This window comes from Delphinapterus leucas, unplaced genomic scaffold (genome assembly GCF_059928025.1).
Source record: "Delphinapterus leucas isolate spDelLeu-1000000601 "Yukka" unplaced genomic scaffold, BTC_Dleu_Yukka2 spDelLeu_asBTCV2_sq49, whole genome shotgun sequence".
Classification (NCBI taxonomy): Eukaryota; Metazoa; Chordata; class Mammalia; order Artiodactyla; family Monodontidae; genus Delphinapterus; species Delphinapterus leucas.
The window spans coordinates 4,860,699-4,932,787 of NW_028322258.1; positions in this window are offsets into that span (position 1 = coordinate 4,860,699).

A 72,089-nucleotide genomic window follows, 5' to 3' on the forward strand; every position below is an offset into this window, starting at 1 on the left:
GCTTCTCAGATTTTCCTTGCATGACCTTGGCAATTTTGAGTGGTTAGGCTTGTGTAGGATGCCCGCTACTAGAATTTGTTTGATGCATGTTTCATTGATAATATTGGGATTATGTGTTTGGGGGAGGAAGACCACAAGAGTAGAAGGGTTATTTTGTCAGATCACATCAAGTGTACAAAGTATCAATATGCATTATGAATGCTGAGGTCGACCTTGATCACCAGGCTGAGGTAGTGTTTTTCAGGTTTCTCCATTGTAAAATTACTGTTTTCCCTTCTCCATATTGTACTTTTTGGAAGGAAGTCAATATGCTCAGCCCACAACTAAGGAATAGAGAGTTATGCTTAAGATGGAGTACTACATAAACTATTTGGAATTCTTTTGCACTGGAGATTTATCTATTCTCCCGCATTTATTTATGTATCCAATTATTTATTTATATCAGAAGAACTCACGGATTTTTATTTTATACTTTGGGTCATAATCTAATTCTACGTTAGTTACTTTGTTCCTCAAATTGCTCTAGTCCTGACCCTTGTGAACTCTTTTCAGTTCAGTGGCTCGTGTGCCACTCTGAGGTATCCCCATGCTATATATTTTTTTGGAACTTCCTTACTTTCTGACACTATAAGATGGCCTTGTATATAAATCTTGTATATTTACTGCCCCAGTCCTAGAATCAGCTATTTCTTCAAGGATAACTAGGTCTTTTTAGTGGAGAACAGCATTAGACAGCAGGATCTGGGTGTGGGGTGTGCTAATTGCTGCCCGGATGTCATTGCTTCTAGATCTTCTCAGCTGACAGAGCAAAGAGATAACATGTGTGTACATTCCCCACGTATATGGACATATCTATAAGTATCTCTCTACATAACCATGTGTGTTAAGGTAATATGAAGCAATATTAAGCTAAGCATGAATGTATATTGATGTTTCCAACTTTAATCTGTTACCACATAGATCATCTTAGCCTCATCTCTTGCTTATCTTTAAATTTCAACTGCGGCAAAACACTTGACTTTTAGAAGTATGAAAGTCAAATTGTAGCTACTTTGGGAAGCCACATCATCTAGCAGAAGAATTCTTAAAGGGCAAGGTGTATATCATCAAATTTTAATTTACAGTCAGCAGTACTTTGTAACATCCATAGGCCTCCAGACCTCTGCTTCCAAGAAGATGAAGTAGCCCATTTCTCCCAGGTTCTTCCACTTAAAACTAAAACCCTGAACATAACAACAGACAAACATAGGAAGACACTGAAAGGTGGAAATGAGAAGGCAGACTTAACTAGGGACTTTGGGACTTGAGGAATAACATGGTGATGAGTCCCCTGTGTTTCCTGTTGCTTCCCATACATCCTGGAGAGGGTATTACAGGAACCCCCAATCAATAACCACCAACAGAACAACAGACAAAAAAGCTTCAAAAAAGAAAACACAAAACCCCCGTTCCCCCTAGCCAAGGTATGAGGAAAGGGGTTGTCAAAGACAGAAAACCATTTGGGCGATAATATACACACTACTCGAGCCAAGTGCCAGTGGAATATTGCACCCATCCCCTATGTCCTGTGGTTTCAGTTGGGCCAAGCTAGGATTTGATCTTCCACACCACCCCACTCCTGCCCTCCAGAAGAGGCAGCGCTCTGATTCGCCACCAGGGCTGTTTCAGTGTGGTGCAGTGGTGAGCTGAGCCTCCACCCCTTTGCATTAGCAAAGAGACTTTCAAAGGTGGTGCCTGACAGGCTAGTTAACACTGGGCTGCCCTCACACAGTCGTGGGGTCCAATGGTGGGACCTAGCCTCCGTCTCTCCCTGACATCGATAAGAATAGGATGTTACAGGTTGGAGGGAGTAGGCACCCCACTAACCCCCAACACATGGTGTCAGTGAGACCCAATGGGGTGCTGAATCCCCATAACCGTCCTGAGGCAGTAAGACAGAATGAGATGGCACAAGCAGGGCTAGTTGGCAGTTCTCTTCCTCTTACCCTGGTGTCAGTGGGGCCAGCAGGTAGCTGACCCTCTACCCACACCCGGCATCAACAAGAAGGAATGAAGTGGGAGGAAGGACAGCAAACACAGCAAACACTTCACCTCTCCCCTCCCCTGGTGTCAAGAAATCTACTGGGGAGATGAACTTCCACTCCTACTAAAAGGCAACAGAATGATATTAATGTTCCCACTTTTGGGGGGAAGGTGTCAGAAGGGCCAGTAGGATAGCTGAACTTCTACTTGATCTGTCTGCAGTGAGAGAATGTAAGTGCCCACTTTTGCTGGGGTTTTGACAGTAGGGCCCAGTGGAAATCTGTACGTAACCCCCCAGTCCTCATACTCCACCTCCAATAGGATGACTTCCTTCTAAAAAGTAATAATAAAATTAAATGGGATACAGAGTCATATAATAACTCACAATGTTTAGAATCCAATTGAAAAATACTCATGGCACCAAGAAGCAGGAAATCACAGAATAAATGAGAAAAGACAATAGACCTACACCAGCACTGAGATAAAACATCTATTGAAATTATCAGACAGGGGTTTTAAATAAGCTGTCACATAAATGCTTCAATTAGCAATTATGTGTTCCTTGACGGAAATGGGAAAAATAGAAAATGTGAACAAAGAACTAGAAGTTATAAGAATAAAAACAAATGAGAACAGTAGAACTGAAAAATACAACAATCAAAAAACTTTGCTCAAGAGTAGAGTGGAGATTACAAAGCACAGAATCGTGAACTTAGAAGAGATCAATACAATGTACCACATGTACAGAGAAAAATAGGCTGAGGGGTAGAGATGGGAGAAAGAACAGGATCTCAAGAACCTGTAAACAGTAACAAAAGCACTAACATTCATATCATCAAGGTTCCAGAATGAAAACAGAGAGCACGTAGGACTGACAAAGTATTCAGAGAAATAATGACTGAAACGTTCCCAATTTTTTAGAAGACATAAGCACACATCCAAGGATCTGAGCAAATCCAAAGAGGAAAAACACAAAGGTATCCTTGTCAAGACGCGTCATAATTAAACTTCTGAAAAGTAGAGACAAAACAAATCTCGAAAGTGGACAGGCAGAAACGATGCATCACTTATTGAGAAACCAATTCCAATGACAGCATATTTCTTGTCTAAAATTATGGAGTCAGAAGCATTGACATAACATTTTTCAAGTAGTAAAAGAAAAGAACTCTCAGCCACAAATTCACACTTTTTATATCCACTTTCTTGTTTGACTTATATTAATGGACTACCAACTCATCTTTCTATATCCGGGCCTGCCATCAGACTTCTCCAAAAATCTAGTCACAGTATTTCCAGAGTGATCTTTCTGAAAAAGAAACAGATTTTTCTTATAAAAGTACCTGATTGTGTTATGAAACTTTTCTCTCTTCTAAGTTACCAGGTAAAATCCTTCAATGGATTCCCATCTTTCTTGGAGGAAAATCTCACATCCAAACTCTCTTTGTCCTTTTGGGCTGCTGTAAGATTATACTGCAGGTTGGGTGGCTCATAAACACCAGGAATTTTTTTTCTCACGGCTCCGGAGGCTGCGAGTTCAAGAATAGGTTGCCAGTATGGTCAGATGAGGGCCCTCTTCTGAATCACAGACTTCTCATTGTATCCTCACATGGCAGAAGAGCTTAGGGAGCTCTGTGGGGTCTCTTTTATAAGAGCACTAATACCATAATCATTTCCCAAAGGCCCCACCTACTAATACTATCAGCTACGGAAATTAAGATTTCAACGTATGAATTTGGAGGGGAACACAAAGACTAGACCATAGCACTTACTATACATACATGGACTATGCATGATCTGGCGTCTACCCCCCTCTCCATTGTCTTCTTTTTCTACACGCCAGTGAGCATTTCTCTTTTTTTTTTTTCTTTTTTTTGGCGGTACGCGGGCCTCTCACTGTTGTGGCCTCTCCCGTTGCAGAGCACAGGCTCCGGACGCGCAGGCTCAGTGTCCATGGCTCACGGGGCCTAGCCGCTCCGCGGCATGTGGGATCTTCCTGGACCGGGACACGAACCCGTGTCCCCTGCATCGGCAGGTGGCCTCTCAACCACTGCGCCACGAGGGAAGCCCTAGTGAGCATTTCTTATACTGATTATGAATGGAACTCCTTTCTGGACTGATCCTTAACCATTCATTTTCTGGCAACTGTGAATTTATCTTCTCTTTTCCTCAAAACTTCACCCTTCCTTCATGTTACATATCCATTTCAATTGCCTTCTACAGGAAGCCCTACTGATATCGCCCATATACTACTGTCCACAGCATGAATTAAGGTCTTACTGTGTCTTCCTATAGCACTCTGTAATATCTTTTACGGTAACTATGGATTTTCTTACTTGAGTGTCACAATACATTGAATTCTAGGTGGCACTATAATGATTTTAGTAACAGTAACACTGGTGCCTAGTTTATCCCATGACATACTTTAGGTGTTCAATAAATGTGTGTTGAATGAGTGAATGAATGAATGGTCAATTTGAAATCTTAATCATGTTACTTTTCAAAAATCTGTTAAAAGATACCACAGTTTTCCAGAAGATTAGGGAGTTAGGACCTTAAACTTGATTTAACAGAGGAAATTTTTACTCATACATCATGCTTAAATACCTCAAAGTAAAACCATAAACCCAGGAATTTAAGGTTATCCATTTGGACTTTCAAGCCAATAATTAATATCTCCTGCCCCGACTGTATTAGATGGTTTCGATGCTCCACTCATATCTCCCCAGCACTCATCATTCCAGTATATGCTGATAGAATCATGCTGCCGCCTGCAATTATCCACCTTAGGGCAGGCCAGAAGTGTACAGGAGTTAATGTATCTGGGTGTAGCTTTCAACCAAGGACAGAGGGGACTGGAAGATAAGTACTTCAAGTTTCTCACCGATTCTTGGGATAACTCTGAGACATGTTCTGTAGAGTTTCACAGAACTCGCCTGAAGTACTGGCAGCAGTTCCCTGCAGGAGTAATTTATTCGGTAATACACCTCTGTTGGCTTCCTTCCATGCCTCCATTCTCAATTCCCACTCCACTTCTGAGTTTTCTGGAAGCACCTCCCAGATGAGCAGTTTGCACTCAAATTATCGCCTCAAGTTCTGCTTCTAGGGGAACTCAGTTGATAGCCTCCTAACAACCCAGTGCTCCTTACAGAGCCGTCACTGGTACAAGTACCAAGGCACGGCACATTACGTATCACTCCTCCTAAATCCTAATATTTTTAAACAGATAGGAAAGAGCATGACCTTGAAGAGAAAAAGAGTTCATATGAGGATGGCCAATGGATAAAGGGAAGGAGGGACAGTGCCATTTGTTTTCCATTAATGATAGTGTGAAATGTATGGGCAGATGGTCTAACAGGTGTGACTATAATTTGAGGAGCCTGCTCCCTTGGTTACAGAAGACTGCTATTGTTATTATTTTGGAACCACAACCTCATGACTTTATAGTTTCACTTGATGTAACCTTCTCCTTTACCTTTAAATCTTCGTACATCACTGAATTGCAGCCAATAGATTTATTTTCTCCCTATGGCTCCATCACAGAAAAAGACACACACGTGCACACACACACACGCGCGCGCACACACACACACACACACACAGAGTTTTGTGTATGCCAGTGCTAGAAAAGACAAGCTCATGGTGCATGTATGCAATGGATATTGTACATTACAGGTCTCTGTGAAATAGTCTTCTGCAGGTTCCTATGTTTATTTTATGAATAATTAACTTTAGTAAAGTTAATTTCCTGAAGATCTTGTTGAAGACTGAAAAAAGGAAGTAAATTGTAAAGAAAAAGACTTCGAAACTTGCCCTTTTCGCCCTCTCTTTGTGTCTTAATGAACAAAGGATAACTGGGCCTTTTTTGAAGCCTTTGCTTGAGTTGAAGACACAAAATGCAACCTGTACTCTTACCATAATATGTTCAGTTTATGAGTACCCAAACTTATAAACCGTGAATTTCCCTAAAGTTATTATACCATCTAGAAGATGTTTGCTTGGACGTTTACTTAAAACCAAACAATTGAGGTCTATGTGTCCAAATAATTTCCTTCTCTCTTGCTGTCTCCATTTCAGTTTCCTGAGTTTCTGGGAAGGCCTGGTTTCCCCAAAGGAAGGATTTCTGGTAGAAGTCTGAAGGTCTGACCCAAGAAGAAAAAATCCAGTACAGCCAATGAATTGAGGACAAGAAGTTTTCCGATCAGGTAGGAACATTTAATCTCATACATTACGATCGCCTTAAGTAAGGTGTGCTGATAGCTGGATATGATTTAACTGCTTGGAAAAAGATGCATATATATTATATGACCTACCCCACAAGGAAGCTGTTCTCAATTCTCTTAGAGGTTGTGGTGTTTATCAGAGAGCGCCTTGGGGGAAAATGAATACAATAACAGTATGATGCTTTTTTTTATTATTAGCTCATTGTTGCCAAGTACACTTGGTGACCTTGGTGCCTGTGGTTTAATCCAGGGGGTTAGACAGGTGGAACAGCACATTAACCCTCTTTAGTATTTTCTCCCAAGACAAATCATTTTTATAGGTTGTCTCCATGGTCTTCTAGTTGCTTATCAAAATTAAGCATCAAGCCTTCTAAGTGTGCAATAGCCCCAGTCAGTGTGAGGAAATCAGCTTGGTTCTTATTGGGTCACAGCTTCTTGGCCTTGGCACAAAGTGACTTCACATAGGGAGTTAGAAGGAGGAGAACGGGACATGAGAAAGGGGAGTTCTGTGTTCTCATTTACCTATGCATGTTGAAACTCCACTAACAGCTTTATTTTCATTAGCAATTTGTGATAAAAACTTAGGGTAAAGGGAATAATGAAGCTGTCCCATTATATGGCAGGACAAAAGATAGTAGTGACATCAAAATCAGGGCCTGTCCATCTCGTTTGCAGCTATATACTGAGTGTTTAGCATAGCATTTGACCCCTCATCAGTATTCAATAAGAAGATGCGTGTTGAATGATTTAGGGATGAATTGATGAATGAAAAAAGTTAATATGGTAGAAAATGTGTTTTATCCTTGTATTTTCGTGTGTTGACTTCTGTATTTCAAGACCCAGCACTGTAACTGACACATAGAATATAAGCAATAAAATGTGTTGAAAGAATGAATGAGTCCCCACTATTCTAAGAATAATTTTAAGACCAACACAGACCCCATATCTGCCAGAGGTATCCAGAGGTGAAAGCCTGGATCTCAGCTAGTGGTAGAGCTGACAGGATTTATCTAGTTTTAATAATTTACAGCTCATCCCATTACATTTAGGCATAGTACCTACATGAGCCATACAATTAAATGTTGACTGAAAAACAATGCACAACCTAGAAGTTGAGAATTATGTTTTATGTGGAAGACATACTGAGGACTGAAATCAGGAGACAGCCTCTCAGATAGCTCTGAGGGACTGTTCTGAAGAGCTAAGGGAGGGCACAGGGTATTTAGAGGTTCTTGCAAAAAAAAAAAAAGACAGGTAGTTGGAACATCAAAAGATTACTGTTAATTAAAGAAACTAGACATCTTAAGTTAATAAATGTAGCACTTTTCTATATATGGTGAGATGCAAGAATCTGGTCTCCTGGAAATCATTCCCTTGATTTGCACTTTAATTATCTAGGGCCAGTATCCTGTTTTCTCTATCCTGAATCCCCTCAGGGTGCGGCTTTGGGTGTGGCTTCAGTGGCTGATGGCTTGATGGCTATAACATCCTGTGTTACTGATAAGGCTGGCTACATTTTCTCCACATAAATGACTTGAATATGGATAGTAAATCTGTGGATTTGCAAAACGTAATTCTTGGAGCATTTTTATAAGGACAAAGTTAAGGGCAATTTCAGAATCACTAGTGGCTAAAATTGCTATTTATACTTTTCCACTGGTAGGTAGTAATCTGCTGTTGCTGTCTTCAGTATTCCCAAGGGATAACAAAAGCCATTTAATTCAAGAAAGAAAGGTAAAATTTAGCACAATGCAGCTTCCACAAAACCAAACACACACCCAACTCTCTCAGATATGAAGTAGTAATCTAAAATAGAATCCTGGAACTAATTGCAGAACAAGAGCAAATGTACTCATATTGGATAATTTTATTCTTTTATTAATGTTTGATACATATATGTATTTATTATTAAAATTCAAAGTTGCTGTATGGAGAAATAGTTTTGTACCAATAGTGTCTTTGTATGTGTTTATCAATAATGTATGAGATTGCCTCCTATGCTCCTTTTCTTTTATTGGGGGGGGGGAGGGGGTGTGTCACGCTACGTCAAGGTCGGGAGTCAAACCCGCCACGACTGTCCATGAGGGGTTTTCCCGGGTCCCCACTTCAGGCCGGTGGGGGTGGCCAGGGGCAGCCGAAGACGTGCGTGCGTGCGTGCGTGCGTGCGTGCGAGCCTGCGAGTCCACGGGGCGGGCCGCGCGCGCCGGGAGTGTTTCAGCCCGGCCCCCGGCTCATTGTGGTCGCCTCACGCCGGCCCGAGTTCGCAGCAGCGCTGGAGGCCCCGGGCCTGTGAGCACAAAGAGGGAGCCGGGGGTCGGACGGGAGCGCTGCGGCGGCAGCTGAGGCCCAGACCAGGCCCCCCTCAGCCTCCCGCCTGCCCGTCTGCCCCGCCCCCGCCGGCGGCGCCGCGCCCCTCCCCCAACCGCCAGACTAGCGCGGTGCGGGGCCCGCGCGCGAAGACATGGGGGAGAAGCTGGAGCTGAGGCTGGAGTCGCTCTTGGGGACCGAGCCCGCCGTCTACCCGTGGCCGCTGCCGGTCTACGTAAGTGCCGTCCGTCCCCTCCTCCCGGACCCCCGCTCCTGTTCCCCCACGGCGCGCGCTGAGCCCACCGAGAAACGGAGCGACTCGAGTCGCCAGACCCTCTTTGGAGCCCCCCTTCCCGCCCCGCCGTGGTTCTCCGCGGCAGTTTCCAGCCCCCGCGCGCAGGGTGGGCAGAGGGGAGCCGGCGCCGGCCGGGGGTCACAGACTCGGCCGCGGGGATCCCGCGCTTCCGAGGGGCGCCCGAGCCGGTCTGCGGTTGGCTCTGCAGGGCTGGGGACCCCGGTCCCCCCGGTCCTGGAATGTCGGCGGGCTTGCCCTTCTGTGCTTTAGGATCTGACATGTAGGGTTTCTTTTTCCTGGTAGTTTATTCTTAGCGCTGTCAACGTGCTTAGTTTTTTTAATTTTTTTTTATTTTTTATATTTTTTATTTTTATATAAAATATTTTTTATTTTTCAGGGCACCCTTTCCTCCCTCTCTCCAGTTTTTTTGTGTTTCTGTTTTGTTTAGTCAGGCATTTTGTCCCTCTGATCTTGAGTGGGTGGGCTGGCAGGACACTTGGAGAGGAGGCGTTCTGTCCCCTGATCTTGAGTGGCCTTTGGAAAATGACAGGCCAGACGGAAATTTACACAGGCGTCCGGTGATTCCAGAAATGCAGGGTGTCCGGCTAGGTGGGCGCCCGGCCTGTCGTCCCCCGTGGCGGCGTGGTGCGCGTGTTCCTTGTCTCAGGGTTTACGCTTGGGCCCCGCAGCCCAGCTTCCAAAGGGAAAGCGCAGCGGGCGCCTTGGGCCGGCGCCTTTGGGGCGCCCTTTCGTGCGCTCGGCTTGCGGGGGACCGGCCTCCAGGCGACCCGGCGGGGAAGCCCGCGCGACCCGGCCCTCGCGCGGGCTCCGTGTGTGTCAGTTTGTGGAAAGTGTGTCGCGCGCGGCCGGGGTCGGGGTCGGGACGCTGGGACCACCTGGGAGCCGATGTAGAGGGATATGATTTCCATTTTCAAGGCGCATTCATCCTGTGCAGGGAGACAGCCTAACATAAAATTTGCCTAACAAAAACTATATTAACAGGTGGAAAGACTATCTCCCAGTTGAACAGCGGATGCCTGGGACTCGTTTCATTGCTTTCAAAGTTCCTTTAAAAAAGGTGAGCAAAAGTTAATACCGTATTCTTCCAGAAATCTGAATTCACCATATAGAGCCCTGGCTCTCAACCCCGTCGTACTCCATTTTCCCTTTTTATAGCAAATACTTTTTAATACCTCTTTTACTATCCAGAAATGGGATTCATAGACAAATACAACCAACTTTTGTACTTAATTAAAAAACAAAAAAAAACAATGCAATGCCCTAACTATAAATAAAGAATAAAGTAATTTATAAGAAAGTAATATGTATCTCAGTATGTAAATGTTTGGGGATGACTATACTAGAAATAAAGAAATAGTCGGTTACTTGTACCATGAATGCAATAAACTGTGGACTTTGATTGATAACGATGTGTCAGTGTTGGTTCATGAATTCTAACAAATGAAGCACACTGGTATGGCATGTTGATAATGGGGAAGGCTGTGTGGGATGAAGGAGAGAGGGTGTAAGTGGGAACTGTGTACATTTTGCTCAGTTTTGCTGTGAATCTCAAACTGCTCTAAAACTAGTCTACTAATGAAGAAAAAAAGTGTGTGTTGCTGACACTTGAATAACCAAAGAGATCAATGGAACAGGGTACATGTATAAGCCAAATACATGAAAGAATATTTAGCAGTGAAAGCCATCCTTCCTATATGTAGATATTCAAGAAGTATTTACTTCTGTGTCTATTTTCAGGCACTCCGCTTGGAGCTGGCAATACAGTGGTAGGCAAAATTGATGTGGTCCCTGCCTTCTGGGAGTTTAGAGTCAGGTTAGGAGACCAACATGAAATAAACAAACATAGAAATAACTATATAGAAGTGAGCTTATTTTCTTCCGTCTAATCTCTCTGGAAGAAAGGATTGTAATATCGCTTGTAAGCTGCAGAGGAGGAAACTTGACTTTGAATCTCATATGTTAGCATCCCAGGGTTTGAATAAATGGATAACATAGTAAAGGATTTTAAACATATGTTCTTCCTTATTTTATTCTTTCTGACAGAGTTTTGAAAAGAATCTTGCTCCAGAAGAACGTTTCTCCCCCTTGGATCTCTTAACAAAATCCAAGGACAGAATGAAGAACTTGGGCTGATTATTGACTTAGCAAATACTCGCCGCTCTTACAAGCCAGAGGTAAATGGAAGGCGTAATTGAAAATGACCTTCTTTCTGATACTGTAATAATTCATAGTAGTTCAGTAGTTATCATCTTATGCTAAGGTGAGTCCTGGCCTTCTCTCGTGGGTTCAAAAAGGGAAGCTAGTGGTTTCCTTAAATACACATTTGTAATTGCTGTTTCAAAATGAGATGAAAGATATGAATTGAACTATAGTATTTGGCAGTAGGCTCTAGATATGCTTAAGAAATTCTATAAGCTTCCATGTTCTACATTTTGAAAATGAAGTAAACTTTTAGTAGTTACAGTAGTATCCTAAAAAGAAAGAAAGGTATGTCCATTATGTCTTTAGCACTTATGTTAAGCAGTTGCCTGAGCATGTTTAAGCATCAGTGTAAAAGACAATTGTTCTCTAAGTTTTATGCTTCCTTTTCCTGATGCCTTCTGATATAGTACAGAAACCCATCTATTCTCTTGGCCCATGTAGGACATTCCAGTGCAAAAGAATTATCCTCCTTCTGACCTGTTCCATGGCCTTGGGAGACAGTAACACCTAATGTCTTTTAATATTTGTAGAGCAGTTTGCCATTTAGAAAGTTCTTTCATATCCATTGACTTAGTTAATCTTCACAGCAATCCTTTGCTCTTGAAGTGGAAGTAGTACTGATATCTCCTACTGAGTGCTTACCCTGCACTAAGCTCAGAGGATAGACAACTACAATTACTAATTTTACAGACGATGAAACTGACTCTCGGAAAAGGAAGAATTGAAATTTCAGCTCTGTTATTGCTTTTTTTTTATTGTGGTAAAATATAGAGAAATCATATTTCTTTTAACCGTTTATAAATATGCAGTTCAGTGGCATTAAGTACAGTCACAGTGCTGTGTAACCATCACCGCTGTCTAGAACCAAAACTTTTTCATCATCCTCAACAAAAACTCTGTAACCATCAAACAGTAACAACCCCATTTTCCCTCCCACCAACCCTTGGTAACCTCTATTCTATTTTCTGTCTCTGTGAATTGGCCTATTCTAGGTACCTCGTGTAAGTGGAATCTGCAGTATTTGTCCTTCTGTGTCTGGCTTATTGCACTAAACGTCGTGTTTTCAAGGTTCATCCATGTTATAGCACGTAACGAAATGCCATTTCTTTTTTGGCTTAGAAAATCCCATTGTGTGTACATAGACCACAGTTTGTTATTCAACGGTTGATTGACACTTGGTTGTTTTCCACCTTGTAGGTATTGTGAATCATGCTGCTGTGATCATTGGTGTACAGATATTTGTTCAAATCCCTGCTTTCAGTTCTGTTAGATGTGCAGCGTAGGTAGTAGCAGAGTTGTTGGATCATAGCCTACTGCCAAATACTAAGCTCTACGCTTAACCTGTGAGAAAGTGCCAAACTGTTTTCTACAGTGTCGTCTTGTTTTTAAACAATTATCACAAATTTTAAGCATATACAAAAGTATAAAACTACTGTGAGTGTTCCTTGTATACCCAGGAACTCATCCAGCTTTCTTATTTACCAACTGATGGCTGTCATGTTTTATCTATACCCCCACCTGTTTCACCCCATTCCGTATTATCTTGAAGCAGCTCCGAGACAACATGTAAATTACACCTGTACGTTTTTGGTACGTGCATTTAAAATATAGGACTTTTATTCCTTAATATCATTTTTTAATATTAAATACCCAGGGAGTGCTCAAATTTGCAGTTGTCTCCTAAACGTCATAAAAAATTGTCTATAAGAATTTTGAATTAGATCCAAATAAGGTCCACACTTTGCCGTGGATTGTTAGGTCTCTGAAGTCTTGTTTAATCTATAGGTTCTCCCTCCATGTCTCTCTCACTTTTTTTTTCCTCCTTGAATTTTGTTTTTAAAGAAACCAGGTAATTTGTCCCATCTAGATGCCGATGATTACATTCCATGTGTTGGTAACATATTCTTCAGTCCTTTTATTTCCTGTAAATCGGTAGTCGATCTGAATGAAGCTTGCATGTTTTGTTTTGGCAAGACAGTTTCATGGGTGATGATGTGTTCTTCCATGGAGACGTATATAGTTGTGTCTTTCTGTGGTATTAGCAGTCACTGATGATTCATACCTACATCCATTAATTCAGTTGAGGCTTCAAAGAATGGTGAATTCTGTTGTTCTTTTTTTCACTTATTAGCTGGGTATATTTGTACGAGGAGAAGATTCCCCTCATCAGCTGTTTGGTTGCTCAGTTGTAGAGGCATGATTCTCTTCTTTTATTTAACAGTTTTCAAAATAATGAGTTGATTCACAAATATCCTCCAGTGTTGACCAGTTTTGTAAAATTTTATTTATTCCTCTCACCGTGGACTCCGTTACAGTTATTATTCTAACTGAGGCCCTATCTTTGGCCAGTTGGAGCTTCTCGGTGACTCCTGAGTCCTTTGGACATGACATCAGTTGTTTCTAGACTTTTTCAGTGGTCAGAGCTAGGAAATATGTACGTTTGTTTTTAATATTTTTAAAATATGTCATAGGTTCCTACTGCTACTTTCCATTTAAATTCAGAACTAGAGAATTTTCACTTATCCTTTTCTGTCTTCTATTGATAGTCTACTTTCTCCCACCTCAAGAATACCAGTTCTCAACAATGCCTGAAATTGCCTCTGTTTCCTAATTCGAATCCAAGTTCTTCTGACTCTATTCTACTACTCTCCTTAAATCACAGCCGCTTTATGGCCCTTGAAATGTAAGATAGAACATAAATGTAGGCAGAACTGTTTATATCATTTTGAGTTACATGTGCATTCATTCACATAGATTTGCTTTTCCTTTTGCATGCCTGGTAACTGTCCGTTCTGCAGTTTGAATGAAAATCAAGTGATAATTACTGGTTAAAGCAGCTTTGGAAAAAATGGCTCTCATCAGAATGACTGACATACAAAGTTTAATGTACTCTCCTGGTTTATATTCTGCCTTCTCTAATTAATTTTTTATTCTTTCCCTACAAAGGAAATAATACATATTTTCATGGTTTTGCCTTATAGGACTTACCAGAAACTCTTCCTTATTTAAAAATGTGTACAATTGGGCATCAGGTGTCAGATGACGACACTAGTTTTAAATTCCAGTGTGCTGTTAATGGGTTTCTGAAAGAACATAAAGATAACGGTGAGTTGCTTTTGTGTTTGTTTTTGTTTTTCCTTTACCTGAACTTTGGTATGCATTTTGAGTGGGGTTGGGGATTTTTAACATTTTTAATAGTTCTGACATTCGTGTCAAGTTGTGTTTGGTAACATTAAGGTGGAAATGTCAGATGGTGCTACTAGAGTACGGTGTTTTTCCTGTTTATGGTCACAAACAATTGAGTTGAGTTTGGAAAGTGATCTTTGTGAGAAATATGAACTGAGCTAGCTTACTTATCTCTTTTTTAAAAATTTGAATGGAAAATACATAAAAACATAAAAATGTTCTTTTGTCCTGTTTATTGGTTGAGAGGTGGAAGAAAAGGTTTAGACTCTCAGGTTCTTAGCGTACATAAAAGAGAAAACAAAAAGCAAAGGTTCAGAGTGAGACAGATCCCTAGAAGCAAAACAAAACAGAGTGGACCAGGTAGAGTGGCTTCCTCATCATATATGTGTTTAAGATATTTTTGCTGCTTTTACCCTTCGGGTGCAAGTGAGGAAGAACACTACCACCTCTTACTCTTATCTTCAGACAGGAAGAACTTAAAAGGCTGGTGTTTTCTTGTTTCCGCTTTAAGATCTACTCTGTTGATAGTAGGTGTTAATAGCGTGTGAATTTTAAGGATCCACTTGCCTTTTTCTAGCATCTAACTATCAGAAGGAACATGGTGTTCGCCATGTTTTAAGACTGAGGAATCTTTTGTCTTTGGAACACCACTGACGCCCATGTGAAAGTGTTCATTTTGTCCTCTTTCTAAATTTAGCCTGAGGAGTGTGCACTTTATTAAATCAATGTAACAGACAGTAAATATTCCGTGTATATATAAAATGATGCACGTATATACATAAAACAGGGAGTAGGGGAGAGGGAATAGAGATGGAGGTGGGAAGATAGGGGATAGGAGGCGAGAGAGAGAGGGAGAGACTGGAATTTCAAGATAAATGTTCATTCTATAACCTGGTTGCTTAATGCAGGTACTAGCTCTTAAATATCTTCAGCCCTATTCACAGATCTTCCGTGTACTTTAGCTTTAAAACTTGAGAGGCTTGGCCTGTCCTGTGATAACCAGGGTGTCTAGAAAGGAGGCAAATTATCTGATGTGTTTAAACTGTAGTCACAGAAATGTTACCTCTTAAGACGTTAGGGCGCAGCTGCCGGCCTACTCACTTCCTCCAGGCTCCTTTGTGTGTGTTCTGTCTGTTCCGCGTGGGCTAGAAGATCCTTACAAGTGCATGAGAACACGTTTGTAAACCTTGATTGTTCACATGTTATACCAAGTGTAGTCCATTGCATATGCTGACTCCTCTGTGGGTCTTCTGCATGCAGTGGGCTAACTTCACCATGCTGTCTGCCATTGCAGTCTCAGGACCTTAGTTATGATCCATTGGTGACTTCCTCTGCTGTAAGGCCCTCCCACAGATGCCAGGCTCACTGATAATGAGGAGGAGACTATACTACGCACTCCCTAGAATGGGTAGAGACTCAGAAAATGAATTGTTTCAGTAAACACCGAGAGCCTTATAGGTTTGTTGTTAGGGCACGGGGATACAGAGGTGAGTAGAAGTCTTTGTTCAGTAGCAACTTCCAGTTGTCTAGGAAGAGAAACATGTAGTGAGTCTAAGTGGGTTAATTATGATAAAAGAATCAAGTGCAGCAGGAATATAGAGGAGAAATTGAGGAAGGCCTGACTGAGGAGACAGCGTTTGAGCTGGGCTTGGGGGAAGAGGATTTTGCCGGAATGAGGAAAGGACAGCCCAGGTATTGGGGACAGGTACAAAAGGCCCAGGGCTTGAACTTGTGCTCTGGAGGGGCAGCCTCTGGTGTGACTAGAGGGTAGTGTGAAAGGGCAAAGAAGTCATACATTCATTTTCAGCAAATATTTGTATAACACCTTCTAAGTTGAAGGCACTGTTCTAGGAAGTAGGAAGAGAACAAAGCTCTTGCCCTTACGTACTTTCCATTCTAGTGGGGGAGAGAGATGAATAAATAAGTCAATATGTGGAGTGTCAAGCGGTGGTAAATGCTTTGGAGAATAACAAAAGAAGATGAAGAGGTGAGGGAATGTGGTAGGTGATCAGGGAAGTCCCCTCTATTAAGATGTCGATTGAGCAGAGCCTTGCAGTGAGAAACAAGCCATTGGATATCTGGGAGAGTGGAGATGGGGTGGGAGGGTGTGTTCTGGGAGAGTGGAGATGGGGTGGGAGGGTGTGTTCTGAAGCAGAAGGAATAGTAGGTGCAAAGTCCCTGAGGCACGCCTGTGCTTGGCATGTTTGAGGAATAGTAAGGAAGCCAGTGTGGCTGGACAGGGGAAAGTGAGTGAGGGCAGGGCAGTAGAGAATGAGATCAGGGGAGGCTGGCAGGGCAAAGGAGGGAGGTGGATGATGTAGGTCCTTGTAAGTCATAGTTTGAACTTATAATTCAGTTGGAGAGACAGACTGATATCTGTTTATAAAGAGTTCTCAATGCTGTGCTAACAACCTGGGCTGTATTCTGTGCTAAGTGAAGATGTTCAAGCGACAGAGCAATCCAGCCAAGTTTATATTTTAGAAAGATAACAGCGTCACTATCCAAGACACATTGTAGACTAGGTATGTAGTACGTGTATAGTGTGCTGCTCTTCTATAAACTACAGGATACCTGTTACGTACAAATACTTACATACAAGATACAAGTGTGAATGTAAGCACTTGGGAAATATCTGAAAGAACCACACAAGAAACTGGGAGAGTCGGACAACTTTCCATGTCCCGTATGATTGGAATGCTGAAGGGTACACACACGAACTAATGGACGTGTGCTACCAGCCTCCGGCTAAGGAGGGAAATTGCAGGCATCAGAATCCTCTTTACCGATCAAGCGCGTTAATCCGCCTGCGTGATGACAGTCATCTCGACACGCCACGCGGTGGCGCATGCGCGGTAGAAGGAGGTCCGCGAGCTGCGTGGGCTTGTGCCTAGGCGCCTGTGGTTCGTGGCCTTGTGCTGGCACCGGGGATGCCGGGTTGGCGACTTTGGCACTCCTGGCGGGGGTGACATGAGCCAGTTCGTCGGCCACGAGGAAGGGCGGAAAGCACATCCCAGAAAGGTAATGCGCCTTGGCCCCTGGGCGTTGCCGGTGGAGCTCGGAGCCCCTGGGCCTGGGCTTCCGTCTCTTGTGCTGTCGCCTGTCACAGTGGCCCCCGGCGCTGTGCTAGGGGGTGCTGGTCGTCTCGCGGCTCAGTTCATAGTAGCTGAAAGGGACAGTGTGTGATGTTCTGATTTCTCCCCATCGTTTTAAAAGGGAGGCTCTGGCCATTGCTCCTTGGGTAAAATGCAGCGGGACTGCTTTTTAAGATGGGACTGTCAGTGTTGGGGACCCTCCTTAATTACCAGGATGGAATCCCCTTCAGTTCCTCAAGCTGTGTTGTTTAGGCACAGAAAATGTGAGTAATAGGCACTGGAACTAAGTTTGAGTGAAAAAACGCACCGGTACCGCCGAGTTTTCCATCGAGACAGTTGATCCGTGTTGTCTCTTGGAATTATAAAGGGCGTACTGTTGCTTCCTAACCAGTGTCCTTTGAGAGCTCTACCTCTGTACGTTCAAATGATGAATTTTGAGGCTTTGCTCATACGTGGAGTAAACCCTTAAATTCCCTAAGACCTTCCTTTCCTCCGTCTCATACCCCATTAAGCCCGCTTCAGTTTATCTCCTGAATTTCTTCTGAATCTGTCAACTCTTCCTCAACATCCTAATACTGAACTTGCCTGTCTGTTGCAGTGAGGTCCTAACTAGTGTCCATATATCTTGTTTCCTTCCAATCCATTCTTCACACAAGAAACCTTAGAAGCAAGTTGGGACATTGCTCATAAACATGGCTCAAAAACATTGTTTTGAGAATAGAAAACAAACTGTTGGCCTTTAACACTCTGCGTGGTCTAGAATCCTGTCTGCTTCTCTGCTACGTGGACTCCAGCTTGGTGCCTCTCCAACTTTAATATGGGTATGCCTCTCCTGTGGATCTTGTTAAATGCAGGCTGTAATTCAGTAGTTCTGGGTGGGGCCTGGATTCTGTGTTTCTAACGAGCTCCTAGGTGACGGTGACCCTGAGAGCAAGGGTCCAGCTCCTGCCTTTCTCCCTTCTTTCTGGAAGAGCAGGACGTCTGCCCCCCCGGGAGGAGAAAACATCTGCAACGTGACTACTAGCAACCAGCTTCCCTCACAGGCAAGGGACCTTTACCACTGCTCCCTACCATTTTGTCTGAGGCGCAGCAAGCCAAAACACTGACATGCTGAGGTTTGCAGCAAAGAGGAGGTTTATTCACAAGGCAGCCAAGCGAGGAAGTGACGTGACAATAGCTCTCAAATCCGCCTCCCCAAAGGCAAGGGGCTTGGGGTATCTATGGGATAAAGAATAAAGAAGCAGGGCAGTATGAGGCATGGGGAGCATGAGGAAAGGTGATTGGGAAAAGGTGTGCTCCTCATTGTCCTGAGCTGGCGTAACTAGGCTGCGGGGCTCGGCACATTCTCAGGCTGTAGTTTTCGGCCCTCTGATGGCAGGAGGTCAAAAGGCACTGGGCCAGGTGGAAGATCGGTGGTCCTCTCCAGTCTTAACCAGCTCAGCCTAACTAGACACAGCTGATTCCAAGTTCCTGGACAATACCCGGGGCAAACATCTTATTGCTTATGCTACGTGCTATTTGGAGGACGTGCAAGTGTTCAAGCTACCTTGAGGAGTGAAGACAGGATTTGACTAATCCTTACACATGGTTTCACCTCCAGATGAGCAGAAGAGGCCTGTAGGCTGAATCTGGCTCCTGGCACCTGGAATTGGAGGCAGATGGTTTAAAAACAGGCTCTCCCGCCCTCTGTGTTATCTTAGGTAGATAGACTATTGAACCTTCCTGTGCCTGTTTCTCCACCAGCAGCATGGGGACACTCAGAGTCCCTCTCTTGGGGGCTGTTATGGGGGTTCAGTGAGCTATAGATGCATGCACAGGCACACGGGAGACACCCAGTGTGTGTTAGCTTCATGCTTACTTTTTATTAGGAGACCAGTATTGTTAGAAGATTTCTGGTTTGGACAACAGATTAGATAGGTGGTCATTACTATAGTTTATGCAACAGCAATTCACATTACCATTTGCAAAAAAGCAGTTGGTTGTCCAACGGGGATTATAAACATCCATTTACCATGAGCTACTGAACAGATACTTTACAGAGTAACTACTTCAAGTACTATTTAAGATCAATTCTCTATGTTGTCTTAAGCAGTTGTTAACCCCCAATTTCGTGAATAGTACCAAGTAAGTCACTTGAACATCAGCTAGAGCAATCTGTTATCACTTAGCAAGCCTAAAGCTATAGTTCAACAATTTTATTTACTGTTCTATGACAAAAATGACTCTCAACAGCTATGCCCTGGATAAGTAATCAGCTAAAGCTAGTTTGACTGACCAAATCTGATTTACTGAGTGAATAAGCCAGTTGATTTAGAAAGGTCTAATGCCTATTTCTCATCCATTCAGCATTCAACTGTTTCCCATGCCTAAAATGTCTTTTTTCCCATTCGTACATATCCAGATTCCTACTTCTGTGCCGTAGGGCTTGGCTGAACTACAACTGCCTTTAGTGACACTTTTCTCACCTGCACAATTGGAGATAATTTTAGTCTCCTCAAGACTCCCACGGGGTTACCTCTGTTGTGACACTTGACGATTTGGTGGCATATTTTACTTTATTTTATTTTAAATAGCCTTCCATTACTCCGTGCACATCAAACGGTAAATGCTTTCTCCTAGTAAACGTGTATAACGATTTTCTGAACTCTTCTGCTCTGGGCAAGATTCATAAATACACCAGGCAAACATAGTGAAAGAGGAGACAGTACTTGTGTTATATTCAGTTGGGTCTTGATACCTAAGTGTGACTCTTAACCAAGGATTATGCAGTAATTAAGGACACAGGTTAAAGTTGTTTAGAGTGTGTCCTAAAGTCTCCCTGGCAGAATTTAAATCTCTCCTCTGGAAATTGTAGACCTGAGACAAATTACTTCCCTAAACTTCATTTCCTACATCTGAGAAAGATAATAGTATCTACCTTGTAGTAGACTGAATAGTACCATTGCCCCCAAATGTCCACCTTCTAATCCCCAGAACCTATGAATGTCACCTTAAATGGCAGAAGGGACTTTGCCAATGGGATGAAAGTAAGGGTTTTGAGATGGGGAGATTCTTCTGGACTACCTGGATGGACCCAGATGTAACCACTGGTGTTCTCGTAAGAGAGAGGCAGAGGGAGTGTTTACTCCAAAGAGAATGTGATGATGAAGTTGGGGTTGGATTGATGTGGCCAGAAGTCAAGGAATGCTGTCAAGGAAACAGATTCTCCCTTAGAGCCTCTAGAAGGTGGATGGACGGCCTTGTCAACTCCTGGTTCCAGCCCAGGGAAACTGGTTTTGGACCTCTGTCTTCCAGAACCATAAGAGAATGAGTGTGTTTTGTTTTACGCAAGCTCATTGGTAGTCATTTGTTACAGCAGCCACAGGGAACTAATGCGTACCTCATAGGAACTATTTCTCCAATTAAAATGTGTGACTGGAAACACACTTGGTGGCATGTCTGACACACGGTAGGTATGCTACTGTGGGTAGTTCTTGGAAAGTAAAGCCTTGGTTTTTGAGGAATCATCAAAACCAGTACAATGGTTGCCATGTTTCTCCTTGTTCATCCTGGTGACAAACCTGTAGAGAGAGCGCCATCCTTTCCCACAGGACGCCCACCCCTAGTACTTACAGGGAAGAGGTTATGTCTCACTTCAGGCACCTTCCTCTTTCCCTTTCTACTTTTTGTTTCATTAATCTTCATCCAGCTGGCCTTTCTAAGTTAAAAAAACAAAACAAAACCAAACCATTTCTCAATGGATTCAGATACTACCCCAAGTTAATATTCCAGCCATGTTCTTGTTCTTCTGGGTCTCACCACCAGAAATTTCTGAGCTGAAATCCTCTCTAGTTTCTAGGATCAGTCACTTTCTAATTTCTCCCTTCTCAAGTTCAGAGTCTTGTCAGTTTAGTCCCTTCCCAAACCACAACATCTATTAAGGTGACACAGCAAAGTGATGAAAGTCTAGACGGTCTGGTTTTCATCCTGGGTTTCTGCCCGCTACTTACTGTGTGGCATTAGGCAAGCTATTCAACCCCCCTGGGCCTCAGTTTCCCCCCAAAAAGGTGAATATTATGAACATTACCTACCTATAGGGTTGCCATTATGAGGATTAAGTGAGTTAATATTTGCTAAGCACTTAGAATATTACTTGTTATAGTCTAAGCACTACAGTTGTGCTTGTTAATAATAATAAATGCAATTCCAAGCGTATAACTTACTCAACTTTCTGTCATAACTTTGAAGTGTTGGTCTATCTGTTGGCCAGCGTTGCAGGGAAATGAGTCGAGGCATGGGCTGAGGCATTGCTACCAGTGTGTGGTGTGTTCCCAGAACTAGGAACAGCCGTGTGAAATAGGTAGTGGTTCTACTTGGAGACGGGGCAGACTGGAAAATGACAGCCCTGGAGGTGTGTCCATAGGTTTGGTGTCAGAGCTGCTGCCTGCTGAAGCACTGATGCCGGCCTAAGCCGTAAATGGGGGGGGCGCTGGGGAAAACAGGGGCAGAATGGAAAGGGAAAATAGGGGAAGAACGGAAAAAGATAGCCTAGGGAGGAGGTGTGGTGTCCATAGCTTCGGGGTCAGAGGTGCTGCCTGCTGCAGCACCGATGACACCCGAAGCCGTAGATGGGGGGCTGGGGAAAAGAGGGGCAGAATGGAAAGGGACAACAGGGGCAGAACGGAAAACGAAAGCCCGGGAAGGTGGTGTGGTGTCCATAGCTTCGGGGTCAGAGGTGCTGCCGGGAGCAGCACCAATGACCCCCGAAGCCGTAGATGGGGGGCTGGGGAAAAGAGGGGCAGAATGGAAAGGGACAACAGGGGCAGAATGGAAAACGAAAGCCCGGGAAGGTGGTGTGGTGTCCATAGCTTCGGGGTCAGAGGTGCTGCCGGGAGCAGCACCAATGACACCCGAAGCCGTAGATGGGGTGCTGGGGAAAAGAGGGGCAGAATGGAAAGGGACAACAGGGGCAGAACGGAAAACGAAAGCCCGGGAAGGTGGTGTGGTGTCCATAGCTTCGGGGTTAGAGGTGCTGCCGGGAGCAGCACCAATGACACCCGAAGCTGTAAATGGGGGGCTGGGGAAAAGAGGGGCAGAATGGAAAGGGAAAACAGGGGCAGAACGGAAAACGAAAGCCCGGGAAGGTGGTGTGGTGTCCATAGCTTCGGGGTCAGAGGTGCTGCCGGGAGCAGCACCAATGACACCCGAAGCCGTAGATGGGGTGCTGGGGAAAAGAGGGGCAGAATGGAAAGGGACAACAGGGGCAGAACGGAAAACGAAAGCCCGGGAAGGTGGTGTGGTGTCCATAGCTTCGGGGTCAGAGGTGCTGCCTGCTGCAGCACCGATGACACCCGAAGCCGTAGATGGGGTGCTGGGGAAAAGAGGGGCAGAATGGAAAGGGACAACAGGGGCAGAACGGAAAACGATAGCCCGGGAAGGAGGTGTGGTGTCCATAGCTTCGGGGTCAGAGGTGCTGCCTGCTGCAGCACCGACGACACCCGAAGCCGTAGATGGGGTGCTGGGGAAAAGAGGGGCAGAATGGAAAGGGAAAACAGGGGCAGAACGGAAAACGATAGCCTGGGAAGGAGGTGTGGTGTCCATCGCTTTGGGGTGAGATGGGCTGCCTGGCTGATCTGAGAAAAGCGAGTGAAAGTGGGAGAGCTTCTCCCTAGCTGCTAACTCTTCTCAAGGTCTAGCACGCACTGAACACTGGCCTGCCGGCTCAGCCTGGGTGTCGCCATTGCATTGTACGTGTCACAGAGCAAGGGCGGGCGGGTCAGGGGGTGGGCTGGGGGCCCCACACAAGCCCAGCCCCTGGAGAAACCCGGCCCGAGGGCAAAGAGCCCGAGCCCTTCTGGACTTTCTAGCGGCTGGGACTTGTCGCTGTGGGTGGCAGGTGTTTGGCACCGGATGGGCCACCATGCGGAGACTGTTGGGGACTGTGGAAGCCTTGTCCTCCAGAGCTCACGCTGCCTGGGCACCGGCTCTGCAGACCCCTCAGCCCTGGGTATGTATCGGCCAGCCCTTCCCCGCAACGGGGCCCAGAGGCCAGAGCCTGCCCAGAGCTGAGTGCAGGAGGCACCCAGAGCTTGCCAGGCTGTGGCCCGCCTCCTCCGTGGACCTCCCCAGCTTGTCCGCGAGCCCTGGAGACAGGAGCAGGAGCGCCTTCTCCAGGGCTGCTGAGCTGCCAGCATCACCGTGAGCCAGGCGGTGAAGGTTTCTGAGCAGGGGATGCAGAGCCCTGACCCGACTGGATGCTGCACCCCACGATGTCCCTTCCTGGCAGGTAGGTTCTTTCTTCACTTGTTTTTCGAAATTTGGTAAAAGAACATTTCAACCTTCGACTGTTCTTCAGGGTATACAGATGGTAGTGGCTTAGCCGGGATTCGAAGCAAGCCTGTGTGATTCCAGAGCTCGTGCTCTGGACTCTGGCGCCTCCTTATCATATATGCTTCATGTGTTACTTTTTCTTTTGTTTCTTGAAGTCCTTATGATACTTAGCCCTAAGTGCCATACCTGTAATGAACACATCCACTGCCCTGTAGGAGGTGTTCCTTTGTTCAACGCGTGAATTGGTCATCCACCACACTGGGTTCTAATCTCAGAAGATAGGTCAGGGACCACCAGTTGTCAGCATAGCACCATCCCACATTTCTAATTGAGGCTTGGAGCCTAGATTTTTCCCTTTGGTCTAGTTTGAAGGATCCAGGTAGGTAAAGCTTATATTCTAGATAAATCATGGGCTATCCTGAAAGGAATTCATCAATGAATTATTCTGTATGGATTAGAAGCCAGTTTCTCTGGCCTTCCTGGAGTATATCCAGTAAGGCATCTCATTCATGTCTAGAAAGCAAATATATCATTTATTGCAACTTCAGCGTGGAGCGATGTATTGGTTTAAAATAAAGTACGAGCAACACAATTTGGTCATTGTGAGTATGCCGGCTGGGTCCACTCTTTACTACACATATGTAACTCTAGAGCTTCTTATGCCCCATAGAGGAGACATACTCTTGTGTGTCTAGGACAAGGGAAACATGTGTTGTTATTCAGGAGCTGGAAGCTACAGCATGACAGGAAAGAATTGAAAAATCCTGGTCTTGGTCTACACGTCACTTTACCTTGTCGGAATCTTGTTTCTTTGGCTTGCTTCATTGGAGTGTTTTCTCTCTCCTGGGACTGACATTGTGTGTTCTGTATCAGGCATGTGACATGTAGAAGTTTCAGAACCCAGAATCATATAGATCAGTAAAAATCTATATATTTTTGTTTAAAATCTATTTAAAATCACACTGGGCATAATTCATATATTCCAAAAGTAGTTTGACCCTCTGCTCACGAGATTCTTTTTATGGTATGTCGAAGCAAATTTGGACTTCCATCCCCAATAAACTTTGAGGTTGGAGGACACAAAAGCTTTTGCTCAGACCTAAATTCTGTCTGAAAAAAAAAGGGTAACTATTATAAGCCCTTTCTAACCTCTCCAGGAGCAGAAATGATTTACAGCTATGGCATTGAACCATAATTTCTTGATCTCGTTTGAGAAGAGTTCAGTAAGAAACAGTGTCTTGAGTTTTGTTCGTTGGTTCCCTGTTTTCTTGTCTTGCGTGCCAACAATCCACTGTAATACGTGAGTGAGTATGGCAGCAGGCCGAGTGTTCCCTGGAGCTCATTAAATGAACGTGTTTTCCTCAAATGACTTTTGTCTCCTTGTTTTCAGCCCCTCTTCCTTCCTCTGTCCTTTACTATAACCAGGGCTCAGCAAAAGCTGACTGGCTTTGTGCAGACCCTACTTAGGGTAGTCTTTTCTTCATTATTTTATTCACGGCCCCTCCATTTCATTGTTTGCCTTCTCGAAATGTGTTGAAATCTTTCTGTGGTTGATGACTTCCACAATGTCTTGGCTCTTATTGGTTGATTAATTTGGGTATTTCTACAGTTTTATTTAAACCTGGTTTCAGGAGGACCAGAAAGTAAATATATTTCCTAGTCTGCCATCTTGAGCTGAAAATCCCTGTGGATTTTAGCATCCAATGTTCCCATGGGTAAAAAACCCAACCTTGGCCATTAATAGATGTACACTCAAGATTTCAGCTTTTCTTGAGCAATCACTAAGGATTTAATATGCGGTCACTTCTAATGGGAAAATAGTAACTATCTCATGGCGTTGATTTGAGGATTAACTTAGATAATGGACAAGAAAATGCTTGGTAAGGTTTTAAAAGCTATAAAAAATGTTTTTTGTTATTATTTGATTTGTTGCTATTTCAACTTTAGCTGACAGTTGTTTGTGACCTTGCTTATGTGAGAAAATGCCTTCTGGTTTATTGTTTTGAAAGCCAGATTATATTTTTCAATAGCTCAATGGAAATGGCATCATTTGTGAAGTTGAAGGGTGAAGGCATAAATGTTTCTTGACATTTGAATCAACTATTGGTCTTCTGGGGCTTGTCCTTATTCTCCTGCAGTCTCTAATCAACATGGCATCCAGAGAGATCCTGTTAAAACGTAAGTCAGATCATGTCACTCCAGGCTCTTCAGTGGCTTCTTCACAGGAAAAGCAAAGTCCTCAAAGTGCCTCCACAGCCCTAGAAATCTGGGCCTCTGTTTCCTCTCTGACTGTTTCCTTCTCCTCTCCACTTTGCTCCCTCTGTTTTCCACACACTGACATCCTTTCTGCTCCTTGGATACTCCAAGCCCACTCTTGCCTCATTGCCTTTCCATCTGACTGTTCCCTCTGCTTGTACTATTCACTTCCCAGATATGCACCTTGCTCCCTCTCACAACCTTAGGTTCCCTCTTAAATTTTATCTTCCCCAGAAAGCCCTCAGTGATCACTTAGTTTCAGATCGCAGCCTCCTCCTACCAGCTAACAATCTCCATCCCCCTTCCCCGCTTGCTGTTTTTCTCCAGCACTTACCTGATATACTAGTTATTCTACCCATTTATTCAATTTTTATTTACGTATTTACACTTACGATTTTATATTTGCTTCTTTACTTTTGTCTCTCCCCTCAGCTCGAGAGAGGCTATATTCATCTGTGTTAATCACTGCTGTGTTTCCTGAACATGCCTAGAAAACATACTGAAGAAGGGTGCCTGAAATTTGGTAAGGGAGCCATCAGTTTTCTTGGCTGAATGAAGAAATATGTTCATAAATTAATGAACAAATCTCTGGGGTTTCTGAATTAAGGACTAATGGGAAGAGGAAGGCAAATGGTTGGGACAGGGTACTGCAAGAAGTAGTATTTGGAGTACTCTGATAGCTCTCCTAATAGATAACATTTTGTTCATTTAAATAGTTTTAACGAGAGAGCTGGGAACTAGGGACACACAGCATCGAGGTTTTATAATGCATTCTGTAGAGTTCTTTTCGAGTGTGTTCAAATATCATTGAAAATATATGCATGCATATAAACCTCTGTTACTTTATTTAGTGCTTTACAAGAGCCCCTCAAGGAAGGGGTAGTAGCAACTATCAGTATCCTTCCTTTATGATGAGCTTAATTTATTCAAAATTACATGCTAATTTATTTGTAACTGTGAAACTAGACTTAGTTATTTAGTAGACCCTCCCTAGAAACCTATGACGTTAATAAAACCAGCAAAAATGTGTTCAGGTTCCAGTGATACACACACTACAGACTCAATTATGTGTCATCCATTTTAATGAAGGGAAGAAGTGATTTAGCAAACACAGAGCAAACAAACAGAATATGAAGGTTTGTCCTCCATTAATATTAGTAATGGATAAAGTGGGCTCCAACGCCTTCAACGTAGCTTGAGACCCATCATCTCTGTGTCATGGGAAGGGGGATGCTCGGCCAGGATGTCTTTCTGTGTCACTGAGAAAATTTTCCGTAATGTATAACGATACTTACTGAAACGGATATGGGGCATTTGGGTAATTAGGAATCCGTTAGCATATTTTTCCGGAAGCCTTGACTACGAAACGAAGATAGTAGATTTGGACACTTGCAGCTATGCAGAAGTTGTTTGGGTATTCATCTTTATGCCGAATGAAGTAAGCTTATTTCATCTCTGCAGCTTCCCATATACCATTTTCCCACCTCTGTTTTGTGTTTGGAAAGACTTTTAGAAATTAAAACTCAAGTTAAAAAGTGAGTGACGGGCTTCCCTGGTGGCTCAGTGGTTGAGAGTCCGCCTGCCGATGCAGGGGACACGGGTTCGTGCTCCGGTCCGCGAAGATCCCACATGCCGCGGAGCGGCTAGGCCCGTGAGCCGTGGCCGCTGAGCCTGCGCTCCGCAACGGGAGAGGCCACAGCAGTGAGAGGCCCGTGTACCGCAAAAAAAAAAAAAGAAAAAGAAAAGAGAGTGAGTGACAACTTAAATGATATATGGAATATTTTGCTGACTTAGAAGAGCATGCAGAATTAAATATGACCCAGTTGAAATGTTAATTTTATTTTAATGTGTATATTGGGGTGGAGTCTTAAAGGTGCCAGAAAACAAGCATTCACCCATCCTGTTTGGAAGTGCAGCACACAGGCACCTTCAGTTACCAGTTCTGTTCACTCCACAGAATCATCTTGGGAAAACATACTGTTTTTTAGGTACCTGGTGTATATCTTAACCAGTTTGAAGAATTTCCCAAATACCTGTTAATATGTAGTTCTCCGATTCCAATCTTGCCACGTCCTGTACCAGTGACACAGCACATAGGAGTTTTATTTCTCTTTCTTTCTCTGGGTTCTTGAGAACCCAACGAAAGAACAATGGAATGGCATCAAAGAGATCAGGGTTCTTGACTCAGATTTACCATAAAATAATAGTGTCCTCTTGGGAAAATTATAGTTGTTCTAGGCCCCTTTCCTTTTCTTTACTTTGACAGAGCTGCACTAGATGACCCCAAGTAACACTGCGCTCTTTGCAGTAGTAGCTTAGACGTTATTGGTTTTCTGAAACAAATGAAGACAGTGACACAGGAAACTGTGCAACATCTCTGTAACGATGTTTTCTTAGAGTTGCCTCCATTTTTCAGATGATAAGATGGCTGAGCACAGAAGTAGGTGTTTTGACCAGAGGTTCCAGAGTAGAGGGAACTGAACCACAAGTTTCCTTCATTCCTGAAGCTCACTTAGCCAAAACATAGGCTTCTGAATATTAAGCTGTAAAGCATATTATCAGTGTGCTTTAAAAGAAGCGGTTCTTCTAGGATTTCTAATTAATAGCAGGCGGTTTTGAAATTCTTAGAAGATCATCGAATTTTGTGAGATTTACAGCTCTATTTTCCTGTCAAGCAAGTTGTATCAGTGCCAGACAATCATCTGAGCTTCTGGATGCTTCTCTGAACCTCTTGAATTTTTCTTCTTGCTATCTGAAATTCATGCCAGATAAGCCTTTTTGTAGAGAGCGTGTACAGACTTGTCTATTTTCATATACGAAAGCGATGCAGTGAGCCAGGTCGGGGGTTAAGCCCTCATTCTCAGAGTGGTATTGAGCTCCTGGTGAAATGTAATCCTCATTTCCTCAGAATAGAAAAGCAGTTATCTCACGTTTTTAATGCCATTAACTCTTTATACATTTATGTATAATACATATATTTATTGTACCTACGAGGTGTGCTCTCTTTGGGAAGTACAAAGCTATTTGAGACGTAAGCTGTTCATTTTTTTGTTTTCCCACAAATACTGTGACCCTTTGAGCAGGAAGGTCTGTGTTTTACTAACATCTAGAACAAGCAGCTAACACGGTGTCTAAGATGTAGTCAATAAATATGAAATAGGTAAATGAACACATTTTTAAGGAAGGGCCAGGGCATGAACAAATAGAAAATTTTCATTTTCAGTCACAAAGCCACAACAGACATAAAAATGATACAGACAACAAGTGCTACGGTCATTCAAAGAAGGCATAGAATAGATACAACAAGGATCTCCCCTATGGCACAGGGAACTGTACTCAATATTTTGTAATAACTTATAAGGGAAAAGAATCTGAAAACGGAATCACTGCGCCGTACACCTGAAACGGACACGACATTGTAAATCAACTATATTTCAATTAAAAAACAAACAAACAGACAACAGCAACAACAAAAACCCAAAGGGGTCATAGAAGTTCTTATGAGATTCCCGAAGAGAAGAGAAGCCAAATGAGGACGGGAGAGGCGGCTTTTGAATCCGTTCAGAGGAGAAGTCACAGAGGAACTAGTCATTGATCTGAACTTGAGATTAAGATTAAGATGAATTAATCTGAATTAATTAAGATTGCAACACAGGGATATTACAGATGAAGGTAATCACATAAACTTACTATACTGAAACTTGCAGAGGTTATGAGTGTTGTTCAAGATCCCAAAGCAAGTGCATTGTGGAATCAGAATTTTAAGTGAGGCCTGATGAACTAAAAACAAACCAACACAGAAACAAGCCCTTCCTGTGACACCACGTTGCCTTTGAAGTCGTTTTTTTTGGTGGGTTGGCAGAAACTGGTTCCAGTGTTTCTTGCAGGAATGACTGGCCATAGGACTGGGCGTCGTAGCTTCCTGCCAGGCGGCCGAAGGTCGCAGGCAGGTGGGTCACTGGGACACACGCGGAGGGGCTCCTGGCCGGCCCCCTGGCCGCTCAGTGCCCCTGCCCCAGAGCGGGGGTGGGGGCCTCAAAGCAGCCTTGTCTGAGTCCCCTGCCACTAGAGAGAGTATTGGCCCAACACTTGTAGAAAACGGGGACCTTGCTGGCAGTTCAGTGGAGGGACACAAATAAATCTTTGCCGACTTTCTGCTGAAGCTCACGAGGGCTCACTCCTAAGCCTCTTACAAGGCCAGCTGCCGAGGCTGCGAGAGATGAGTCAGGGCTCTCCCTCCACCACGGGGAGATTGCTGGTTAAAGCGCTCACGAGGGAGTGAACCGCGTGTCCGCACCGACACGCATGGGCAGACCTCGTCGATGCCTTCTGTCCGGGGTATGAAGCCCTCTCCTGCCTCTTCCAGGCTCTCTAGAAAGCATGTGCAGAGCCTCCCACTCCACCCTCGGACTCCGTGGGCCACAGCTGGAGGGACCAGCCAAGGAGCCGTGGCAGGAGGAGGCCAGAGGGCAGCGGGCCTCGGCCGGAGCCCGTCAGTCGGTCCCCATTCACACACCACCAGACGATCCTCTTGACCTGGGCAGTAGCCGCCAACCGACCGCTAAGGTGAGCCCGGCGCGCGCTTGGCTACCTGGCATGGCTGGGAGCCCCAGGATCTCCTGGCAGAGGCGGGCATTCTCCTGGGCCGGGTCCGCGGGCGTCTGCGTGTGCAGGGCCTGAACCACCTTGGCCAGGACGATCTGGCACAGGTTGAAGAGGCCTGGGGCGTGGGAGGAAGGAGACGGGGGGCTGGCACCGTGTCCAGGCCGCGCTTGCCAGCCGGGCAGACCGGAAGCCCCCTTCCCTTCCCTCGGTCCGGCCGCATCTGGGTTGGCCTCCCGGGACTTGATGAGCTTGTCCAGCAGCTCCTGAGGGACGGTGCTGCCCGTGCCCCACCAAGACTGGCAGCAGCGCCAGGGCCTCACAGGGCACGGCGCCCCCGGCCCCGGAGCCTTCCCTCTGGTTCTCATCACCGGCTGTCAGCAGACTTGCATGCAACGTGCTTTTCTTTTCTCTTGTCTTCTTTACGTCCCTCAGCCACGCAATGCGGTGAAGCCCTGACGCTCGCTGCCGCGTCGGTACACCCTGAGAACACGATGCTCAGCGAGCAAAGTCATACACAGAAGGACACACAGGGCGTGACCCCACTGAGGAGAAACGTCCAGAGCAGGTAGATCCACAGAGTCAGCGAGTGGGTTCCTGGTTGTCAGGGGCTGGCGAGGGGACGGAGTGATAGCGAAGGGCGTGAGGGACATTTTCGGGATGATGGAAATGGTCCAAAGCAGTAGTGACGTCTGTACGGCTCAGTAAACTGTCCCCACACGCCCCGGTGCAGCCTGTGAGAGCATCGCTCTCAGGATGAAGGGCTGACCACAGGAAGACTGAACGAGCAGTGGGTCCTGGGCCCAGACTCTCAGCTGGCGCCCCCCCACGTGGGAAAGTCACTGGGACTTGCTGAGCCTCCACGGAGACTGGCAGCAGCCCCCGAGCTCACAGGGCACTGCGCCCCCGGCCCCAGAGCCTTCCCTCTGGTTCTCATCACCGGCTGTCAGCAGACTTGCAGGCAACGTTCCTTTCTTTTCTTTTGTCTTTTTTAAAGGCAACTCTTGAGTACATGTATTTAACATGCAGGGAACCAGCCCTGACTCCTTGATCTGGGTCTTCCAGCCTCTAGAGCCTCGAGGACATCCATTTCCGTTATTTACGCGCCCAGTGCCTGGGGTTTGATGATGGAAGCTGACACCGAGGGCGTCACCACGTGTGGGGTGATGTCAGTGAAAGAATCCCGTGGCTAGGGCCTGCCTGAGGACCACGCATGCCCGGGCCCTCCCCGCCCCCGCCTGCAGCCCTGCGCCTGGGAGCGGAGCTGGTGCATCGCATGCCCGACGTCGTGGAAGTTGGTCTCCCGCTCATCATGCCGCAGCAGGGAGGGCAGGTTGGGCGTAGGCTTGGCGAAGTTGGCCACCATGGCCGCGATGGCGACCTGGCAGCTCCCATCGTGCTGTAGGCAGGCCGAAGCAGGCCGCGTGCCCGGACTTCCCCACCCTGCGGAGGGACGTGGATGGGGCCCCGCTTCCACAGAGGAGCCCCGGCCCACGGCCGACAGGTTCCCCCACCACGCACGCACCGAGGATAGAGGTCAGGTAGAACTTGCCGATGGATGACCTTGCCCGAGGCCGCGTCCCAGACCGTTTAGAGCCTCACGTCTTCGTGACACGTGCTCGTGCCCTCCTCCAGGTCGAAGGTCAGCCCCAGCAGCTCCTGGGAGATGCCCAGCAGCCCGCGTGTGACTGCCTGCACGGGGAAAGACTCCTTGAGCAGGTACTGGTCCACGTGGTAGCGCGTCTCCTCCCCCTGGTTCACGTAGTAGCGCAGGTCCCAGGCGTTGATGGGGCCGTCAAAGTGCAGGCCCCGCCTCTGGCACTCGGCCTTCTTTAGCTCCAGGATCACGGCCGCTCCTGCTCCCCGAGGGGCTTCAGCTTCTGGGCCAGCTCACCTGCGGGCGGAGGGGAGAGGCTCGGCTACGTCCCTGGGGCGGCCCCCCAGCCACCCCCGACCCTGCGCCCCTCGAGGCAGAATGAAGGGTCTGGGATGGTGACCCCCAAGGGCTGACACAGTGGGGTCTCAGGCAGCACCACGTCCGGTCAAGGTCCGCCTGACCCCGTCCCCACTGGGACTCAGGGGGAGGCGGTGTTACCTAGGACAGTGGCCACCACCTGGCTGGTCTTGTCCGTGTTCATCTCCAGCACAGAGTCGGCATGGTGCGGAACCCCAGCAGGCGGGACTTCAGGGCCTGCAGCCTCACCAGCTCCCTGAGGATCACGCAGTTCTCCTGGAAGCCAGAGACGGAAGGCGCTGGGGACCGAGGGCCACGCCCTCCCCACGGGCCCCGGGCCAGGTCTCTGCAGGCGGGCAGGGCTCCCAGGCCACTGGCGGGCACAGCCAATCCCCCTCCCTCCTCCTCCTGGCCCGGATTTCTAGACACTTTGGTGCTGTCCTAACACGTGGCCTTTATTAACACAGGTCCTTTTGGAAGCAGAAACGGCATGAACGTGATGGGCTCTAAGGCCAAGGGCAGGAAGAAATGCGGCCAGGCTCTCCAGGAGCCACCAAGGGGCCTCCCCGGGCTCAACAAGACAAACACGGCTGCCGTGCAGACAGTAGCTCAACCCCACGGCGCCCGAACACCCAGCCCCTGGACGGTGAGACACCTGTTGCCGCAGGTGGCCCGTGGCTCACTGATGAGGCCCGGCCCCAGGCGTACGCCACCTTCTCGGGGGCCACCTCTCCGGTCTGCAGTGGGGTTCTCCTGGGAGCCCCCCGTCACCACAGCACCAGCGTGGCCTGTCTGTAGCCCAAGAAGGTGGGGACGCAAGACTGTCCCCCGTGCCCCCCGCATCCCCCGCGAGGCCGAGCGAGCACCAGTGGTGTCTGCGGGGAAGGTGAAGGGCTCACGCACAGCCCCCATCTACAGAAGCACAGACTGCAGCCACATGCGCTATGGAACAAACACAAGTGTCCATGCAGGACCCGATGTCTGAATGTCAAGGCCATGCCCGGGCCACAGTGAGAAGGTGCATCCCCCATGCAAGCCACAGAGAGGGGATGGGGGGGTCCATCTGCGATTCTGAGCTCATCGGGCATCACCCCAGAGGGAGAGGGAGAGGGAGAGGGAGAGAGGTAGACAGAAGTACAGAGGGAGAGAAAGAGAGAGGGAGGGAGAGACGTCTCTCCCTTCCCTGGGGGTTCTCTAGTGCAGCCAAGGCTGAAAACCACGGCATTTTGGGAGATGGGTCCTCGTGGAAGAGTTAAATAGTCGCTCATGGCATTATCGACACATACTAAAAAAGGCCCCAAATCTTGGGGAGTCAGGGAGGGGAGTGTCGGCTGCCTCGTAAACGAGGAGAGATTGGGCATCAGAGGAGGTGCCTGTGCAGCCTGCGCCCAGGGCCCCGCAGACTTCATCTCCCAGCGGTGGTCCTGGGCTGGAAGTCAGCGGGGAGGTCAGGCTGTCCAAGCATCAACGTTGACTTCAGGGCTGATCTAAAAGGCGCCTGGTGTTTGTTGAAGCAGAAAAAGGAGAAAGCAGTAGGGAGTGGATGACAGTGGGAGGGGGAGGGAGCCCCCCTCCTCAGCACTTCTACCGCTCTCCCCTCTCTCTCTCTCTCTCTCTCTCTCTCTCTCTCTCTCTCTCTCTCTCTCTCTCTCTCTCTCTCTCTCTCTCTCCCTTTCTCCCTCTCTCCCTCTACCTCGCTGCCTCTCACTCTCCCTCTCCCTCCATCTCTCCCTCTGCCTCTCTCCCTCCCTCTCTCCCTGTCCCTCTCTCTCTCTCCCTCTTTCCCTCCCCCTCTCCCTCTCCCCCTTTCCCTCTCCCTCTCCCCTTCTCCCTCTCTCCCTTCCTCTCTCCCTGTCCCTGTTCCCCTGTTCCGCACGCTCTGGCTCTACCTCTTTCCCTCTTCCTCTCCCTCCACCTCCTTCCCTCTCTGGAGAGGGAAGGAGGTGGAGGGAGAGGGAGAGAGAGATGGAGAGGGAGGGGGGAGAGGGAGAGAGAGGGTGGAGAGGGAGAGAGTGATGGAGGGAGCGAAAGATGTCTCTCCCTCCCTCCCTCTCTCCCTCCCTCTCTCCCTCTCCCTCCCTCCTTCTCCTCCCTCTCCCTCTGGCTCCAACTCTCCTCCCTCCATCTCTCCCTCTCCCTCACTCCCTCCCAGAGAGGCAGAGATAAGGCAGAGGGAGAGAGGAAGAGGGAGAGATGGAGGGAGAGGGAGAGGGAGGGAGAGGGAGAGAGGAAGAGGGAGAAATGGAGGGAGAGGGAGAGGGAGGGAGAGGGGGAGAGGGAGAGGGAGGGAGAGGGAGAGAGGGAGAGGGAACTAGGTCTCTTCCTCCCTCCCTCTCCCTCTCTCCTCCTTCTCTCCCTCTCTCCCTCTCCCTCTCTCTCTCCCTGTCCCTGTTTCCCTGTTCCAGTCTCCCTCTGCCTCTCTCCCTCTCCCTTGTCTCTGCCTCTCCCTCCATCTCTCCCTCTCTGAGAGGGAGTGAGGGCGAGGGAGAGATGGAGGGAGAGGGAGTGAGGGCGAGGGAGAAATGGAGGGAGAGGGAGTGAGGGCGAGGGAGAGAGGGAGGGAGAGGGAGGAAGAGGAAGAGTGGAAGGGAAAGGGCGAGGGAAGGAGAGGGGGAGACGGAGGAGAGAGGGAGAGGGAGGGAAGAAGAGACCATTTTCCCTCTCCCGCTCTCCCTCTCTATCTCTCTCTCCCTCTGTCCCTCTCTCTCTTCTTCTCTCCCTCTCCCTCCATCTCTCCCTCTCCCTCTCTGTCTCTCCCTCCATCTCTCCCTTTCTGGGAAAGAGTGAGGGAGATGGAGACATGGAGGGAGAGGGAGGAGAAGGAGAGAGGGAGGGAGAGAGGTGTAGAGGGAGAGAGGGAGAGACGTCTTCGCTCCCTCCCTCTATCCCTCTCTCCCTTTCCCCCCTCTCTCTCCCTCTCCCCCTCCCTCTCCTGCTCTCCCTCTCCCTCTTTCCCTCTCCCTCTCCCTCCACCTCCTTCCCTCTCTGGAGAGGGAAGGAGGTGGAGGGAGAGGGAGAGCGGAACAGGGAAACAGGGACAGGGAGAGAGGGAGGGAGGAAGAGACCTCTTTCCATCTCCCTCTCACCCCCCCTCTCCCTCTCCTCTCCATATCTCTCTCCCTCCCTCTCCCTCTCCCTCCATCTCTCCCTCTCCCTCTCTCCCTCTCCCTTGTCTCTGCCTCTCTATCTCTCCCTCTCTGGGAGGGAGTGAGGGAGATGGAGAGATGGAGGGAGTGGGAGAGTTGGAGGGGGAGAGAGGGAGGGAGGGAGAGAGGGATAGAGGGAGGGAGCGAGAGAGGGATAGAGGGAGGGAGGGAGAGGGAGTGAGAGGGAGGGAGGGAGGGAGGGAGGGAGGGAGAGACGGTCTTTCGCTCCTTCCCTCTCTCCCTCTCTCCCTCTCACCCCTCTGTCTCCCTCTCCCCCCTCCCTCTCCTGCTCTCTCTCCCTGTCCCTCCACCTCCTTCCCTCTCCGGAGAGGGAAGGAGGTGGAGGGACAGGGAGAGGGAAAGAGGTAGAGGGAGAGCGTGCGGAACAGGGAAACAGGGACAGGGAGAGAGGAAAGAAGAGAGGGAGAGGGAAGAGGGACGGGGGAGGCAGGAAGAGGGAGGGGGAGGAGGGAGAGAGACCGGGGAGAGCGAGGAGGGAGAGGGAGAGGGAGGGGAGAGGGAGAGGGATGGGGAGAGCAAGGGGGAGACGGAGGTGGAGAGGGAGTTGGGAGAGGGACAGGGAGAGGGACGGGGAGGGGGGAGAGGGAGGGGGGAGGGAGAGAGGGAAAGAGAGAGACGCAGAGGAAAGAGGGAGAGGGAAGAGAGAGAGGGACAGAGGGAGAGGGAGAGAGGGAGGAGGAGAGGGACGAGAGGAAGCAGGGAGAAAAGAGAGAAAGAACACACCATCTACATTTCTGTCAGATGACACCGGGGATCCTTACACAACCAGGAGAAAATAACACAGCGAGGCTCTTTCTCAGCTGGAACTGGAACTGCAGATGGGGCCAAACACCACCAGGGTGGCCACACATGTCCAGCTGCCGCCCCAGCCCCCTGAGTCTGGTCACCAGGGCTCTGAGTGTTTGCTCCAGGGACCTGGGGTTCACCCTGTCACCCTGGAGGTCGGGCCTAGACAGCATGGCCCCGGGCTGGACACATAGGGAGAAAAGCATCCCCACAGGCCAGCTTGTGCGTGCCGATTCAGCTGCCAGATTTTAGAGGCCCGGGATCACCGTGTGGCCCATGAAAGCCAGGAGCCAGGAGGGTCTTGCATCGGGATTCCTGTCCGTTGGACTGGAACGTTTATGTAAGGAGTCTTGGAAACAGTGGTAAGAAGACTGAATTCGAACGAGCTTTAGGATATTATGGACCACTCCGAAGTGTGTGGGTTGCTAAAAACCCTCCCGGCTTCACTCTTGTTGAAAATGAAGATCCCCGAGATGCAGCGGATGCTGTCTGAGAAGTAGACGGGAGAACACTCTGTGGCTGCCGAGTAAGAGTGGACCTGTCGAATGGGGAAGGGAGAAGTCGAAATCGTGGCCGCCTCCTTCTTGGGGTCGTCGCCCTCGAGATGATTATCGGAGGAGGAGTCCTCCCCCTCACCACAGATCTCCAAGACGGAGAAGCTTCTCCCGCAGCCGGAGCAGGTCCCTTTAGTAGATATAGGAGAAGAGAGAGATCACTGTCCCAGGAGAGAAATCGCAAGCCGTCCCGATCTTTCTCTAGGTCTCCTAGCCGATCCAGGTCAAATGAAAGGAAATAGCAGACCACTTTGCAAGAGGAGTGGTGCACAGGAAATACCTTCATTTGACAGGAGTATGTACAGAAAATTCAAGTTTCGTTTGAGACTTCCGAAGCTTGATGCACTTTTTAAATGTTTTAGCTGTTCCCGTTTGTTTGTCTCTTGGGACAGTGACACATAAAGGTGTCATTCTCTGTGGTTTGAAATGGGTCATATGAGGCATGTAATATGAAGAATTGTTTCTTTACAATGTTCTCTTAAGCAGAATTGAATTTGCTTTGAATTTTTGGTCTTGCCTAGACTGATAATAAAACTCTAACTCCTGCCCACCTAAAGTGTGATGTTTATCATTATGGAAACAACACTGGCAAACATTAAAAAGACTTTCTGTAGCTGGGATATGGTAATGCAGCTGTAGTCAAGCAAGCAGTCTTTAAAAGGTACTGTGAACACAAGCCAGCAGGTAGAAATGAAAGCCGCACCCTTACCCTAGATTAGAGGTTTAAGAATTCCACTAGTCTTCACACTGGACAAGAGCTTGTCCAGTGAGTTTAGCATCTAAGAAGTTTCAAGGAAGTTAGTTAACCTTTGAGTTAGGTCATAAGTCCCCTCTGTGATTGCTGTACATGAATACATAGCTCTTTGTAAAGTTTTTTGGAAGTTGAGATTATCAAGACACCAGTGTCCTGCCAGATTAAGAGTATATTGTAGAGCTGAACTTTGAGTTACTGTGCAATTTTTTTTTCATGCTGTCATTTGTAATATGTTTTGTGAGACTCCTTGGGATTAAAGTTTTGGTTCCAAACGGAACAAAGAAAACAAAAAAAGGATCCACCTGCCAATGCAGGGGACCCGGGTTCGAGCCCTGGTCCGGGAAGATCCCATGTGCCGCAGATCAACTAAGCCCGTGGGCCACAACTATTGAGCCTGCGCTCTAGATCCTGGGAGCCACAAGTACTGAGCCCCCATGCCACAACTACAGAAGCCCGCACATCTAGAGTCCGTGCTCCGAAACAAAAGAAGCCACTGTAATGAGAAGCACGTGCCCGCAACAAAGAGGAGCCCCTGCTCGCCGCAACTAGAGAAAGCCCGTGTGCAGCAATGAAGACCCAACACAGCAAAAAAAAAAAAAAAAAAAAAAAAGACGCTACTGGCCAGGTGATCAAGGGTAAAATTGTTTGTCACAAGTCCCGTTGATGGTGTGTATCCTTGATGTGTGTATCCTTGATGGTGTGTATCCTTGATGATGTGACCTGAGGAGAATGACATTTTTATCTCTGTCTGGATCTTCCGCCCCAAACCCCATAACTCCAGCCCAACCATAAGAAAAACATCAGAAAACCAACAGACAAACAAATTGAGGGACAAAATACCTGACCAGTCCTCCTCAAAACTTTCAAGGTATCAAAACCCAGGGACGTCTGAGAAATGTCACAGCCCAGAGGAGACTGGGACAGAAAAAGGGTGTTAGGGGAAAGCTAGGGAAATTCTAATAAAGTGTGGACTTCAGTTAATAATAACGTATCCATCTCGGTTCCTTAGTTGGATAAGCATGTCGTACTAACGTACTAAAGTACTAACGTGTTGGAAATAGGGGTACTGGGTCGGGGGTCCACAGCACTCTGTACACTCTGTACAGATCTTTGCAACTTTTTTGTAACTCTAAGCTATTCTAAAATTAAGCAACTACTAAACAGAGATAAGAATGTTATTTCCCTGATTTGAACATGGCTGAGTTTGTTTTCATGGTCACATTTGTGCTATCTGGATGTGTCTTGGAATCAGTAGCAAAGGAGAGTTGCCAGCCCCTGGGAAGATGCGGCTGGTTTGCAGGTGGCTTGCTCTGGAGCTGAAGACCAGGGTGGGAAGTCTGCAGCCTCGGGCTGCACTTAGAACCATGGGAGGGGATGGGCCAGCTCAGTTAGGGATGGAACCTATAAATAAAACTTTTTCTTTTCCATTATGGCTTATCACAGGATATTGAATATAGTTCCCTGTGCTAGACAGTAGGACCTTGTAGCTTATCCATCCTATATTTAATAGTTTGCGTCTGCTAACCCCAAACTCCCAATCCAACCCTCCCTCACTCTTTCTCCCCCTTGGCAACCACAAGTCTGTTCTCTATGTCTGTGAGTCTGTTTTTGTTTCGTAGACAAGTTCATTTGTGTCGTATTTTAGATTTCACATATAAGAGAGATCATATATGTGTCTTTCTCTTCTGACTTACTTCACTTAGTATGATAATCTCTAGGTCCATCCACGACGTTGCTGCAAATAGCATTATTTCATTCTTTTTATGGCTGAATATATTCCATTGTATATATGTACCACATCTTCTTTATCCACTCACCCATCAGTGGACATTTAGGCAGCTTCCACATCTTGCCTATTATAAATAGTGATGCAGTGAACACTGGGGTACATGTATCTTTTCTTTCTTTCTTTCTTTGTTTCCTTGTTTGTTTGTTTGTTTCTTTCTTTCTTTCTTTCCTTCTTTCTTTTTCTTTCTTTCTTTCTCTCTCTCTTTCTTTATTTTTTTGTTACACAGCATGTGGGATCTTAGTTCCCTGGCCAGAGATGGAACCCATGCTCCCTGCACTGGAAGCACAGAGTCTTAACCACTAGACCACCAGGGAAATCCCAGGGGTGTATGTATATTTTTGAATTAGAGTTTTCTCCAGATCTATGCCCAGGAGTGGAATTGCGGGACCCTATGGCAGCTGTATCTGTTCTCTGCACGTCTCACATCAACCGCGTGCACTCCAATCCTTGCTCTCAACGTCATCTTCGGGGAACACAACCTGCGACAGGGACCTTGACAAGAAGAAATGGCTCAGGGAAAAGCTAGCTGCACAGGGAGGAGATAGAGGCCATCGACCCTGGGGTGTGGCGGGGAGAGTGGGCACAGAGATTGGTCATTTCGTCCCTGATACTCAGCCCTCCTGGCTGCCCCACTCTAGGTCACCTCGGGATACAGAGGTGACCCGGTTAGAGTCCCAGCCTGTGCAGGAATCTCGGGGCACAAGCGGGTCTGAATAATATTAGTGCAGGGTCTCCCCCATGGCACTGGGGTTATTTGGGGCGGGTCATTCTCTGCTGGGGGCCCCTCTTGGGCACTGTGTGGGGTTCAGCAGCATCCCTGTCCCCACCCATTTGATTCCAGGGTCCCCTCCCCCCCAGTTGTGACAACCACAGATTTTCCCCAGACATCACTGAAGAACTGGGGGAGGCGGAAGCAGGATGGCCCTGGGTGAGGACAGCTGTGTTGAAGCAAGCAGCCTGGCTTAGGGCAAGGTCTGCCCCAATCCCGTCAGAGCCTGCATTTAGAACTGCCCCTTCCCTCTCCCACCTCCCATGCCCTGCAGTGGTCTCCGAGACATCATCCCCATGTAAGAAATCACACCTTCTCAGTTTACTGTCCCCAGCACCTAGAAGAGTGTCTGCTATGTAGTAGATGCTTCATAAATACTTGCTGAATAAAGGAGTTGAATAAAGGGATGAGTGGATGAATGAATGAAGGTTACCATGGAAGGAGGGGGGAGATTCCCTTTCTGGCTCTCGGGGATTGGGATATCAAGTGAAAGATCCATCCTAAATAGGCTGACCAGCCTTCTGGGTTCCCCAGAAATGAGGGTTTCCCCATAGTTCCAGCGCTCAAACCTGAGTGGTCCTGGGCAAAGTGGGGGCGGGTGTTGGTCACCCTGTGTAAACACAGTAACAATTCCAACTGCAATAGCAATGGCCAAGGACCTCTACGGTCTTACTGACCAGGCACAGTTCTTCACCTGGCGGGGAAGGGTGGGCCAGGATTGGAATTCCGGTGATCCAGGGTGGGCGGGTGAGGGCACACCCCGGGCTTGTGTAGGGGAGTCCAGGAAGGTTCTGGAGGAAGTGACAGTGACACAGGAGGGAGGGAGGAGTCTAAGGAAGAACGTCCCACACGACAACGTGTGCCAATGGCCCTGGGCCCAAGGTCACACCTGACCAGGGCTTGCTTGTTTTCTTTTTTTCTAATTTACTTTTCCCCACATGGATATGCAATTGTCCTAATGCCATTTATTGAAAACTCCTTAATTTCCTCACTTTCTGTCATATCAAGTTCTCATCTATCTGTTTCTGGACCTTTATTCTCTACCATAGAGCTATACGTCCCATCCTTGCACCACTAGGGCTGTTTCATCACTATAACTTTATTTTTTACTCATTTATTTCTTTGGCCGTGCTGGGCGGCATGTGGGATCTTATTTCCCTGACCAGGCTTTGAACCCGCACCCCTTGCAGTGGAAGCTCGGAGTCTTAATCGCTGGACCTCCAGGGAAGTCCCCAGGGCTTGCTTTGACATCCATCGAATGGTGGCGGGTGGGCACGGGGAGCAGCTGTCTGTGAGCCACCCTGTGTAGAAATGCAGGGTGGAGGGCAGGACAGCTGGAGCGGGAGGGGAAAAGGCGGAGGAGGGAGGGAGGGAGGGATGGCGGGCGGGCGAGAGACAGACAGAGAGTTTCCGGAGACAATAGCTCTGGCCGTGTCCTAGGGCATGAAAGCTGAAAATAGCTCCTAGTGCCGGGAGCCCTGGAGCCGGAGCCTGGGAGCCATTGTGACTGGCACTCCTCCCTGGTGTGTGTGTGTGTGCGGGGGCGGGGGGCTCTGGACTTCTCAGGCTGGGAATGGGGTGCACGGAGCAAGGACGGAGCAGGGACGGAGCAGGGACCCTTCTCTCTGGGACCTCGCAGGCCATCCTTAGCTCACAAAGCTGAGCCACTCCCGGCCCTACGAGGGGGGGGCTTATCCTCCCTGTCCCCTGGATCACACCCCCTCACACACGACTTCCCCTTGTGTGCTCCCAGCAACCAAGAGAATCTGTTTTTAAAAGAGTTGGGGGAGGGGGGTAAACATACAAACAAGAGCAGAATGGATACTTTTTCCGAATGGGAATGGCTCTGTGTAACCCCTTCCCCAGGGTAACCAGAGTCCTGACCTCTAACACCCTTGACGAGTCAGCCTTGGTCTGGGCTTGCAGACCCACGGAAGCTTCCTCATCCCCTCCTTCAGACCCCGTCTCTCCCTCGGCGTCTTTGTGAGAGGCACCCGGGGAAGTGGGACTGCTAGGCTGTACTGCTGCTAGAACTGCACCTGGGCTCCACCAGGCTCCAGCCCCCCGCCCTGTGCACCTCTCTGTCCCTGAGGCACCTCAACTGGTAGGAGCGGCATCACCTTCCCTCCCGGGACTTGTGACACTTAAGGGAGACACAGAAAGGACAAGCGTTTGGCTCCCTGGCTGGCAAAGAGCAGGTGCTCAATTGTCATAAGTGGCCGTATCAGTGAGGGTTCTCCAGACAAACAGAATCCATAGGGTGTGTGTGTATATACACACACACGTACATATGTACACGCATACAAAAATATACAGCTGTGTATATATGCAGTACGCATACAGACATATACACATATAGTATATACAATACGCAAATACATATATACACACATATATATAAAACGCATAGTTTGTATATATACAGTATGTATACACACATATACACGTAATATATACAATAGACACATACAGATACACTATACATACACACATATGAAATGCATCGTTTGTGTATATACAGTATGTACACATACGTATAACATATGCAATGTACACACCTAGGTACGTCTATATCATACATATATACACACATAGAAAGATATTTAGGTGTGTATATATACAGTATACATACACATATAATATATGCAATACATACACGTACATACATATAGACACGCATATACACCTACATAGAAAAGCATGTAGAATAAAAATATATATGTACTGCATATATAAATTCCTTGTATTCGTTCCTCCTTTACGCAAAGTGGACCAATTTCAGTGTTAATGTCTTCTGAAAAATCCCTTCCTGGCCACATCTGGAATAATGTTTGTGGTTGCCGGGGCCCCACGCAGTGCGCACATGAGATTAACCATCCCCGTGGCGATGATGACACTTTATTTTCTCCCTTGACCATTGTCACTACTATTCCAATTAAAATGGCAGTGCTATGAGGGCAGGGCATTTCCTTTTTGGCCAGTACTGAGCGTCCGCGGTCTGGTGCCTAGCATAGGCTAAATACACGGCAATTTTGTGAACAGAAGCCGGGATTCCAGCTGTCATATTTAATAGGAATTATAGTCTTATTATTGGGGGGGAGGGGTTGTGTCACGGTACGTCGAGGTCGGGAGTCGAACTCGCCACCACTGGCCCTGAGAGGTTTGGCCGGGTCCCCACTTCGGGCCGGTGGGTGTGGCCAGGGGCAGCCGATGACGTGCGTATGTGCGTGCGTGCGTGCGTGGGAGCGTGCGTGCGTGAGAGCGTGCGAGTCCACGGGGCGGGCCGCGCGCGCCGGGAGTGTTTCAGCCCGGCCCCCGGCTCATTGTGGTCGCCTCACGCCGGCCCGAGTTCGCAGCAGCGCTGGAGGCCCCGGGCCTGTGAGCACAAAGAGGGAGCCGGGGGCCGGACGGGAGCGCTGTGGCGGCAGCTGAGGCCCAGGCCAGGCCCCCCTCAGCCTCCCGCCTGCCCGTCTGCCCCGCCCCCGCCGGCGGCGCCGCGCCCCTCCCCCAACCGCCAGACTAGCGCGGTGCGGGGCCCGCGCGCGAAGACATGGGGGGGAAGCTGGAGCTGAGGCTGGAGTCGCTCTTGGGGACCGAGCCCGCCGTCTACCCGTGGCCGCTGCCGGTCTACGTAAGTGCCACCCGTCCCCTCCTCCCGGACCCCCGCTCCTGTTCCCCCACGGCGCGCGCTGAGCCCACCGAGAAACGGAGCGACTCGAGTCGCCAGACCCTCTTTGGAGCCCCCCTTCCCGCCCCGCCGTGGTTCTCCGCGGCAGTTTCCAGCCCCCGCGCGCAGGGTGGGCAGAGGGGAGCCGGCGCCGGCCGGGGGCGCCGACTCGGCCGCGGGGACCCCGCGCTTCCGAGGGGCGCCTGAGCCGGTCTGCGGTTGGCTCTGCAGGGCTGGGGACCCCGGTCCCCCCGGGCCTGGACTGCCGGCGGGCTTGCCCTTCTGTACTTTAGGATCTGACACGTAGGGTTTCTTTTTCCTGGTAGTTTATTCTTAGCTCTGTCAACGTACTTAGTTTTTAAAATTTGTTTTTATTTTTCAGGGCACCCTTTCCTCCCTCTCTCCAGTTTTTTTGTGTTTCTCTTTTGTTTTGTTTTAGTGAGGCATTTTGTCCCTCTGATCTTGAGTGGGTGGGCTGGCAGGACACTTGGAGAGGAGGCGTTCTGTCCCCTGATCTTGAGTGGCCTTTGGAAAATGACGGGCCAGACGGAAATTAAATTTAATTGATATATAATATTGTATCCGTCCAAGGTGTACAATGTGATGATTATAGTGTGTGTGTGAAATGATTACCACAATAAGTTTAGTTAACCTTAATTCACATAATTACATATGTTATCTTTGTGATGAGAACTTTCAAGATCTACTCTCTTAGCAACTTTCAAACATAAAATACGGTATTGTTAACTGTAGTGACCGAGCTGTACATTACATCACCATTACTCACTTGTCTTATAACTAGAAGTTTTTACCTTTTGATCATCTTCCCTCATTTTCATCACCTCCAGCCCCCAGCTCTGGCAACCGTCATTCCATTCTTTCTATCATGAGTTCAGTATTTTAGATTTCACATATGAGATCATAAAGTATTTATCTTTCTCTGTCTGACATTTCATTTAGCATAATGCCCCCCAAACCCACCCATGTGGTCACAAATAGCCAGATTTCCTTCTTTATCATGGCTGAATAATAGTAGGTTGTATGCACCCCATTTTCTTCATCCATTCATCCACAAGAAAACACTGAGGTTGTTTCCATGTCTTGGCTACTGTATTGGGTTGGCCAGAAAGTTCATACAGTTAATGAATACACTGTTCAATCAAACTTGGTGAAAATGAGTCTTTTATTTTTACTTAAAATAAATCTTTGACAAAGCCAGCTAGGCATCCCTTTGAGTAACGACTTATATCACATTGAAATATTTTAAACATATGAACAGTAATAGCTGAAATGACAAATGTTACTAATATTGACACAATTTATCAAGGAGAATAGGTTAGAATATGTTAAAATGCAGGTGGACAGTGAAAGAACAACTATAACTTTTAACTAAATATTGTCTTGATATTTAGACCATTGGTTAAAATCATGATAACAGGTTTCATCCGTTTCAAGAAAGCAGAATATTTGCAGATCACTTAACATTTACTAGGTATGTTCTCAGTCTGGAAGGATGTATTTCACTTACATGTGTCATTTAATTTAACCACATCCCTCTGTAATAGATAGTGGTATCCCTATTTGCAGATAGGAGACAGGCTCAGAAAGATTAAGAATGTTACCTAATTCTAGTAAGTAGCCAAACCTAAACTGATCTAATTCCAGGGCAAAGCTCTTTCTGGCACATCAGTGTGGGTCTTTATCTCTTTGAGAATTGTTGAACATTAAAAGCCTTCTTCCAGGTAAATGCATAAAGAAACAACATGAGCAATGATATAACAATAGAAGTCTCACTAAATAATTGGTGTGTTTGGCCTTGCTTTTGCTGATAGATCTTTTGCAAAATTGCTTTTCTCTGAGATATTTAAAGTGGACTTTAACTATTTTCTTGGAAGACTTTCCTAAATTATACCTATCAGAAAGCTGCTTTGCTTTAAGGCCGAAGAAAAATGAAAGCTTACTTAACTACACTTAGGTGCCAGGGTCATACTATGAGCTCTACACCTGCCAGGATTCACGCTAAGATAGATAGGGTGGCTCAGCAAACTGTCCATAGTCCTGTGATTTCTTTCTGATATTCTGAAGTAGAAATAATTTCATAACTGTTCACAAAAGAGAGAAACACTGTTTCTTGGTCCTCAATATCATACCGCTGTAGGCTAATTCTTTCTCTCTTCTGTTGCCCCTTAGTATAGAGAGTGTGTTTTGGGGACCCTCCTTCACGATCTTCTCCATTCCAAGAGCATCTTACATAAATCCAGGACTTCTCAAGCAGCCAGTTTTGCCAGATGGTCTTAGGGTTGGTTGTACCCATATATGTATAATCTGAACTTCTCAAGTAAGGTCCTTAGAGAGCATAATGGCTAAGAGAATTGGTGCTGATACCAGACCTGAGTCCAAATACTGCCTATGCCCCTAACTAGCTGTGTAACCTTGGAGAAGTAACTTAAGCCCCTTAAAGGGATTAGATTTCTCACCTGGAAAATGGTATAATAAATGCATCTACCTCCTATGGTTAGTGTGTAAATTAATGTAACTTGAGATGGTGCGTGTTAAGCATTAGCACAGTGCCTGTCTCTTGTTAGTAATACCTGCTTTTCTTATTAATTATTCTCTTTATATTCCCAGTTCCAGCTGGGTGCCTAACATATAATAGTTGTTCAGCAAATAGTTACTGGATTGAACCAGCTCTGAAATTGAAGCATTGGGTCAACAGCAAAGTAGTCACCCCACCATCATTTCTCCCAGAGAAAGGGAGAATAGATGGAAGCCAGCCATCATACTTTCTTTTCTTATTCTAAACTTCCCATCGAGCCCCAGCAATAAAATAATCTTCCTGGACCCTAACAATTTCAAGGATTCTTCAAATCACACTATTTGAAAATAGCTGGGTTGCCCTAATCTAATATGTCCCAGGACCCCAAGGTCACCAAGCTTCTATTAATGAAGTCTAGTTAAGATAAATGATAACAGTTAGTCAACCAACTGCTTATGAGCTCATTGGGCTTTTTAAAATTTACTATCTGCGCTTCATAGAGACACAGGTATTTTGCTTTTGTAGGACATTCAACAGTCAAAGTAGTCTTTTAAAAAGCACAAATCAGACGCTATTATTGCACTGCTTCTAACCTCTAAAGGCTATCTATTGTAAAGAGATGAAATTTTCAACTACTTAGCCAGGCTCACAGGGACCGTGTGCTCTGGTCACTTACTACATCTTTCCCTGACCTTCATGGGGCTCGAGGCACAGTTGTCCTTTTCAGTCCCTCAGATGCAACAAGCTCTACTTCTTGCTCTCCCAGCTTTAGATGGGCTAATCCATCTACCCAGACCAATTTCCCTCTTATCGTTAAGGTCTCGGTTCAAACGCCACCACTACTATCTTGACCAAAGAGACCTGCCTCCTCAGTGCCTCTCCATCCCTTTGTCCAGTCGTATTTCTGTCACTGTACAACATTTATTTACACGTTTACTCTGTCTTCCTCCACCACTGGACATTTGCTTAAGAGCAGGGACTTTGTAATTTTTTGCTTCCAAGGCTTGCAGCGGACACTGGCACGTAGGTGTGTAGGAAATGTGTGTCTAATAAAGAATAAATATGTGAATGAAAAAAAAAACTGTGAAACACTAACACAAGATTATTCTTCTTTCAAAAGAATAATGAAAAATAATTTCATTCAATAAGAGTCATTCTTAGTTACTGATCCATGACTTAGTAGATCCCATTCAATTTAAAATGTCCCCTTTTTTTCTGATACTTTCACAAGTCATTAATTAAGTGTTGCTCACTTTTAAGGCCAATCTGTGAGACATTATTTAACTTGTCTCCTCTAAAGTTCCAGCATTAACTCAGGCGGGGCTTCACCAAGTACTGATCATGTGACCTTGGCCTCTCATTGCCTCCGTTTTCTCATTTGTAACATGGGTATAATAATCGGCTTATTTCATACGCCTATGAGGAGGAAAACTTCGTGTGTGTGTGTGTGTGTGTGTGTGTGTGTGTGTGTCTATATATATGTATTTAAACAGTGTCTTAGAATAGTGTCTGGCACATGATAAGCATTATAGAAGTATTGACTGCTGCTACTAGTACTGTTATTATGAGAACTAACTGTTGAGAATAATCCTTCATATAGGGGTTTATTCCACTGAAGATAAAGGAAACTCATAGAATGTTAGAAATCAGATTAAACACGGAAAGCCAGTAAAATATACCAGGACAGAAGATGATGAGAGTGTGAAAGGATAGAGGAAAAAAAATGGTTTTTGTTTTTCTTTTTCTTTTTTAAAGAAGGAAAGAGCCTAGAAATAGGACAAAAACTATCCATTGGCTATACTGACATGGAGATCGCTGGTGACCTTCATAAGTAAAATTTCAGGACAGTGGGCAGAGAGATTACGGTGAGGGAAGTCAGATGGATGTAAATTATAGAGTAGATGGGACGTGAGGAAATGGAAACAATATATGATGATAACAATTTTGAAAAGTTCAGACATGAATTGGCTAAAGAAGATATGCAGGGATTAGAGGAGGAGGGAGGCTTTCGTGTTACACGTATAGTTTTTAACATTTTAAGTTGGAGTTACTAGTCTAGAATGAGGTTGAATTTTGGCAAGAATCATTCATAAGGAGTAGATGGGTTGTAGAAAATGCAGTGCTGTGAAGTACTTGAGAAGATGAGAGAAAATGAAATGCTATCTGTAGTGCACGTGGCCTTTGAACTTGAACTCCTGTAGTGCAAGGGAATACAAAGATCAATGCAAATGCTAATGAATTAACGGATTTGGCAGTGGACTATTTACTGACTTCTGTGTTCCTAATGAGTTAGGAAGCGCCTCACCAGCTCAGAGTGAAGGAAGTAGAGAGGATGGAGGGAAATTTGAGGAGGGTAGGGAAAGCTTCTAAGAAAATAGTCCTTAAGGAGAATTAGAAAGAACTTACTGTAAGTCAGAGCAATATTTCCAGTCTTGAAAATCCATTTGAAGTTGGTGTTTATTAATTTATTGGAATACCAATTTTCCCTGCCACATGATGTTTCTCCAGCTACCTGGATATAAGTTACACAGAGGCAGAAAAGAATGAGAGATAACAATCGAGGGAAAATACAATTAGTATTTTTTTTTTACCTTTTTCCACTTCCCCGCTCCAACTCTGGGGAGCCTTCATGGACGTGGCTGCCCTCGCAGCCTGCAGCAGCACGCTGTTATCAAAGAATTCAAAGAAATGGAACATAGGTTTCCAACTTAATAATTCAGCAAAATCAAAAATTGTATATAATGTTTTCTGTTGGCAAAGATTTTTGCAATATAATTTGGTTCCATCTTTTGACAAGTAATTTGGCAATGTCTAGCAAGATAAAAATGTTAATAGCTTTTTACACATTAATTCTAATTCTGGAAGCTTATGCCGATAAATAATTTATAATCCAGAAAATTATTATATAAAGATGCTCATTGTCATGTCATTTGTAATAACAAAACATTGGAAACACCTTTAATTGTTAAGAATAGGAAAACAGTTTAGGAAATTATATCCACTTAGTAGAAAGTGACACAGTTACTATATTATAATTACAAGATGATGGAGCAAAATAAAATAATGCTTAATAAAGAAAGAATGAAGAAAGCTGACCTAAGATTGTGTCTTCCTTATGACAGTAATTATGTAAACATATCAATGTTTATTAAAGCTTAAAACCAAGATAAAGTTTTAAAAGCTCTGTACCAGTAATGGGGATTTTATGTTCGTTTCAAAATATTTTTTGACACAACTCTTAGAATTTTGTTTTGTCTACTCCTTTTCTTAAGAATTTCTGATTATTACCTCAGTTTTCATTTCATAGTTTCAAATAAAGCCAGCAATTTTATCATCAGAGAAGATTAGACTTATTGGACAGTTCATAATTCCAAGTTATTTGGTATAAAAAGACCATATACACTTGTAGGTGCTTTCAAAATAAAATTTCGAGAAGTTTTTTTTTTTTGCTTAGTCTTTCCTAGTATGGAGATGAAGCAAACTACCTAAAATTGCTAGCCATTCTTTTTTCATTTTTCTCATTTTATTGATTTATCTTGCCCTTCACAGAAATGATAAGAAATGAGTCTGCAGTTGCCTCTGCCAATTTCTTAAATCCTCTATTATCCACATTATGAAATCATACTAGTATGAATGCTTCCAGTATTTTCAGAACTCTTTAGTTAGTATACTTTAGCATTCTGTATGAAGTATCTTATGTAAGTGTAAAATTTAGACTCAACTTCTGGAAGCTTTTGATTTCTTAGTTCAAAAGTGAGAGATCCTTAGTTCAGCCATATGATTAACAATTACTTGTATAGTAAGAAGCTCCTAAATTAGTGTTTTATGGGTACCTGGCAGTTTTCTTGCCATTTCTCAGAAGTTCTCTATTAAACACATTCTCTCTCTTTCTCTCTCTGTATCTCTCTGTCTCTCTCTGTCTCTCTCTGTCTCTCTCTCTCTCTGTCTCTCTCTCTCTCTCTCTCACACACACACACACACACACACACATTGTGATTAAAAGCACAGATTTTGGCATTATGAAATCTAAGGTTCAATTTCCAGTTGTGTAGTTTCTGGGCCACTTCACTTTAGGCAAGTAACCTAATGTCTCTGAACCTTGTTATTTTCATCTGTAAAATAGAAATTACAATTATATCAGACAATCCTCAAAACATCCGTAATGATTTTAGAGTTTCAGAGTCAGGTAAAAGCAGGCACTCAGTAAATGGCTAGTGCTTTTATTACTTTATTATTATTTAGGTCTTGGTTTTCCTTGAGTGTGTGAGTCCCCATAATGAAATGTAATTTCCAGTAGATTGAGTAACACCTGTTTTCACCAAAAATTTTAACTGAGTTCATTACTTTCTGTGCAACCCAGATTAGTTTTCTGCCTCCTTTTCTGTGCCGTATGTAGGTGTTCAGTAGATTTATTTAATAAATGTATGAATGCATGAACGCGTAGATGAATTTTTAAATGCTTCTTTTTGAGAAGGTAGAACAAATGTGACACAGTAGAACAGATAAGAAAATAATCCATGGAAAAAATGGCAAAGTCATGTATGTGTCCAGGGCCAGCCTAAGAGGAATTACTTTTTTTTTTTTTTAGGAAAAATGTGTTGAATAGCTTATTTTAATTATTTTTAAAAGTTAAGTACAGGGACTTCCCTGGCGGTCCAGTGGTTAAGACTTCGCCTTCCAATGCAGGGGGGTGTGGGTTCAATCCCTAGTCGGGGAGCTATGGTCCCACATGCCTCGCAGCCAAAAAACCAGAACATAAAACAGAAGCAGTATTGTAACAAATTCAATGAAGACTTTAACAAATGGTCCACATCCAAAAAAAAAGTTAAGTACAAAACTTTGCTGATGATTTACATATTTAGGACCAATAAAATAATGTGAGATTAGCTGTACTAAAACAGAATGTTGAGCTACATTCACATTAAGTGACATTATATAGTCTGAGTTTATGGAAAACTTCTGAGATGGTGAGTGACCTTTGAGCAGAAAAAGACAGAAGGAGAAATGGCCTTTTCTACATTCTATTGTGCCTCTAAGTAAAATGCTTGGTAATCTAGCTACAAAGCTCTATGTCATTGGCCTTAGGCACGTACTGTGATCTACCTTGTGAAGATCAGATTTTGCCATGGAGAGGATTTGTAAAAGTATCACACATTCCAGTACCGTTGGCAACCACAGCTACCAAAAACTCCAATTTAAATTGATGAGCCTAATATCAGATGATAGTATCATTTCCTTGTGGGTGTTCTGGGAAAAGGTGGGTAGGAAATGTATAAAAGTGAATACTTTATTGACTGAAATAACACTTCATCATTTTGAAAACATAAAATACATTAAAGTTGTTATAGCATCATACATGAATATTTCACTGTATTTTAGACCTTGCCTACAAGCAATGTTTTCTGCCCTTTGAAAGAGAACCATGCTTGTGGTATGCATTAATCATAGAAAAGATTAAACACTGAAAAGAAATTCAGCCTTTAAAGACAATTTGCTTTGATTGATTCAGTGGGTTCTCCTAAAAAGTTAATACCCAGAATTATTGCTTGTTAAATTGGAGTTACAAATTCTTTCAGAGTTACTTAGTATTTTCTTTAATATCAGTATCAAGGAAGGCAAAGCAAATTTACATATTTATTAGGAAATACAGGCACATAATCATAAAACAAGAAAACACAACGTTTTTATAGACTTTATTTTTTAGAAGTGTTTTAATTTTCCAGAAAAATTGAGAAGATAGTATAAAGTGTTTCCATATACACTATACCCATTTCCCTCTGTGACGATCAACTTATATTAGTATGTTACATTGTTACAATCAGTGAACAAATATTGATACATTATTGTTTACTATAGTCCATACATTAGTCCAGTTCCTTAGTTTTTACCTAATGTCCTTTTTCTATTCCAGGATTTCATCCAAAACATCACATTACATTTAGTTGCCATGTTTCCTTAGGCTCCTCTTGGGTTTGATAGCTTCTCAGATTTTCCTTGCATGACCTTGGCAATTTTGAGTGGTTAGGCTTGTGTAGGATGCCCGCTACTAGAATTTGTTTGATGCATGTTTCATTGATAATATTGGGATTATGTGTTTGGGGGAGGAAGACCACAAGAGTAGAAGGGTTATTTTGTCAGATCACATCAAGTGTACAAAGTATCAATATGCATTATGAATGCTGAGGTCGACCTTGATCACCAGGCTGAGGTAGTGTTTTTCAGGTTTCTCCATTGTAAAATTACTGTTTTCCCTTCTCCATATTGTACTTTTTGGAAGGAAGTCAATATGCTCAGCCCACAACTAAGGAATAGAGAGTTATGCTTAAGATGGAGTACTACATAAACTATTTGGAATTCTTTTGCACTGGAGATTTATCTATTCTCCCGCATTTATTTATGTATCCAATTATTTATTTATATCAGAAGAACTCACGGATTTTTATTTTATACTTTGGGTCATAATCTAATTCTACGTTAGTTACTTTGTTCCTCAAATTGCTCTAGTCCTGACCCTTGTGAACTCTTTTCAGTTCAGTGGCTCGTGTGCCACTCTGAGGTATCCCCATGCTATATATTTTTTTGGAACTTCCTTACTTTCTGACACTATAAGATGGCCTTGTATATAAATCTTGTATATTTACTGCCCCAGTCCTAGAATCAGCTATTTCTTCAAGGATAACTAGGTCTTTTTAGTGGAGAACAGCATTAGACAGCAGGATCTGGGTGTGGGGTGTGCTAATTGCTGCCCGGATGTCATTGCTTCTAGATCTTCTCAGCTGACAGAGCAAAGAGATAACATGTGTGTACATTCCCCACGTATATGGACATATCTATAAGTATCTCTCTACATAACCATGTGTGTTAAGGTAATATGAAGCAATATTAAGCTAAGCATGAATGTATATTGATGTTTCCAACTTTAATCTGTTACCACATAGATCATCTTAGCCTCATCTCTTGCTTATCTTTAAATTTCAACTGCGGCAAAACACTTGACTTTTAGAAGTATGAAAGTCAAATTGTAGCTACTTTGGGAAGCCACATCATCTAGCAGAAGAATTCTTAAAGGGCAAGGTGTATATCATCAAATTTTAATTTACAGTCAGCAGTACTTTGTAACATCCATAGGCCTCCAGACCTCTGCTTCCAAGAAGATGAAGTAGCCCATTTCTCCCAGGTTCTTCCACTTAAAACTAAAACCCTGAACATAACAACAGACAAACATAGGAAGACACTGAAAGGTGGAAATGAGAAGGCAGACTTAACTAGGGACTTTGGGACTTGAGGAATAACATGGTGATGAGTCCCCTGTGTTTCCTGTTGCTTCCCATACATCCTGGAGAGGGTATTACAGGAACCCCCAATCAATAACCACCAACAGAACAACAGACAAAAAAGCTTCAAAAAAGAAAACACAAAACCCCCGTTCCCCCTAGCCAAGGTATGAGGAAAGGGGTTGTCAAAGACAGAAAACCATTTGGGCGATAATATACACACTACTCGAGCCAAGTGCCAGTGGAATATTGCACCCATCCCCTATGTCCTGTGGTTTCAGTTGGGCCAAGCTAGGATTTGATCTTCCACACCACCCCACTCCTGCCCTCCAGAAGAGGCAGCGCTCTGATTCGCCACCAGGGCTGTTTCAGTGTGGTGCAGTGGTGAGCTGAGCCTCCACCCCTTTGCATTAGCAAAGAGACTTTCAAAGGTGGTGCCTGACAGGCTAGTTAACACTGGGCTGCCCTCACACAGTCGTGGGGTCCAATGGTGGGACCTAGCCTCCGTCTCTCCCTGACATCGATAAGAATAGGATGTTACAGGTTGGAGGGAGTAGGCACCCCACTAACCCCCAACACATGGTGTCAGTGAGACCCAATGGGGTGCTGAATCCCCATAACCGTCCTGAGGCAGTAAGACAGAATGAGATGGCACAAGCAGGGCTAGTTGGCAGTTCTCTTCCTCTTACCCTGGTGTCAGTGGGGCCAGCAGGTAGCTGACCCTCTACCCACACCCGGCATCAACAAGAAGGAATGAAGTGGGAGGAAGGACAGCAAACACAGCAAACACTTCACCTCTCCCCTCCCCTGGTGTCAAGAAATCTACTGGGGAGATGAACTTCCACTCCTACTAAAAGGCAACAGAATGATATTAATGTTCCCACTTTTGGGGGGAAGGTGTCAGAAGGGCCAGTAGGATAGCTGAACTTCTACTTGATCTGTCTGCAGTGAGAGAATGTAAGTGCCCACTTTTGCTGGGGTTTTGACAGTAGGGCCCAGTGGAAATCTGTACGTAACCCCCCAGTCCTCATACTCCACCTCCAATAGGATGACTTCCTTCTAAAAAGTAATAATAAAATTAAATGGGATACAGAGTCATATAATAACTCACAATGTTTAGAATCCAATTGAAAAATACTCATGGCACCAAGAAGCAGGAAATCACAGAATAAATGAGAAAAGACAATAGACCTACACCAGCACTGAGATAAAACATCTATTGAAATTATCAGACAGGGGTTTTAAATAAGCTGTCACATAAATGCTTCAATTAGCAATTATGTGTTCCTTGACGGAAATGGGAAAAATAGAAAATGTGAACAAAGAACTAGAAGTTATAAGAATAAAAACAAATGAGAACAGTAGAACTGAAAAATACAACAATCAAAAAACTTTGCTCAAGAGTAGAGTGGAGATTACAAAGCACAGAATCGTGAACTTAGAAGAGATCAATACAATGTACCACATGTACAGAGAAAAATAGGCTGAGGGGTAGAGATGGGAGAAAGAACAGGATCTCAAGAACCTGTAAACAGTAACAAAAGCACTAACATTCATATCATCAAGGTTCCAGAATGAAAACAGAGAGCACGTAGGACTGACAAAGTATTCAGAGAAATAATGACTGAAACGTTCCCAATTTTTTAGAAGACATAAGCACACATCCAAGGATCTGAGCAAATCCAAAGAGGAAAAACACAAAGGTATCCTTGTCAAGACGCGTCATAATTAAACTTCTGAAAAGTAGAGACAAAACAAATCTCGAAAGTGGACAGGCAGAAACGATGCATCACTTATTGAGAAACCAATTCCAATGACAGCATATTTCTTGTCTAAAATTATGGAGTCAGAAGCATTGACATAACATTTTTCAAGTAGTAAAAGAAAAGAACTCTCAGCCACAAATTCACACTTTTTATATCCACTTTCTTGTTTGACTTATATTAATGGACTACCAACTCATCTTTCTATATCCGGGCCTGCCATCAGACTTCTCCAAAAATCTAGTCACAGTATTTCCAGAGTGATCTTTCTGAAAAAGAAACAGATTTTTCTTATAAAAGTACCTGATTGTGTTATGAAACTTTTCTCTCTTCTAAGTTACCAGGTAAAATCCTTCAATGGATTCCCATCTTTCTTGGAGGAAAATCTCACATCCAAACTCTCTTTGTCCTTTTGGGCTGCTGTAAGATTATACTGCAGGTTGGGTGGCTCATAAACACCAGGAATTTTTTTTCTCACGGCTCCGGAGGCTGCGAGTTCAAGAATAGGTTGCCAGTATGGTCAGATGAGGGCCCTCTTCTGAATCACAGACTTCTCATTGTATCCTCACATGGCAGAAGAGCTTAGGGAGCTCTGTGGGGTCTCTTTTATAAGAGCACTAATACCATAATCATTTCCCAAAGGCCCCACCTACTAATACTATCAGCTACGGAAATTAAGATTTCAACGTATGAATTTGGAGGGGAACACAAAGACTAGACCATAGCACTTACTATACATACATGGACTATGCATGATCTGGCGTCTACCCCCCTCTCCATTGTCTTCTTTTTCTACACGCCAGTGAGCATTTCTCTTTTTTTTTTTTTTCTTTTTTTTGGCGGTACGCGGGCCTCTCACTGTTGTGGCCTCTCCCGTTGCAGAGCACAGGCTCCGGACGCGCAGGCTCAGTGTCCATGGCTCACGGGGCCTAGCCGCTCCGCGGCATGTGGGATCTTCCTGGACCGGGACACGAACCCGTGTCCCCTGCATCGGCAGGTGGCCTCTCAACCACTGCGCCACGAGGGAAGCCCTAGTGAGCATTTCTTATACTGATTATGAATGGAACTCCTTTCTGGACTGATCCTTAACCATTCATTTTCTGGCAACTGTGAATTTATCTTCTCTTTTCCTCAAAACTTCACCCTTCCTTCATGTTACATATCCATTTCAATTGCCTTCTACAGGAAGCCCTACTGATATCGCCCATATACTACTGTCCACAGCATGAATTAAGGTCTTACTGTGTCTTCCTATAGCACTCTGTAATATCTTTTACGGTAACTATGGATTTTCTTACTTGAGTGTCACAATACATTGAATTCTAGGTGGCACTATAATGATTTTAGTAACAGTAACACTGGTGCCTAGTTTATCCCATGACATACTTTAGGTGTTCAATAAATGTGTGTTGAATGAGTGAATGAATGAATGGTCAATTTGAAATCTTAATCATGTTACTTTTCAAAAATCTGTTAAAAGATACCACAGTTTTCCAGAAGATTAGGGAGTTAGGACCTTAAACTTGATTTAACAGAGGAAATTTTTACTCATACATCATGCTTAAATACCTCAAAGTAAAACCATAAACCCAGGAATTTAAGGTTATCCATTTGGACTTTCAAGCCAATAATTAATATCTCCTGCCCCGACTGTATTAGATGGTTTCGATGCTCCACTCATATCTCCCCAGCACTCATCATTCCAGTATATGCTGATAGAATCATGCTGCCGCCTGCAATTATCCACCTTAGGGCAGGCCAGAAGTGTACAGGAGTTAATGTATCTGGGTGTAGCTTTCAACCAAGGACAGAGGGGACTGGAAGATAAGTACTTCAAGTTTCTCACCGATTCTTGGGATAACTCTGAGACATGTTCTGTAGAGTTTCACAGAACTCGCCTGAAGTACTGGCAGCAGTTCCCTGCAGGAGTAATTTATTCGGTAATACACCTCTGTTGGCTTCCTTCCATGCCTCCATTCTCAATTCCCACTCCACTTCTGAGTTTTCTGGAAGCACCTCCCAGATGAGCAGTTTGCACTCAAATTATCGCCTCAAGTTCTGCTTCTAGGGGAACTCAGTTGATAGCCTCCTAACAACCCAGTGCTCCTTACAGAGCCGTCACTGGTACAAGTACCAAGGCACGGCACATTACGTATCACTCCTCCTAAATCCTAATATTTTTAAACAGATAGGAAAGAGCATGACCTTGAAGAGAAAAAGAGTTCATATGAGGATGGCCAATGGATAAAGGGAAGGAGGGACAGTGCCATTTGTTTTCCATTAATGATAGTGTGAAATGTATGGGCAGATGGTCTAACAGGTGTGACTATAATTTGAGGAGCCTGCTCCCTTGGTTACAGAAGACTGCTATTGTTATTATTTTGGAACCACAACCTCATGACTTTATAGTTTCACTTGATGTAACCTTCTCCTTTACCTTTAAATCTTCGTACATCACTGAATTGCAGCCAATAGATTTATTTTCTCCCTATGGCTCCATCACAGAAAAAGACACACACGTGCACACACACACACGCGCGCGCACACACACACACACACACAGAGTTTTGTGTATGCCAGTGCTAGAAAAGACAAGCTCATGGTGCATGTATGCAATGGATATTGTACATTACAGGTCTCTGTGAAATAGTCTTCTGCAGGTTCCTATGTTTATTTTATGAATAATTAACTTTAGTAAAGTTAATTTCCTGAAGATCTTGTTGAAGACTGAAAAAAGGAAGTAAATTGTAAAGAAAAAGACTTCGAAACTTGCCCTTTTCGCCCTCTCTTTGTGTCTTAATGAACAAAGGATAACTGGGCCTTTTTTGAAGCCTTTGCTTGAGTTGAAGACACAAAATGCAACCTGTACTCTTACCATAATATGTTCAGTTTATGAGTACCCAAACTTATAAACCGTGAATTTCCCTAAAGTTATTATACCATCTAGAAGATGTTTGCTTGGACGTTTACTTAAAACCAAACAATTGAGGTCTATGTGTCCAAATAATTTCCTTCTCTCTTGCTGTCTCCATTTCAGTTTCCTGAGTTTCTGGGAAGGCCTGGTTTCCCCAAAGGAAGGATTTCTGGTAGAAGTCTGAAGGTCTGACCCAAGAAGAAAAAATCCAGTACAGCCAATGAATTGAGGACAAGAAGTTTTCCGATCAGGTAGGAACATTTAATCTCATACATTACGATCGCCTTAAGTAAGGTGTGCTGATAGCTGGATATGATTTAACTGCTTGGAAAAAGATGCATATATATTATATGACCTACCCCACAAGGAAGCTGTTCTCAATTCTCTTAGAGGTTGTGGTGTTTATCAGAGAGCGCCTTGGGGGAAAATGAATACAATAACAGTATGATGCTTTTTTTTATTATTAGCTCATTGTTGCCAAGTACACTTGGTGACCTTGGTGCCTGTGGTTTAATCCAGGGGGTTAGACAGGTGGAACAGCACATTAACCCTCTTTAGTATTTTCTCCCAAGACAAATCATTTTTATAGGTTGTCTCCATGGTCTTCTAGTTGCTTATCAAAATTAAGCATCAAGCCTTCTAAGTGTGCAATAGCCCCAGTCAGTGTGAGGAAATCAGCTTGGTTCTTATTGGGTCACAGCTTCTTGGCCTTGGCACAAAGTGACTTCACATAGGGAGTTAGAAGGAGGAGAACGGGACATGAGAAAGGGGAGTTCTGTGTTCTCATTTACCTATGCATGTTGAAACTCCACTAACAGCTTTATTTTCATTAGCAATTTGTGATAAAAACTTAGGGTAAAGGGAATAATGAAGCTGTCCCATTATATGGCAGGACAAAAGATAGTAGTGACATCAAAATCAGGGCCTGTCCATCTCGTTTGCAGCTATATACTGAGTGTTTAGCATAGCATTTGACCCCTCATCAGTATTCAATAAGAAGATGCGTGTTGAATGATTTAGGGATGAATTGATGAATGAAAAAAGTTAATATGGTAGAAAATGTGTTTTATCCTTGTATTTTCGTGTGTTGACTTCTGTATTTCAAGACCCAGCACTGTAACTGACACATAGAATATAAGCAATAAAATGTGTTGAAAGAATGAATGAGTCCCCACTATTCTAAGAATAATTTTAAGACCAACACAGACCCCATATCTGCCAGAGGTATCCAGAGGTGAAAGCCTGGATCTCAGCTAGTGGTAGAGCTGACAGGATTTATCTAGTTTTAATAATTTACAGCTCATCCCATTACATTTAGGCATAGTACCTACATGAGCCATACAATTAAATGTTGACTGAAAAACAATGCACAACCTAGAAGTTGAGAATTATGTTTTATGTGGAAGACATACTGAGGACTGAAATCAGGAGACAGCCTCTCAGATAGCTCTGAGGGACTGTTCTGAAGAGCTAAGGGAGGGCACAGGGTATTTAGAGGTTCTTGCAAAAAAAAAAAAAAAGACAGGTAGTTGGAACATCAAAAGATTACTGTTAATTAAAGAAACTAGACATCTTAAGTTAATAAATGTAGCACTTTTCTATATATGGTGAGATGCAAGAATCTGGTCTCCTGGAAATCATTCCCTTGATTTGCACTTTAATTATCTAGGGCCAGTATCCTGTTTTCTCTATCCTGAATCCCCTCAGGGTGCGGCTTTGGGTGTGGCTTCAGTGGCTGATGGCTTGATGGCTATAACATCCTGTGTTACTGATAAGGCTGGCTACATTTTCTCCACATAAATGACTTGAATATGGATAGTAAATCTGTGGATTTGCAAAACGTAATTCTTGGAGCATTTTTATAAGGACAAAGTTAAGGGCAATTTCAGAATCACTAGTGGCTAAAATTGCTATTTATACTTTTCCACTGGTAGGTAGTAATCTGCTGTTGCTGTCTTCAGTATTCCCAAGGGATAACAAAAGCCATTTAATTCAAGAAAGAAAGGTAAAATTTAGCACAATGCAGCTTCCACAAAACCAAACACACACCCAACTCTCTCAGATATGAAGTAGTAATCTAAAATAGAATCCTGGAACTAATTGCAGAACAAGAGCAAATGTACTCATATTGGATAATTTTATTCTTTTATTAATGTTTGATACATATATGTATTTATTATTAAAATTCAAAGTTGCTGTATGGAGAAATAGTTTTGTACCAATAGTGTCTTTGTATGTGTTTATCAATAATGTATGAGATTGCCTCCTATGCTCCTTTTCTTTTATTGGGGGGGGGGGAGGGGGTGTGTCACGCTACGTCAAGGTCGGGAGTCAAACCCGCCACGACTGTCCATGAGGGGTTTTCCCGGGTCCCCACTTCAGGCCGGTGGGGGTGGCCAGGGGCAGCCGAAGACGTGCGTGCGTGCGTGCGTGCGTGCGTGCGAGCCTGCGAGTCCACGGGGCGGGCCGCGCGCGCCGGGAGTGTTTCAGCCCGGCCCCCGGCTCATTGTGGTCGCCTCACGCCGGCCCGAGTTCGCAGCAGCGCTGGAGGCCCCGGGCCTGTGAGCACAAAGAGGGAGCCGGGGGTCGGACGGGAGCGCTGCGGCGGCAGCTGAGGCCCAGACCAGGCCCCCCTCAGCCTCCCGCCTGCCCGTCTGCCCCGCCCCCGCCGGCGGCGCCGCGCCCCTCCCCCAACCGCCAGACTAGCGCGGTGCGGGGCCCGCGCGCGAAGACATGGGGGAGAAGCTGGAGCTGAGGCTGGAGTCGCTCTTGGGGACCGAGCCCGCCGTCTACCCGTGGCCGCTGCCGGTCTACGTAAGTGCCGTCCGTCCCCTCCTCCCGGACCCCCGCTCCTGTTCCCCCACGGCGCGCGCTGAGCCCACCGAGAAACGGAGCGACTCGAGTCGCCAGACCCTCTTTGGAGCCCCCCTTCCCGCCCCGCCGTGGTTCTCCGCGGCAGTTTCCAGCCCCCGCGCGCAGGGTGGGCAGAGGGGAGCCGGCGCCGGCCGGGGGTCACAGACTCGGCCGCGGGGATCCCGCGCTTCCGAGGGGCGCCCGAGCCGGTCTGCGGTTGGCTCTGCAGGGCTGGGGACCCCGGTCCCCCCGGTCCTGGAATGTCGGCGGGCTTGCCCTTCTGTGCTTTAGGATCTGACATGTAGGGTTTCTTTTTCCTGGTAGTTTATTCTTAGCGCTGTCAACGTGCTTAGTTTTTTTAATTTTTTTTTATTTTTTATATTTTTTATTTTTATATAAAATATTTTTTATTTTTCAGGGCACCCTTTCCTCCCTCTCTCCAGTTTTTTTGTGTTTCTGTTTTGTTTAGTCAGGCATTTTGTCCCTCTGATCTTGAGTGGGTGGGCTGGCAGGACACTTGGAGAGGAGGCGTTCTGTCCCCTGATCTTGAGTGGCCTTTGGAAAATGACAGGCCAGACGGAAATTTACACAGGCGTCCGGTGATTCCAGAAATGCAGGGTGTCCGGCTAGGTGGGCGCCCGGCCTGTCGTCCCCCGTGGCGGCGTGGTGCGCGTGTTCCTTGTCTCAGGGTTTACGCTTGGGCCCCGCAGCCCAGCTTCCAAAGGGAAAGCGCAGCGGGCGCCTTGGGCCGGCGCCTTTGGGGCGCCCTTTCGTGCGCTCGGCTTGCGGGGGACCGGCCTCCAGGCGACCCGGCGGGGAAGCCCGCGCGACCCGGCCCTCGCGCGGGCTCCGTGTGTGTCAGTTTGTGGAAAGTGTGTCGCGCGCGGCCGGGGTCGGGGTCGGGACGCTGGGACCACCTGGGAGCCGATGTAGAGGGATATGATTTCCATTTTCAAGGCGCATTCATCCTGTGCAGGGAGACAGCCTAACATAAAATTTGCCTAACAAAAACTATATTAACAGGTGGAAAGACTATCTCCCAGTTGAACAGCGGATGCCTGGGACTCGTTTCATTGCTTTCAAAGTTCCTTTAAAAAAGGTGAGCAAAAGTTAATACCGTATTCTTCCAGAAATCTGAATTCACCATATAGAGCCCTGGCTCTCAACCCCGTCGTACTCCATTTTCCCTTTTTATAGCAAATACTTTTTAATACCTCTTTTACTATCCAGAAATGGGATTCATAGACAAATACAACCAACTTTTGTACTTAATTAAAAAACAAAAAAAAACAATGCAATGCCCTAACTATAAATAAAGAATAAAGTAATTTATAAGAAAGTAATATGTATCTCAGTATGTAAATGTTTGGGGATGACTATACTAGAAATAAAGAAATAGTCGGTTACTTGTACCATGAATGCAATAAACTGTGGACTTTGATTGATAACGATGTGTCAGTGTTGGTTCATGAATTCTAACAAATGAAGCACACTGGTATGGCATGTTGATAATGGGGAAGGCTGTGTGGGATGAAGGAGAGAGGGTGTAAGTGGGAACTGTGTACATTTTGCTCAGTTTTGCTGTGAATCTCAAACTGCTCTAAAACTAGTCTACTAATGAAGAAAAAAAGTGTGTGTTGCTGACACTTGAATAACCAAAGAGATCAATGGAACAGGGTACATGTATAAGCCAAATACATGAAAGAATATTTAGCAGTGAAAGCCATCCTTCCTATATGTAGATATTCAAGAAGTATTTACTTCTGTGTCTATTTTCAGGCACTCCGCTTGGAGCTGGCAATACAGTGGTAGGCAAAATTGATGTGGTCCCTGCCTTCTGGGAGTTTAGAGTCAGGTTAGGAGACCAACATGAAATAAACAAACATAGAAATAACTATATAGAAGTGAGCTTATTTTCTTCCGTCTAATCTCTCTGGAAGAAAGGATTGTAATATCGCTTGTAAGCTGCAGAGGAGGAAACTTGACTTTGAATCTCATATGTTAGCATCCCAGGGTTTGAATAAATGGATAACATAGTAAAGGATTTTAAACATATGTTCTTCCTTATTTTATTCTTTCTGACAGAGTTTTGAAAAGAATCTTGCTCCAGAAGAACGTTTCTCCCCCTTGGATCTCTTAACAAAATCCAAGGACAGAATGAAGAACTTGGGCTGATTATTGACTTAGCAAATACTCGCCGCTCTTACAAGCCAGAGGTAAATGGAAGGCGTAATTGAAAATGACCTTCTTTCTGATACTGTAATAATTCATAGTAGTTCAGTAGTTATCATCTTATGCTAAGGTGAGTCCTGGCCTTCTCTCGTGGGTTCAAAAAGGGAAGCTAGTGGTTTCCTTAAATACACATTTGTAATTGCTGTTTCAAAATGAGATGAAAGATATGAATTGAACTATAGTATTTGGCAGTAGGCTCTAGATATGCTTAAGAAATTCTATAAGCTTCCATGTTCTACATTTTGAAAATGAAGTAAACTTTTAGTAGTTACAGTAGTATCCTAAAAAGAAAGAAAGGTATGTCCATTATGTCTTTAGCACTTATGTTAAGCAGTTGCCTGAGCATGTTTAAGCATCAGTGTAAAAGACAATTGTTCTCTAAGTTTTATGCTTCCTTTTCCTGATGCCTTCTGATATAGTACAGAAACCCATCTATTCTCTTGGCCCATGTAGGACATTCCAGTGCAAAAGAATTATCCTCCTTCTGACCTGTTCCATGGCCTTGGGAGACAGTAACACCTAATGTCTTTTAATATTTGTAGAGCAGTTTGCCATTTAGAAAGTTCTTTCATATCCATTGACTTAGTTAATCTTCACAGCAATCCTTTGCTCTTGAAGTGGAAGTAGTACTGATATCTCCTACTGAGTGCTTACCCTGCACTAAGCTCAGAGGATAGACAACTACAATTACTAATTTTACAGACGATGAAACTGACTCTCGGAAAAGGAAGAATTGAAATTTCAGCTCTGTTATTGCTTTTTTTTTATTGTGGTAAAATATAGAGAAATCATATTTCTTTTAACCGTTTATAAATATGCAGTTCAGTGGCATTAAGTACAGTCACAGTGCTGTGTAACCATCACCGCTGTCTAGAACCAAAACTTTTTCATCATCCTCAACAAAAACTCTGTAACCATCAAACAGTAACAACCCCATTTTCCCTCCCACCAACCCTTGGTAACCTCTATTCTATTTTCTGTCTCTGTGAATTGGCCTATTCTAGGTACCTCGTGTAAGTGGAATCTGCAGTATTTGTCCTTCTGTGTCTGGCTTATTGCACTAAACGTCGTGTTTTCAAGGTTCATCCATGTTATAGCACGTAACGAAATGCCATTTCTTTTTTGGCTTAGAAAATCCCATTGTGTGTACATAGACCACAGTTTGTTATTCAACGGTTGATTGACACTTGGTTGTTTTCCACCTTGTAGGTATTGTGAATCATGCTGCTGTGATCATTGGTGTACAGATATTTGTTCAAATCCCTGCTTTCAGTTCTGTTAGATGTGCAGCGTAGGTAGTAGCAGAGTTGTTGGATCATAGCCTACTGCCAAATACTAAGCTCTACGCTTAACCTGTGAGAAAGTGCCAAACTGTTTTCTACAGTGTCGTCTTGTTTTTAAACAATTATCACAAATTTTAAGCATATACAAAAGTATAAAACTACTGTGAGTGTTCCTTGTATACCCAGGAACTCATCCAGCTTTCTTATTTACCAACTGATGGCTGTCATGTTTTATCTATACCCCCACCTGTTTCACCCCATTCCGTATTATCTTGAAGCAGCTCCGAGACAACATGTAAATTACACCTGTACGTTTTTGGTACGTGCATTTAAAATATAGGACTTTTATTCCTTAATATCATTTTTTAATATTAAATACCCAGGGAGTGCTCAAATTTGCAGTTGTCTCCTAAACGTCATAAAAAATTGTCTATAAGAATTTTGAATTAGATCCAAATAAGGTCCACACTTTGCCGTGGATTGTTAGGTCTCTGAAGTCTTGTTTAATCTATAGGTTCTCCCTCCATGTCTCTCTCACTTTTTTTTTCCTCCTTGAATTTTGTTTTTAAAGAAACCAGGTAATTTGTCCCATCTAGATGCCGATGATTACATTCCATGTGTTGGTAACATATTCTTCAGTCCTTTTATTTCCTGTAAATCGGTAGTCGATCTGAATGAAGCTTGCATGTTTTGTTTTGGCAAGACAGTTTCATGGGTGATGATGTGTTCTTCCATGGAGACGTATATAGTTGTGTCTTTCTGTGGTATTAGCAGTCACTGATGATTCATACCTACATCCATTAATTCAGTTGAGGCTTCAAAGAATGGTGAATTCTGTTGTTCTTTTTTTCACTTATTAGCTGGGTATATTTGTACGAGGAGAAGATTCCCCTCATCAGCTGTTTGGTTGCTCAGTTGTAGAGGCATGATTCTCTTCTTTTATTTAACAGTTTTCAAAATAATGAGTTGATTCACAAATATCCTCCAGTGTTGACCAGTTTTGTAAAATTTTATTTATTCCTCTCACCGTGGACTCCGTTACAGTTATTATTCTAACTGAGGCCCTATCTTTGGCCAGTTGGAGCTTCTCGGTGACTCCTGAGTCCTTTGGACATGACATCAGTTGTTTCTAGACTTTTTCAGTGGTCAGAGCTAGGAAATATGTACGTTTGTTTTTAATATTTTTAAAATATGTCATAGGTTCCTACTGCTACTTTCCATTTAAATTCAGAACTAGAGAATTTTCACTTATCCTTTTCTGTCTTCTATTGATAGTCTACTTTCTCCCACCTCAAGAATACCAGTTCTCAACAATGCCTGAAATTGCCTCTGTTTCCTAATTCGAATCCAAGTTCTTCTGACTCTATTCTACTACTCTCCTTAAATCACAGCCGCTTTATGGCCCTTGAAATGTAAGATAGAACATAAATGTAGGCAGAACTGTTTATATCATTTTGAGTTACATGTGCATTCATTCACATAGATTTGCTTTTCCTTTTGCATGCCTGGTAACTGTCCGTTCTGCAGTTTGAATGAAAATCAAGTGATAATTACTGGTTAAAGCAGCTTTGGAAAAAATGGCTCTCATCAGAATGACTGACATACAAAGTTTAATGTACTCTCCTGGTTTATATTCTGCCTTCTCTAATTAATTTTTTATTCTTTCCCTACAAAGGAAATAATACATATTTTCATGGTTTTGCCTTATAGGACTTACCAGAAACTCTTCCTTATTTAAAAATGTGTACAATTGGGCATCAGGTGTCAGATGACGACACTAGTTTTAAATTCCAGTGTGCTGTTAATGGGTTTCTGAAAGAACATAAAGATAACGGTGAGTTGCTTTTGTGTTTGTTTTTGTTTTTCCTTTACCTGAACTTTGGTATGCATTTTGAGTGGGGTTGGGGATTTTTAACATTTTTAATAGTTCTGACATTCGTGTCAAGTTGTGTTTGGTAACATTAAGGTGGAAATGTCAGATGGTGCTACTAGAGTACGGTGTTTTTCCTGTTTATGGTCACAAACAATTGAGTTGAGTTTGGAAAGTGATCTTTGTGAGAAATATGAACTGAGCTAGCTTACTTATCTCTTTTTTAAAAATTTGAATGGAAAATACATAAAAACATAAAAATGTTCTTTTGTCCTGTTTATTGGTTGAGAGGTGGAAGAAAAGGTTTAGACTCTCAGGTTCTTAGCGTACATAAAAGAGAAAACAAAAAGCAAAGGTTCAGAGTGAGACAGATCCCTAGAAGCAAAACAAAACAGAGTGGACCAGGTAGAGTGGCTTCCTCATCATATATGTGTTTAAGATATTTTTGCTGCTTTTACCCTTCGGGTGCAAGTGAGGAAGAACACTACCACCTCTTACTCTTATCTTCAGACAGGAAGAACTTAAAAGGCTGGTGTTTTCTTGTTTCCGCTTTAAGATCTACTCTGTTGATAGTAGGTGTTAATAGCGTGTGAATTTTAAGGATCCACTTGCCTTTTTCTAGCATCTAACTATCAGAAGGAACATGGTGTTCGCCATGTTTTAAGACTGAGGAATCTTTTGTCTTTGGAACACCACTGACGCCCATGTGAAAGTGTTCATTTTGTCCTCTTTCTAAATTTAGCCTGAGGAGTGTGCACTTTATTAAATCAATGTAACAGACAGTAAATATTCCGTGTATATATAAAATGATGCACGTATATACATAAAACAGGGAGTAGGGGAGAGGGAATAGAGATGGAGGTGGGAAGATAGGGGATAGGAGGCGAGAGAGAGAGGGAGAGACTGGAATTTCAAGATAAATGTTCATTCTATAACCTGGTTGCTTAATGCAGGTACTAGCTCTTAAATATCTTCAGCCCTATTCACAGATCTTCCGTGTACTTTAGCTTTAAAACTTGAGAGGCTTGGCCTGTCCTGTGATAACCAGGGTGTCTAGAAAGGAGGCAAATTATCTGATGTGTTTAAACTGTAGTCACAGAAATGTTACCTCTTAAGACGTTAGGGCGCAGCTGCCGGCCTACTCACTTCCTCCAGGCTCCTTTGTGTGTGTTCTGTCTGTTCCGCGTGGGCTAGAAGATCCTTACAAGTGCATGAGAACACGTTTGTAAACCTTGATTGTTCACATGTTATACCAAGTGTAGTCCATTGCATATGCTGACTCCTCTGTGGGTCTTCTGCATGCAGTGGGCTAACTTCACCATGCTGTCTGCCATTGCAGTCTCAGGACCTTAGTTATGATCCATTGGTGACTTCCTCTGCTGTAAGGCCCTCCCACAGATGCCAGGCTCACTGATAATGAGGAGGAGACTATACTACGCACTCCCTAGAATGGGTAGAGACTCAGAAAATGAATTGTTTCAGTAAACACCGAGAGCCTTATAGGTTTGTTGTTAGGGCACGGGGATACAGAGGTGAGTAGAAGTCTTTGTTCAGTAGCAACTTCCAGTTGTCTAGGAAGAGAAACATGTAGTGAGTCTAAGTGGGTTAATTATGATAAAAGAATCAAGTGCAGCAGGAATATAGAGGAGAAATTGAGGAAGGCCTGACTGAGGAGACAGCGTTTGAGCTGGGCTTGGGGGAAGAGGATTTTGCCGGAATGAGGAAAGGACAGCCCAGGTATTGGGGACAGGTACAAAAGGCCCAGGGCTTGAACTTGTGCTCTGGAGGGGCAGCCTCTGGTGTGACTAGAGGGTAGTGTGAAAGGGCAAAGAAGTCATACATTCATTTTCAGCAAATATTTGTATAACACCTTCTAAGTTGAAGGCACTGTTCTAGGAAGTAGGAAGAGAACAAAGCTCTTGCCCTTACGTACTTTCCATTCTAGTGGGGGAGAGAGATGAATAAATAAGTCAATATGTGGAGTGTCAAGCGGTGGTAAATGCTTTGGAGAATAACAAAAGAAGATGAAGAGGTGAGGGAATGTGGTAGGTGATCAGGGAAGTCCCCTCTATTAAGATGTCGATTGAGCAGAGCCTTGCAGTGAGAAACAAGCCATTGGATATCTGGGAGAGTGGAGATGGGGTGGGAGGGTGTGTTCTGGGAGAGTGGAGATGGGGTGGGAGGGTGTGTTCTGAAGCAGAAGGAATAGTAGGTGCAAAGTCCCTGAGGCACGCCTGTGCTTGGCATGTTTGAGGAATAGTAAGGAAGCCAGTGTGGCTGGACAGGGGAAAGTGAGTGAGGGCAGGGCAGTAGAGAATGAGATCAGGGGAGGCTGGCAGGGCAAAGGAGGGAGGTGGATGATGTAGGTCCTTGTAAGTCATAGTTTGAACTTATAATTCAGTTGGAGAGACAGACTGATATCTGTTTATAAAGAGTTCTCAATGCTGTGCTAACAACCTGGGCTGTATTCTGTGCTAAGTGAAGATGTTCAAGCGACAGAGCAATCCAGCCAAGTTTATATTTTAGAAAGATAACAGCGTCACTATCCAAGACACATTGTAGACTAGGTATGTAGTACGTGTATAGTGTGCTGCTCTTCTATAAACTACAGGATACCTGTTACGTACAAATACTTACATACAAGATACAAGTGTGAATGTAAGCACTTGGGAAATATCTGAAAGAACCACACAAGAAACTGGGAGAGTCGGACAACTTTCCATGTCCCGTATGATTGGAATGCTGAAGGGTACACACACGAACTAATGGACGTGTGCTACCAGCCTCCGGCTAAGGAGGGAAATTGCAGGCATCAGAATCCTCTTTACCGATCAAGCGCGTTAATCCGCCTGCGTGATGACAGTCATCTCGACACGCCACGCGGTGGCGCATGCGCGGTAGAAGGAGGTCCGCGAGCTGCGTGGGCTTGTGCCTAGGCGCCTGTGGTTCGTGGCCTTGTGCTGGCACCGGGGATGCCGGGTTGGCGACTTTGGCACTCCTGGCGGGGGTGACATGAGCCAGTTCGTCGGCCACGAGGAAGGGCGGAAAGCACATCCCGGAAAGGTAATGCGCCTTGGCCCCTGGGCGTTGCCGGTGGAGCTCGGAGCCCCTGGGCCTGGGCTTCCGTCTCTTGTGCTGTCGCCTGTCACAGTGGCCCCCGGCGCTGTGCTAGGGGGTGCTGGTCGTCTCGCGGCTCAGTTCATAGTAGCTGAAAGGGACAGTGTGTGATGTTCTGATTTCTCCCCATCGTTTTAAAAGGGAGGCTCTGGCCATTGCTCCTTGGGTAAAATGCAGCGGGACTGCTTTTTAAGATGGGACTGTCAGTGTTGGGGACCCTCCTTAATTACCAGGATGGAATCCCCTTCAGTTCCTCAAGCTGTGTTGTTTAGGCACAGAAAATGTGAGTAATAGGCACTGGAACTAAGTTTGAGTGAAAAAACGCACCGGTACCGCCGAGTTTTCCATCGAGACAGTTGATCCGTGTTGTCTCTTGGAATTATAAAGGGCGTACTGTTGCTTCCTAACCAGTGTCCTTTGAGAGCTCTACCTCTGTACGTTCAAATGATGAATTTTGAGGCTTTGCTCATACGTGGAGTAAACCCTTAAATTCCCTAAGACCTTCCTTTCCTCCGTCTCATACCCCATTAAGCCCGCTTCAGTTTATCTCCTGAATTTCTTCTGAATCTGTCAACTCTTCCTCAACATCCTAATACTGAACTTGCCTGTCTGTTGCAGTGAGGTCCTAACTAGTGTCCATATATCTTGTTTCCTTCCAATCCATTCTTCACACAAGAAACCTTAGAAGCAAGTTGGGACATTGCTCATAAACATGGCTCAAAAACATTGTTTTGAGAATAGAAAACAAACTGTTGGCCTTTAACACTCTGCGTGGTCTAGAATCCTGTCTGCTTCTCTGCTACGTGGACTCCAGCTTGGTGCCTCTCCAACTTTAATATGGGTATGCCTCTCCTGTGGATCTTGTTAAATGCAGGCTGTAATTCAGTAGTTCTGGGTGGGGCCTGGATTCTGTGTTTCTAACGAGCTCCTAGGTGACGGTGACCCTGAGAGCAAGGGTCCAGCTCCTGCCTTTCTCCCTTCTTTCTGGAAGAGCAGGACGTCTGCCCCCCCGGGAGGAGAAAACATCTGCAACGTGACTACTAGCAACCAGCTTCCCTCACAGGCAAGGGACCTTTACCACTGCTCCCTACCATTTTGTCTGAGGCGCAGCAAGCCAAAACACTGACATGCTGAGGTTTGCAGCAAAGAGGAGGTTTATTCACAAGGCAGCCAAGCGAGGAAGTGACGTGACAATAGCTCTCAAATCCGCCTCCCCAAAGGCAAGGGGCTTGGGGTATCTATGGGATAAAGAATAAAGAAGCAGGGCAGTATGAGGCATGGGGAGCATGAGGAAAGGTGATTGGGAAAAGGTGTGCTCCTCATTGTCCTGAGCTGGCGTAACTAGGCTGCGGGGCTCGGCACATTCTCAGGCTGTAGTTTTCGGCCCTCTGATGGCAGGAGGTCAAAAGGCACTGGGCCAGGTGGAAGATCGGTGGTCCTCTCCAGTCTTAACCAGCTCAGCCTAACTAGACACAGCTGATTCCAAGTTCCTGGACAATACCCGGGGCAAACATCTTATTGCTTATGCTACGTGCTATTTGGAGGACGTGCAAGTGTTCAAGCTACCTTGAGGAGTGAAGACAGGATTTGACTAATCCTTACACATGGTTTCACCTCCAGATGAGCAGAAGAGGCCTGTAGGCTGAATCTGGCTCCTGGCACCTGGAATTGGAGGCAGATGGTTTAAAAACAGGCTCTCCCGCCCTCTGTGTTATCTTAGGTAGATAGACTATTGAACCTTCCTGTGCCTGTTTCTCCACCAGCAGCATGGGGACACTCAGAGTCCCTCTCTTGGGGGCTGTTATGGGGGTTCAGTGAGCTATAGATGCATGCACAGGCACACGGGAGACACCCAGTGTGTGTTAGCTTCATGCTTACTTTTTATTAGGAGACCAGTATTGTTAGAAGATTTCTGGTTTGGACAACAGATTAGATAGGTGGTCATTACTATAGTTTATGCAACAGCAATTCACATTACCATTTGCAAAAAAGCAGTTGGTTGTCCAACGGGGATTATAAACATCCATTTACCATGAGCTACTGAACAGATACTTTACAGAGTAACTACTTCAAGTACTATTTAAGATCAATTCTCTATGTTGTCTTAAGCAGTTGTTAACCCCCAATTTCGTGAATAGTACCAAGTAAGTCACTTGAACATCAGCTAGAGCAATCTGTTATCACTTAGCAAGCCTAAAGCTATAGTTCAACAATTTTATTTACTGTTCTATGACAAAAATGACTCTCAACAGCTATGCCCTGGATAAGTAATCAGCTAAAGCTAGTTTGACTGAC